At 45.7% G+C, this 71,212-nt stretch overlaps 4 protein-coding genes and 1 pseudogene across 5 annotated transcripts; 2 read left to right on the top strand and 3 right to left on the bottom strand.

The window, feature by feature from the left end:
• Positions 1-13,095: 13,095 nt before the first annotated feature.
• On the bottom strand, positions 13,096-23,812 carry LOC125530330 (neuroblastoma-amplified sequence protein). Its single transcript, XM_048694730.2, has 12 exons — positions 23,441-23,812; positions 23,154-23,353; positions 22,987-23,065; positions 22,694-22,879; positions 21,691-21,886; positions 21,361-21,584; positions 20,138-21,053; positions 18,374-19,580; positions 17,757-18,116; positions 16,433-17,663; positions 15,996-16,261; positions 13,096-15,886 (listed from the first exon to the last, which is right to left on the bottom strand). The coding sequence occupies exons 2-12, from the start codon at positions 23,220-23,222 to the stop codon at positions 13,286-13,288; spliced, it is 7,335 nt and encodes a 2,444-aa protein (XP_048550687.2). The 5' UTR covers positions 23,223-23,353; positions 23,441-23,812; the 3' UTR covers positions 13,096-13,285.
• Positions 23,813-31,075: 7,263 nt separating this feature from the next.
• LOC125530329 (uncharacterized) lies at positions 31,076-32,161 on the top strand. Its single transcript, XM_087527141.1, has 6 exons — positions 31,076-31,118; positions 31,224-31,336; positions 31,450-31,560; positions 31,672-31,805; positions 31,954-32,005; positions 32,105-32,161. The coding sequence occupies exons 1-6, from the start codon at positions 31,076-31,078 to the stop codon at positions 32,159-32,161; spliced, it is 510 nt and encodes a 169-aa protein (XP_087383267.1).
• Positions 32,162-32,761: 600 nt separating this feature from the next.
• LOC147966192 (putative ripening-related protein 5 pseudogene) lies at positions 32,762-33,265 on the bottom strand (annotated as a pseudogene).
• A 1,993-nt stretch (positions 33,266-35,258) lies between these two features.
• THO5 (THO complex, subunit 5) lies at positions 35,259-40,287 on the top strand. 2 transcript variants are annotated; one of them, XM_048694726.2, is made up of 8 exons: positions 35,259-35,566; positions 35,666-35,956; positions 36,629-36,965; positions 37,534-37,868; positions 38,094-38,341; positions 38,661-39,246; positions 39,331-39,444; positions 39,523-40,287. In XM_048694726.2, the coding sequence occupies exons 1-8, from the start codon at positions 35,336-35,338 to the stop codon at positions 39,772-39,774; spliced, it is 2,394 nt and encodes a 797-aa protein (XP_048550683.1). In that variant the 5' UTR covers positions 35,259-35,335; the 3' UTR covers positions 39,775-40,287. The 2 variants fall into 2 exon arrangements, with proteins under 2 accessions (XP_048550683.1, XP_048550684.1); XM_048694727.2 differs by having other exon boundaries at positions 35,260-35,566; positions 37,537-37,868.
• A 3,669-nt stretch (positions 40,288-43,956) lies between these two features.
• LOC147966191 (pathogenesis-related protein PR-4-like) lies at positions 43,957-44,508 on the bottom strand. The gene is made up of 2 exons (XM_087527140.1): positions 44,209-44,508; positions 43,957-44,127 (listed from the first exon to the last, which is right to left on the bottom strand). Exons 1-2 carry the CDS (start codon positions 44,506-44,508, stop codon positions 43,957-43,959), a joined length of 471 nt encoding a protein of 156 aa, XP_087383266.1.
• Between the last annotated feature and the right edge of the window lie 26,704 nt (positions 44,509-71,212).

Raw genomic sequence — 71,212 nt, 5'->3', positions numbered from 1 at the left:
CTTACTTCTTTCGAGAGAAACTCTTTCTCTAGAAAGGATCCATTCTTAGCAACAAAGATCTTGCCTTCGGATCTGAGGTAGAAGGTATACCCAATAGTTTCTTTAGGGTATCCTATGAAGACGCATTTTTCCGATTTGGGTTCGAGCTTTTCAGGTTGAAGTTTCTTGACATAAGCATCGCATCCCCAAACTTTTAGAAACGACAGCTTAGGTTTCTTCCCAAACCATAATTCATACGGTGTCGTCTTAATGGATTTCGACAGAGCCCTATTTAAAGTGAATGCGGCAGTCTCTAAAGCATAGCCCCAAAATGACAGCGGTAAATCGGTAAGAGACATCATAGATCGCACCATATCCAATAGAGTGCGATTACGACATTCGGACACACCATTACGCTGAGGTGTTCCAGGCGGCGTTAGTTGTGAAACTATTCCACATTTCCTTAAGTGCGTGCCAAATTCGTGACTCAAGTATTCTCCCCCATGATCTGATCGCAAGAACTTGATTTTTCTGTCACGTTGATTCTCAACCTCACTCTGAAATTCCTTGAACTTTTCAAAGGTCTCGGACTTGTGTTTCATTAAGTAGACATACCCATATCTACTCAAGTCATCAGTGAGGGTGAGAACATAACGATAGCCACTGCGAGCCTCAACACTCATTGGACCGCACACATCAGTATGTATGATTTCCAATAAGTTGGTTGCTCGCTCCAGTGTTCCTGAGAATGGAGTCTTGGTCATTTTACCCATGAGGCATGGTTCGCACGTGTCAAATGATTCGTAATCAAGAGACTCCAAAAGTCCATCTGCATGGAGCTTCTTCATGCGTTTGACACCTATGTGACCAAGGCGGCAGTGCCACAAGTATGTGGGACTATCATTATCAACCTTACATCTTTTGGTATTCATACTATGAATATGTGTAACATTACGCTCGAGATTCATTAAGAATAAACCACTCACCAGCGGAGCATGACCATAAAACATATCTCTCATATAAATAGAACAACCATTATTCTCGGATTTAAATGAGTAGCCATCTCGAATTAAACGAGATCCTGATACAATGTTCATGCTCAAAGCTGGCACTAAATAAAAATTATTGAGGTTTAAAACTAATCCCGTAGGTAAATGTAGAGGCAGCGTGCCGACGGCGATCACATCGACCTTGGAACCATTCCCGACGCGCATCGTCACCTCGTCCTTCGCCAGTCTCCGCTTATTCCGCAGCTCCTGCTTTGAGTTACAAATGTGAGCAACCGCACCGGTATCAAATACCCAGGAGCTACTACGAGTACTGGTAAGGTACACATCAATTACATGTATATCACATATACCTTTAGTGTTGCCGGCCTTCTTGTCCGCTTAGTATTTGGGGCAGTTCCGCTTCCAGTGACCACTTCCCTTGCAATAAAAACACCCAGTCTCGGGCTTGGGTCCATTCTTTGACTTCTTCCCGGCAGCTTGCTTACCGGGCGCGGCAATCCCCTTGCCGTCCTTCTTGAAGTTCTTCTTACCCTTGCCTTTCTTAAACTTAGTGGTTTTATTAACCATCAACACTTGATGTTCCTTTTTGATCTCCACCTCCGCTGATTTCAGCATTGAATATACCTCAGGAATGGTCTTTTCCATCCCCTGCATATTGAAGTTCATCACAAAGCTCTTGTAGCTCGGTGGAAGCGACTGAAGGATTCTGTCAATGACCGCATCATCTAGGAGATTAACTCCCAGCTGAGTCAAGCGGTTATGCAACCCAGACATTTTGAGTATGTGCTCACTGACAGAACTATTTTCCTCCATCTTACAACTGAAGAACTTGTCAGAGACTTCATATCTCTCGACCCGGGCATGAGCTTGGAAAACCATTTTCAGCTCTTCGAACATCTAATATGCTCCGTGTCGCTTAAAACGCTTTTGGAGCCCCGGTTCTAAGCTGTAAAGCATGCCGCACTGAACGAGGGAGTAATCATCAGCACGTGACTGCCAAGCGTTCATAACGTCTTGGTTCTCTGGGATGGGTGCGTCACCTAGCAGTGCTTCTAGGACATAATCTTTCTTGGCATCTATGAGGATGATCCTCAGGTTCCAGACCCAGTCCGTATAGTTGCTGCCATCATCTTTCATCTTGCTTTTCTCTAGGAACGTGTTGAAGTTGAGGACAACGTGGGCCATTTTATCTACAAGACATAGTGTAAAGATTTTAGACTAAGTTCATGATAATTAAGTTCATCTAATCAAATTATTCAATGAACTCCCACTCAGATAGACATCCCTCTAGTCATCTAAGTGAAACATGATCCGAGTCAACTAGGCCGTGTCCGATCATCACGTGAGACGGACTAGTCAACATCGGTGAACATCTTCATGTTGATCATATCTTCTATACGACTCATGCTCGACCTTTCGATCTTCCGTGTTCCGAGGCCATGTCTGTACATGCTAGGCTCGTCAAGTCAACCTAAGTGTATTACGTGTTTAAATCTGGCTTACACCCGTTGTATTCGAACGTTAGAATCTATCACACCCGATCATCACGTGGTGCTTCGAAACAACGAACCTTCGCAACGGTGCACAGTTAGGGGGAACACTTTCTTGAAATTATTACGGGGGATCATCTTATTTAAGCTACCGTCGTTCTAAGCAAATAAGATGTAAAACATGATAAACACCACATGCAATCAAATAGTGACATGATATGGCCAATATCATTTGCTCCTTTTGATCTCCATCTTCGGGGCTCCATGATCATCGTTGTCACCGGCATGACACCATGATCTCCATCATCATGATCTCCATCATCGTGTCTTCTTCAAGTTGTCTCGTCATCTATTACTTCTACTACTATGGCTAATGCTTTAGCAATAAAGTAAAGTAATTACATGACGTTTATGTTGACACGCAGGTCATAAATAAATTAAGACAACTCCTATGGCTCCTGCCGATTGTCATACTCATCGACATGCAAGTCGTGATTCCTATTACAAGAACATGATCAATCTCATACATCACATATATCATTCATCACATCCTTTTGGCCATATCACATCACACGGCACATGCTGCAAAAACAAGTTAGACGTCCTCTAATTGTTGTTGCAAGTTTTTACGTGGCTGCTATAGGTTTCTAGCAAGAACGTTTCTTACCTACGCCAAAACCACAACGTGATATGCCAATTTCTATTTACCCTTAATAAGGACCCTTTTCATCGAATCCGATCCGACTAAAGTGGGAGAGACAGACACCCGCTAGCCACCTTATGCAACTAGTGCATGTCAGTCGGTGGAACCAGTCTCACGTAAGCGTACGTGTAAGGTCGGTCTGGGCCGCTTCATCCCACGATGCCGCCGAGTCAAGATAAGACTAGTAACGGCAAGTAAATTGACAATATCGACGCCCACAACTGCTTTGTGTTCTACTCGTGCATAGAAACTACGCATAGACCTAGCTCATGATGCCACTGTTGGGGAACGTAGCAGAATTTTAAAACTTTCTACGCATCACCAAGATCAATCTATGGAGTCATCTAGCAATGAGGGAGAGGGGAGTGCATCTACATACCCTTGTAGATCGTGAGCGGAAGCGTTCAAGAGAACGGGGTTGATGGAGTCGTACTCGTCGTGATCCAAATCACCGATGACCTAGCGCCGAATGGACGACACCTCCGCGTTCAACACACGTACGGTTGGGAAGACGTCTCCTCCAACTTGATCCAGCAAGGGGGAAGGAGAGGTTTATGGAGATCCAGCAGCACAATGGCGTGGTGGTGGAAGCAACGGTGATCTCGGCAGGGCTTCGCCAAGCTTAGGGAGAGGGAGAAGTGTCATGGGAGGGAGAGGGAGCCACCAGGGGCTAGGGTGCGGCTGCCCTCCCTCCCCCCCACTATATATAGGACCCCTAGGGGGGCGCCGGCCCTAGGAGATGCAATCTCCAAGGGGGGCGGCGGCCAAGGGGGGTGGAGTGCCCCCCAAGCCAAGTGGGGCGCCCCCACCCCTAGGGTTTCCAACCCTAGGCGCAGGGGAGGCCCATGGGGGGTGCACCAGCCCACTAGGGGCTGGTTCCCCTCCCACTTCAGCCCATGGGGCCCTTAGGGATAGGTGGCCCCACCCGGTGGACCCCCGGGACCCTTCCGGTGGTCCCGGTACAATACCGATTACCCCCGAAACTTTCCCGATGGCCGAAACTTGACTTCCTATATATAAATCTTCACCTCCGGACCATTCCGGAACTCCTCGTGATGTCCGGGATCTCATCCGGGACTCCGAACAACTTTCGGGTTACCGTATACTAATATCTCAACAACCCTAGCGTCACCAAACCTTAAGTGTGTAGACCCTACGGGTTCGGGATACACGCAGACATGACCGAGATGACTCTCCGGTCAATAACCAACAGCGGGATCTGGATACCCATGTTGGCTCCCACATGCTCCTCGATGATCTCATTGGATGAACCACGATGTCGAGGATTCAATCAATCCCGTATACAATTCCCTTTGTCAGTCGACTTGCCCGAGACTCGATCGTCGGTATCCCAATACCTCGTTCAATCTCGTTACCGGCAAGTCACTTTACTCGTACCATAATGCATGATCCCGTGATCAACCACTTGGTCACATTGAGCTCATTATGATGATGCATTACCGAGTGGGCCCAGAGATACCTCTCCATCATACGGAGTGACAAATCCCAGTCTTGATTCGTGCCAACCCAACAGACACTTTCGGAGATACCCGTAGTGTACCTTTATAGTCACCCAGTTACGTTGTGACGTTTGACACACTCAAAGCACTCCTACGGTATCCGGGAGTTGCACAATCTCATGGTCTACGGAAATGATACTTGACATTCGGAAAAGCTCTAGCAAATGAACTACACGATCTTTAAGCTATGCTTAGGATTGGGTCTTGTCCATCACATCATTGGATCCCGTTATCAATGACATCCAGTGTCCATAGTCAGGAAACCATGACTATCTTTTGATCAACGAGCTAGTCAACTAGAGGCTCACTATGGACGTGTTGTGGTCTATGTATTCACACATGTATTACAATTTCCGGATAACACAATTATAGCATGAACAATAGAAAGTTATCATGAACAAAGAAATATAATAATAACCATTTTATTATTGCCTCTAGGGCATATTTCCAACACTTACTTTGGTTGATCTACAAGGTTCGGTAGTAACTTGATCTGAAGTTTCATGATCATTATCATTAGCTTCCTCACTAATTGGTATAGGTGTCACAGAAACCGGTTTCTGTGATGTACTACTTTCCAATAAGGGAGCGGGTACAGTTACCTCATCAAGTTCTACTTTCCTCCGACTCACTTCTTTCGAGAGAAACTCCTTCTCTAGAAAGGATCCATTCTTAGCAACGAATGTCTTGCCTTCGGATCTGTGATAGAAGGTGTACCCAACAGTCTCCTTTGGGTATCCTATGAAGACACATTTCTCCGATTTGGGTTCGAGCTTATCAGGTTGAAGCTTTTTCACATAAGCATCGCAGCCCCAAACTTTTAGAAACGACAGCTTTGGTTTCTTGCCAAACCACAGTTTATAAGGCGCCGTTTCAATGGATTTCGATGGTGCCCTATTTAACGTGAATGCAGCCGTCTCTAAAGCATAACCCCAAAACGATAGCGGTAAATCAGTAAGATACATCATAGATCACACCATATCTAATAAAGTACGATTACGACGTTCTGACACACCATTATGTTGTGGTGTTCCACGTGGCGTGAGTTGCGAAACTATTCCACATTGTTTCAAATGTAGACCAAACTCGTAACTCAAATATTCTCCTCCACGATCAGATCGTAGAAACTTTATTTTTTTGTTACGATGATTTTCAACTTCACTCTGAAATTCTTTGAACTTTTCAAATGTTTCAGACTTATGCTTCATTAAGTAGATATACCCATATCTGCTTAAATCATCTGTGAAGGTGAGAAAATAACGATATCCGCCACGAGCCTCAACATTCATCGGACCACATACATCTGTATGTATGATTTCCAACAAATCTGTTGCTCTCTCCATAGTACCGGAGAACGGCGTTTTAGTCATCTGCCCATGAGGCACGGTTCGCAAGTACCAAGTGATTCATAATCAAGTGATTCCAAAAGTCCATCAGTATGGAGTTTCTTCATGCGCTTTACACCGATATGACCTAAACGGCAGTGCCACAAATAAGTTGCACTATCATTATCAACTCTGCATCTTTTGGCTTCAACATTATGAATATGTGTATCACTACTATCGAGATTCATCAAAAATAGACCACTCTTCAAGGGTGCATGACCATAAAAGATATTACTCATATAAATAGAACAACCATTATTCTCTGATTTAAATGAATAACCGTCTCGCATCAAACAAGATCTAGATATAATGTTCATGCTCAACGCTGGCACCAAATAACAATTATTTAGGTATAATACTAATTCCGAAGGTAGATGTAGAGGTAGCGTGCCGACTGTGATCACATCGACTTTGGAACCATTTCCCACACGCATCGTCACCTTGTCCTTCGCCAGTGTTCGCTTAATCCGTAGTCCCTGTTTTGAGTTGCAAATATTAGCAACAGAACCAGTATCAAATACCTAGGTGCTACTGCGAGCTCTAGTAAGGTACACATCAATAACATGTATATCACATATACCTTTGTTCACCTTGCCATCCTTCTTATCCGCCAAATACTTGGGGCAGTTCCGCTTCCAGTGTCCAGTCTGCTTGCAATAGAAGCACTCAGTTTCAGGTTTAGGTCCAGATTTGGGTTTCTTCTCCTGAGCAGCAACTTGCTTGCTGTTCTTCTTGAAGTTCCCCTTCTTCTTCCCTTTGCCCTTTTTCTTGAAACTGGCGGTCTTGTTGACCATCAACACTTGATGCTCCTTCTTGATTTCTACCTCCGCAATCTTTAGCATTGCGAAGAGCTCGGGAATCGTCTTATCCATCCCTTGCATGTTATAGTTCATCACGAATCTCTTGTAGCTTGGTGGCAGTGATTGAAGAACTCTGTCAATGACACTATCAACAGGAAGATTAACTCCCAGTTGAGTCAAGTGATTATGATACCCAGACATTTTGAGTATATGTTCACTGACAGAACTATTCTCCTCCATCTTGCAGCTATAGAACTTATTGGAGACTTCATATCTCTCAATCCGGGCATTTGCTTGAAATATTAACTTCAACTCCTGGAACATCTCATATGCTCCATGACATTCAAAATGTCGTTGAAGTCCCGATTCTAAGCCGTAAAGCATGGCACACTGAACTATCGAGTAGTCATCAGCTTTGCTCTGTCAGACGTTCATAACATCTGGTGTTGCTCCAGCAGCAGGCCTGGCACCCAGCGGTGCTTCCAGGACGTAATTCTTCTGTGCAGCAATGAGGATAATCCTCAAGTTACGGAACCAGTCCGTGGAATTGCTACCATCATCTTTCAACTTTGCTTTCTCCAGGAACGCATTAAAATTCAACGGAACAACAACACGGGCCATCTATCTACAATCAAATATAGACAAGCAAGATACTATCAGGTACTAAGTTCATGATAAATTTAAGTTCAATTAATCATATTACTTAAGAACTCCCACTTAGAAAGACATCCCTCTAATCTTCTAAGTGATCACGTGATCCAAATCAACTAAACCATAACCGATCATCACGTGAAATGGAGTAGCTTTCAATGGTGAACATCAATATGTTGATCATATCTACTATATGATTCACGCTCGACCTTTCGGTCTCAGTGTTCCGAGGACATATCTGCATATGCTAGGCTCGTCAAGTTTAACCTGAGTATTCTGCGTGTGCAAAACTGGCTTGCACCCGTTGTAGATGGACGTAGAGCTTATCACACCCGATCATCACGTGGTGTCTGGGCACAACGAACTTTGGCAACGGTGCATACTCAGGGAGAACACTTTATCTTGAAATTTAGTGAGAGATCATCTTATAATGCTACCGTCAATCAAAGCAAGATAAGATGCATAAAAGATAAACATCACATGCAATCAATATAAGTGATATGATATGGCCATCATCATCTTGTACTTGTGATCTCCATCTCCGAAGTACCGTCATGATCACCTTCATCACCGGCGCGACACCTTGATCTCCATCGTAGCATCGTTGTCGTCTCACCAATCTTATGCTTCAACGATTATCGCTACCGCTTAGTGATAAAGTAAAGCATTACATGGCGATTGCATTGCATACAATAAAGCGACAACCATATGGCTCCTGCCAGTTGCCGATAACTCGGTTACAAAACATGATCATCTCATACAATAAAATATAGCATCATGTCTTGACCATATCACATCACAACATGCCCTGCAAAAACAAGTTAGACGTCCTCTACTTTGTTGTTGCAAGTTTTACGTGGCTGCTACGGGCTTAGCAAGAACCGTTCTTACCTACGCATCAAAACCACAACGATAGTTTGTCAAGTTGGTGCTGTTTTAACCTTCGCAAGGACCAGGCGTAGCCACACTCGGTTCAACTAAATTTGGAGAAACTGACACCCGCCAGCCACCTGTGTGCAAAGCACGGCGGTGAAACCAGTCTCGCGTAAGCGTACGCGTAATGTCGGTCCGGGCCGCTTCATCCAACAATACCGCCGAACCAAAGTATGACATGTTGGTAAGCAGTATGACTTATATCGCCCACAACTCACTTGTGTTCTACTCGTGCATAACATCAACGCATAAAACCTGGCTCGGATGCCACTGTTGGGGAACGTAGTAATTTCAAAAAAATCCTACGCACACGCAAGATCATGGTGATGCATAGCAACGAGAGGGGAGAGTGTTGTCTACGTACCCTCGTAGACCGGCAATGGAAGCGTTGACACAACGTAGAGGAAGTAGTCGTACGTCTTCCTGATCCGACCGATCCAAGTACCAAACATACGGCACCTCCGAGTTCTGCACACGTTCAACTCGATGACGTCCCTCGAGCTCCGATCCAGCCGAATGTTGAGGGAGAGTTTCGTCAGCATGACGGCGTGATGATAGTGATGATGTTCTACCGACGCAGGGCTTCGCCTAAGCACTGCTACGATATGACCGAGGTGGAATATGGTGGAAGGGGGCACCGCACACGGCTAAGGAACGATCACGAAGATCAACTTGTGTGTCATGGGGTGCCCCCTGCCCCCGTATATAAAGGAGGGAGGGGGGAGGTGCGGCCGGCCCCTAGGGGTGCGCCTGGAGGAGTCCTACTTCCACCGGGAGTAGGACTCCCCCCTCTTGCCTTGTTGGAGAAGGAAAAGGGGAAGGGGGAAAGAGGAAAGGGGGGCGCCCCCCCTTCCTTGTCCTATTCGGACTAGGGGGGAGGGGGCGCGTGGCCTGCCCTGGACGGCCCCCCTCTTCTCCCTTAGGGCCCATGTAGGCCCATTAACCCCCGGGGGGGTTCCGGTAACCCCCCGGTACTCCGGTAAAATCCTGATTTCACCCGGAACGATTCCGATATCCAAATATAGGCTTCCAATATATCAATCTTTATGTCTTGACCATAGACTCCTCGTCATGTCCATGATCACATCCGGGACTCCGAACAACCTTCGGTACATCAAAACACAAAAACCCTAATTACGATCGTTAGTGAACTTTAAGCGTGCGGACCCTACGGGTTCGAGAACTATGTAGACATGACCGAGACACGTCTCCGGTCAATAACCAATAGCGGAACCTGGATGCTCATATTGGTTCCTACATATTCTACGAAGATCTTTATCGGTCAAACTGCATAGCAACATACGTTGTTCCCTTTGTCATCGGTATGTTACTTGCCCGACATTCGATCGTCGGTATTCCAATACCTAGTTCAATCTCGTTACCGACAAGTCTCTTTACTCGTTCCGTAATACATCATTTCGCAACTAACTCATTAGTTGCAATGCTTGCAAGACTTAAGTGATGTGCATTACCGAGTGGGCCCAGAGATACCTCTTCGACAATCGGAGTGACAAATCCTAATCTCGAAATACGTCAACCCAACAAGTACCTTCGGAGACACCTGTAGAGCACCTTTATAATCACCCAGTTACGTTGTGACGTTTGGTAGCACACAAAGTGTTCCTCCGGTAAACGGGAGTTGCATAATCTCATAGTCATAGGAACATGTATAAGTTATGAAGAAAGCAATAACAACAAACTAAACGATCAAGTGCTAAGCTAACGGAATGGGTCAAGTCAATCACATCATTCTCCTAATGATGCGATCCCGTTAATCAAATGAAAACTCATGTCTATGGTTAGGAAACATAACCATCTTCGATCAACGAGCTAGTCAAGTAGAGGCATACTAGTGACACTCTGTTTGTCTATGTATTCACGCATGTATTATGTTTCCGATTAATACAATTCTAGCATGAATAATAAACATTTATCATGATATAAGGAAATAAACAATAACTTTATTATTGCCTCTAGGGCATATTTCCTTCATATATGTCCATATACCCTAAAAACATCGAGGAACATAATAGATCGGGAGTTCCGCCGCCAGAAGCCTCCGTAGCCACAGAAAACCAATCTAGACCCGTTCCGGCACCCTGCCGGAGGGGGAAATCCCTCTCCGGTGGCCATATTCATCATCCCGGCGCTCTCCATGACGAGGAGGGAGTAGTTCCCCCTCGGGACTGAGGGTATGTACTAGTAGCTATGTGTTTGATCTCTCTCTCTCATGTTCTTGAGGTGGTACGATCTTGATGTATCGCGAGCTTTGCTATTATAGTTGGATCTTATGATGTTTCTCCCCCTCTACTCTCTTGTGATGAACTGAGTTTTCCCTTTGAAGTTATCTTATTGGATTGAGTCTTTAAGGATTTGAGAACACTTGATGTATGTCTTGCACGTGCTTATCTGTGGTGACAATGGGATATAATGTGATCCACTTGATGTATGTTTTGGTGATCAACTTGCGAGTTCCGTGACCTCGTGAACTTATGCATAGGGGTTGGCACACGTTTTCGTCTTGACTCTCCGATAGAAACTTTGGGGCACTCTTTGAAGTTCTTTGTGTTGGTTGAATAGATGAATCTGAGATTGTGTGCTGCATATCATATAATCATACCCACGGATACTTGAGGTGACATTGGAGTATCTAGGTGACATTAGGGTTTTGGTTGATTTGTATCTTAAGGTGTTATTCTAGTACGAACTCTATGATAGATCGAACGGAAAGAATAGTTTCATGTTATTTTACTATGGACTCTTGAATAGATCGATCAGAAAGGATAACTTTGAGGTGGTTTCGTACCCTAGAATAATTTCTTCATTTGTTCTCCGTTATTAGTGACTTTGGAGTGACTCTTTGTTGCATATTGAGGGATAGTTATATGATCCAATTATGTTATTATTGTTGAGAGATCTTGCACTAGTGAAAGTATGAACCCTAGGCCTTGTTTCCTAGCATTGCAATACCGTTTACGCTCACTTTTATCATTAGTTACCTTGCTGTTTTTATATTTTCAGATTACAAATACTCATATCTACCATCCATATTGCACTTGTATCACCATCTCTTCGCCGAACTAGTGCACCTATACAATTTACCATTGTATTGGGTGTGTTGGGGACACAAGAGACTCTTTGTTATTTGGTTGCAGAGTTGTTTGAGAGAGACCATCTTCATCCTACGCCTCCCACGGATTGATAAATGTTAGGTCATCCACTTGAGGGAAATTTGCTACTGTCCTACAAACTCTGCACTTGGAGGCCCAACAACGTCTACAAGAAGAAGGTTGTGTAGTAGACATCAATGGCCAAGACGACGGTACCGGGGTCGTGGATCTCGATAACCGATCCATCCACGAACTGCACCTTGCCTGAGATTGATCGGTCCAGTTCGACGAATGCATTAGTCGATCCGGTCATGTGGTTCATTGCGCCCGTGTCAAGGAACCAGACCTCGCAACATCTGTCGCCATCATGCGTGGGCGTGATCACCGCCTTATCCTCGTTGAGGAAGATGTGGCCACCCGTGAGGTTCGATGGTCGGACCAAGCTTGGGCCGGGCCGAGCTCGGGCTCATGACCTCTCGAGGTCGCGACCACAGCGACAACACTGGAAGACGCCAAGCCCTCCTGGTAGACTGGACGCAGGCCATCGTCAGGCTGGGTCCCTCATCCTCCTCCACATGGACAAAATTTGTTGCGGCCGCCTCGTTACGCTGCTTTTTGCGGCACTCACGGGCCCGGTGGCCCTTCTTACTGCAATACCAACACCTGTGTTGGTCGCCTTCGTTGCGGGGACCATGTGCTGCCTACCCTACCACTTGGGCTGGCAAAGCTTTCGCCTGCGGTTGTCGCTGGCACCACGACCATGGCTACCAACCGAGGTAGGACAAATTTAGTGTTTTGACCATTTTTGTGAAAGTTGAGTCAGATCTGACCCTGGTTAATTTTTTTTTCAAGATCTGACCTACCGCCAGGGTCGATGGCGGCAGGGTATAACTGCCTACCGTCGAGGCCCTTGGCAGTAAGGTTGCACGCCCTATCATAAAAAAAATCTAAGTATCAAATACAGTGTTTGTACCCACATACCGTCAGGCACCTCGGTGGTAGGGTTGCACAGGCTACCGTCAGGCACCTCAGTGGTAGGGTTGCACTTTGCCGGCATGGATAAATTGCCTACCGCTAGGGGCCTCGGCAGTAGACTGGTATACTCTATCACCATCAACCCCGATGGTAGGAAAAGAGTCGGATCCTCTTTTTTTTTGAATCTGGGTCAGACCTGGCTCAACTTTTGCAAAGGGTCAAAAAAACCAAATTTGCCCAGCGCTTCCCTAGTCACCGTTGCCGCATGGCTGCCTCTTCCTCGGCTCCCACTCCGAGAGGCAGGCGTCCCCCGCTGGTGCTCTCCCGACCGTCGTCCAGGCGGTCCTCGCCCGGAGATATATGGAAAAATGTATGGAATCATCATACACTGCAACTGATATATGTTATAAAAAAGAATGCAAATGATATATGAGCGTGAAAGTGAGAGAAATGCAACTGACATGTACCGTGTTTCAAGATCCAACTAGCAAAGTGTAGTGCGAAAAATGTTGATGCAGTAAAACAAGGCAAACGAAGTATACGCAAGAAATGCACTGTAAATTCCAACCGAGAAACAGAACATTGCAGTATCTCTTACTTCTCTTAAAGCATCATCCTGCCACCGCTAGTTTTTAACATTTGTAATATTCACCATGCTACAGTTTACATCGAGTTACACCGGTCCAGCAGCGTTTAGTTAAACAAATGTACACCAGACAGACTTGATATCTAAGGCTCTTGGCTCGGAAGGGCTACCAACGCCGCTTGCAAAAGAGAAACCAGTTTCAACCTTAGGCTGGACATTGTGCGGCCAATAGACAGCTCGTCTTCAGCAAAAGAAGCGTCGCTCTCTCCCACCTGCTGCTGAGCCTGAGCCTGAGCGACCTGACCTTCCAGGAAGCGCCGCAAACTGGGCTCGACAACATCTATCAGACCAAGGGATGCGGGTGTGTGCATCCATCTCGAGACGATGAACCCAGCCAACAGATACTGCCCTTTGAGCACCAGCTCAGATATGAAGCACGGGAGCAGCACCTTGCCGAATAGCAGAGACTTCTGATCCATCTTAGATTCGGCTTCCCAGTGTGCGCAGAGATCGCCCTGGAACGACCTCGCGAGATGTCCGACGAGGTGGCATGTGTGAGAGAAGAGTTTCGAGTACCCCTCTTCTCCAGCCATCTTCTGCAGGGCTCCGGATGAGAGGACCAACGCCAGCAGCTCGTGGTCGTCGGCATTCGATGAGGTGGACGCAGTTCCTTCCCTGATTTTCGCCTCGACCGTCTGCAGGCACTGCAGCTGTGGAGCTTCGTATGGGAGCAGCAGCATGATTTTCAGAGCCATGAAGCAGTTGGGTGCTGCGGAAAGGAGTTCAAGCAAGCGGTGTGCTTCTTCGTCCTCTAGCAACCTGCTATGCTTTGAGGATGCTCGATCTAGAAGCTCAATGATCTTCTGGAGCTCACCAAGCCCAGCAAGTTTTCTGATGATCTCCATCCAACAACTGTGGAGAGGATGGACAGATAATGACGACACACCATCTTGCTTTTGCGCTGGATTCTCCAACTCTTCTGGTAGGGCCTCCCAGCCATCATCCCATCCATCACTCCAGTCGCTTGCTTCTTTTGGCGAATCCTGAGGCTGAACATATTCTTCTTTTGGTGAAGAGAACAGTTGCTCCCACTCTTCTAGCACTGCTTCCAGAACAGTAACACTCTCAACAGAAGAAGCACGTTCCGACAAATGTAAGAAGCAAGATACTGCAGAGTCAAGACTCGACAAGTTTTCGGGCGTGATACTAGCATCTGGCAGAACTGCAGTGACCATCTGATTAGATCTGAGTGCCACTAGACTCGCTGTGATGCTGCAAGAGGGAGTACTGCCCTCATCGGCTAAGGAATCACTTGTTCCAGGCTCATACCATGATTCCCATGGCTCAACCTGGGAAACAATCTCATTTGGAAGGCTTTTGAGGTTTCTTCCCGTAATACACTGCATCAGCTGCAGGGCATAGACACGTAGTTGGCTGCCTAGCTGCATGTTCTCAGAAAAAGCTATCAACTTTCCCCAGACACCAGATCGGATCATTTCAAGAGAGTCAGCATGCTCCCCTACTGACTGGCTCAATGAAGACAGTAGCTTATGAAGCAATGCCTGAGACTCACAAGAGCCTTCGATCAGATCGGACAAACAGCCATCTGTAGAAGCACCATAGAGCTCTAAGAGATCCAAAGGATTCCTCGAGTCTGCATTTACACTTTCCAAATTTTCCTGTCCTCCATGGTACACTTCAACTACAGTTTTGAAACCACATCCAGAAAGAATCATAGCTCGGCAAAAGTGTGATGTGTCCATTATCATTTCACTGTTAAAGCCAACTTGTACAAACATAGAGATGGCATCCCAACCTTGGTGCACTGTTATCTCATTATTTATTAACAGCTGTCTGAAAGCACTCATGCAGTGAGTTAACTGGTTCGAATCCAAGTAGCCTGTCCTTTCATATGAGCTAGCATCAGTTGGCTGCCTTGGTATGTCGTCAACAAGTTTAATCCAAAGCGTTATCAGCATACAGAGAGGTTCCTTCCATGAAGGTTCCTGTGGCTGGCTTCTTGCTAAGTTGCAAGGGAAACATAGTGTGTAATACCTTCCAATGATGTATGAAATATCTGTGGCAGGAAGAGTTTGGATATACTCCTTGCAACTATCATAGTTCAACTCAATTTCACAAAGAACTGCTAGTAACTTTTCACAATCTGTGCTGTTTGATCGTGCTTCATTGCGGCCTTCTAAAGATGCCAACATGCCAAGAACATAATGCTTGTAAACACCTTGGCGTGATACAAGACCCTTAGCCTGTAAATCAACATACATACTCACAAGAGCTTGGACCATATCAGCTAGAGCACTGACGGTTGAAGCATGGATATTCTTGCATACTTCTTCATTGAAGTGGTCAAAGTTCAGATTATCCAGGCCAGCAATGTTTTTGTAGTTTAAGCCATCAATGAAACAGACTTTCTTGCACTCTTCCTCAAGGACCTTGTAATACTGAAATGGCTCAAGCTTATGTGTATGAACATGTTCTTGGTATGTCAATTCTATCTTACTTGTCCTCTTAAGATACGAATGACATGCTGAAAGGATGCCAAAGATGTAGGAGAGGCGTTGTTTATTATACCCATCGATCTCTGGGTAGACATCTGAATATATCATATCAATCACCCCCTTAGCTGATTTGACAATATCCTCCCGGAATTCAGCAATTTCATTCAGAATATCATCGTTATCCCAATATTCAGAGACAAGAGCACAGCCCAGAAATCGTAAAAGCACCTAAAATTAATCAAGAGATGATATAGATATCAGATATGAGAAGCTTACATCACAAGGAAACTAAAACATAAGATGTTTCTGTATAAATTGCAGCCCTGCAGAGATATACCTCAGTTTGCTGCAAGCCATAGTTCTCAGCTATCTTTACTGCTTCCTTTAGTATATGTTTTCTCTCCAGCTTTACGGAGTCAACAAAGGAGAAAACAACCTTTTTGATATAGTTAGCATCGCCAGATAAGAATCGAGACGTGTCAATATCAGGCAGTACATTTTTCAGCATTCTTGCTTGGTCAGCCATTCGTTTCTCCTCTTCTAATTTTGATTTCCACTCTCCCCAGTAAGTGGCATGTGCCATATCAATCTGGTCTAAATCATCTGATCAAAGTAAAAGTAAAGAAAAGTGAAAATCATATAAATGAATAGCATCTCATGAAAAAAAGAACACAGAATATTGGACTAGATAAGTATTCAGAAAATAAACTGAGGCAGTGATTCAGCTATTCAGAAAATAAATAGAGGAAGAGCTATTGTCTTTAGTGCACCTACCTGAATCTATCGAGGTAAACTTCTCATGGAATTTTTGAAGCAAGAGATTTCTCCTCTGTTCAGGAGTAGAACATTCTTTCTTCAAACTGTTGAGGGAGCTATATGTCATTCCTACATTCATTATGTTACTAATCTCTTGATAACATTCTCGTTTTTTGAGCTCTTCCTCTATTATTTTCACTCCATTGAAAGGGTCCATGAGATTCAGAAGAATTGAACAGGAAAGAACATAATCATCTTCATCAACGGGAGGCTCCATTACAGACTTTGCAAGAAACATGATTAGATCATCACTGGGAGCAAAACTATTTACACCTAGCCAATATATGATGCTATTTATTGCCTCCGTTTTTGTTGAAAATCGATATCTCCTGATGGGATGATTTGTCTCCGAAGAATGTTTGTTACCATCATGCACCTCATCATTAGACAACTTCAAAAGCCATGGCAATTCCAGTGCAGAGAAGGACAATAGTTTCCTATTTTCTGCAAAAGTAGATTCCCGACTATATGGATCATCATTTGTGAAGTCCATGCAAACCTTTGATAGCATTTCTTTAGCAATTGCCACATGATCATGCTCTCTATCATGGCTAACGCCTTCTCTCAGGTCAAGTATGTCTTGCACACTTTGCACAGGAAGAGGTGTATATGTAGAGCCATCAACAAAGAAATTGGGAGGGTTTGTTCCTGTTGATACCATTAATTGTTCAAATTTATCATGGACATCAAGTTCCTTCCAAGCATTCAATAGTTCCCCTACAGATTCTTCATCACAATGGCTGAGGGAGAAGCCCAATAGCTTTTCACGGGTACTTGTATCCAAATTGTCAAGCTGAGGACCTCTTGCAATTGCAGCACATAAATCCCAGACTTCACCATGACTCTTTTTAGTCAAATTTAGACAGAGATCAAAGGCTAGCTGGAGGTCACCATTTACTACTGCTTCTCTAGCAATAGCCTCCTCAACAGCAGCTATTTCTTCTTCACTTCTTAATCCTAGTAGTTTAGCAACATCAATAATCTCTTCAAAATGAAGATATGCCCCTGTTTGACTCGTAATCACCATACGGATGATCTCCATAGGATCCTTTACCTGTCTGAACTGAACAGGGAGGATAGTCACCCCTAGATAAGGAAGTCTGACAGTTAGAGCATCAATTATATCAGTTTCCACTTGAACATTTTTGCTATTTGGTAACAGATTTAGGCATTCCCTAGCCTTCCAAATCTGCAAATGATTGTGCAATCCAAGTTAGTCTTAATCAGTGACGACATACTGGTTTGCATTTGCATGAAATACAATTTGGTGACATGAACTTACTTCGTTGCAGGACAAAGTTGAAGCTGAGAAGAAATACTCCCTTGCAGCTTGGATAACAAGATTTTCAGCTTTTTCTGTGGACAAAGAAACTGCACTAGTACCTCCAAGATAGTTCCTGGCTAGTGAGAATTTACCAGCTTTTAGAAGCCCTCTAATGAATTCAGCAAGCATATATTCTGAATCAAGAAAAGGAAATGCCTTCTCTTGGAAGAGCTTCAAATCACGCCACATGTTAGCCCACTCATTGTCCGAACGAACAGGTTGACGTCTACCAAATTTTGACAGGATCAGCCGTATAAGTTGTTTTACATTCTTCTCGTCTAAGTGTGCAGCAAGGAAGAAATGTGTTGGCTTTGGTACCTGCCAAAGTAGGACATGTTTTAAAACAAATAATGATGTAGCCAGTTAATCACATTCAGGCATCCTACCACTCAAAACTATTAATAACAAGTAAACCCCAATATAAAAAGGAATATACTGCTACTTAAGCTTCGTAGTTTACTGAGAGGTCAAAGCGCATGCCTATGTGAAAATAAATATATGAAGGAACCCAAGGAGATTTAGTGCAATGTCATAGTTGATTTAACCAGCAAACTTTCTTTGAAGAGATACAGTACCTGGTAATAAGCAAAGAGCCTCCCTACTTCTACGTGACCTTCAGCAACTTTTAGCATCTTCTCTCGCATATCAAGGGATTTTATGTTATCAAATTGGTAGGCCGTTGAATCATTGCAATAAGAATCCCCTGAATTATCACTCAGACGAGACAAGATATCAGCACACACATGCTGCATATCATCACAGGAAACCACACAAGTGCCAAGAGCTTGCTTAGCATCTTTCAAACTGAAATCTTCTTCACTAGCCAATAAAGATTTCTCTCTCTTTGTCTTATGGAGTAACTTCGACAAAATTGATGACATGGTATTCCACTGGTTAGTTGCAGAGCATACATAAATGCAGCAAATAGCAGTCTCTACCATCTCATTAAGATCCTTGAAGAGCCCACAAATTGGTGACTCCCCACAGCCGTTTTCAATAACAGACAAGCAAATGGACAGCTCATTTGCAGTAGCAACCTCTTTCATCCATCTAGTCAGGTAGGATTCTTCTTGTTTGTCAGCATTACTTGACGAGATCAAGTGCAATCTCTTATTCATAAAAGGGATAGCCATATCGTCTAGTCGCTGAAGAACAGTATCATCTTTGGCTCCTTCTAGAATGATTTTAAACTTTTGATAGTCAGGTAAATCTTCCCAGGTTGCAAGGTTCATTATGAACTCATTCGACTCATCAGAATATACAACTTGGTAGAGGTATTTCATATCATCAAAGAATGGCTGCAGCTCCACTATCCCCTTTTGACATGCAAGCTCTATCATGGCAAGACAATTTTCCAGCTGTCCACTTAGGCAGTCAATGTCCCTAGCTCTGCTCCTGTACCACTCCGAAAGTTCAGCGGCAGATGGCCATAAGAAACCAGTTGAGTGCTTCAAAAGTATTTCTGTTTTGACCACTCCCCTCTTGTCCAATTGACCAGGAGAAGTGTTTATATATGCTGCCATTTGTTTGCATTCAACCCAATCACCATCTCTTAATATTACAACACTAGGAGGATATTTCCCAGGAAGCAACTGACTATAAGTCTGTACAGCAATAGTTTCTGGAATTGCAGACAGAACACGTAAAATGTCAGAAGAGATAGTATACGGATGGCGCTTCATGAGAAGATTAAGAGCTCCGATTTTGCCACTTTCAGCTAGAGCAATAGCAGTATCAACAAGGGGCGTCAAACGGAACTTGCTATATTCGCCAGCTGAGAACCTAAAAATAGAAAGAACAACACATTTAGCTACAAGAAGTCCGTAACTCCCCTGTGCAATCAACTTGTGAAGTGTCTTTCCATGAGAGCTAACGCTAATGTGCATTGAAGTTGGAATTGACATTCTGAAGTGGAAAAAAATCATCAACCTGTAAGAGTACATATGTTCGAGTCACCAGCTAGACTGGAAAATTCACAAAGCATTCACTTGAAGTGTTAACTACCCCTTATTTTCTCTTTTACTTCCTTGTTAAACAAACCAAGATCCAGCTTGGCATTACTTTGTGCTCATTTGGGAATTGCAAAAGGTGGCAGGCGTAATTGATTTGCTTGAGGAATAAAGCAGTATTCAAAAGTATCTATAGTCCGTTTTAAAATATTGCATTGAGACTCAAAACGGCCAATGCATGTATGATGGAAAAAGTTAAATCGATTATATTTGTAAACTTTTGCAGGATCAATATGGCTCAACAGCTGGAGCATAGTTGCAAACACTTCCAATGTGAACTGACTGCATTTATTATGCAAAGAGAAAACAGTAAGAATGGCAACAATATACCTTCCCATATTAATTCCCAAGAATGTCTCCAGCAAGTCGTTGTACCACAATAAACGAAGCCTGATGATACGACTGTCCCATGCTGAGCCATCACCGCTATTATCCGGCTCCGAAAACTTGTAACGGTCTGTCATGCGAAAGCCAAAAGAAAATAGGGCTTTCAAAGCTGCTTCTGTAGGTCCAACTTTATTCACACATTCTGACAATACAAATGCTTGGTCTTTGATTTTCACCAAGTATGACTGTATATCATGAATATCTCCAGCAGAGTGCAACCAGCATGCTTTAAGCACATCATCCTTATCTAGATTATACTGGGAGGCAAAATCCAAAGCCTCCTTTTGTTGATTCTTCCTGATGAGAACGGAGTACATCTCCAGTACTGTAACTTTGGAGAATGATACTAGACTCCAAAATATTTTATCCATCTCAGTGTGTTGATGATCCCCAGGAACATTATCCATTTGTCTGCTAGATTGCAAAACAAATGCATATCCTTCGATAGCCTTTGCCTTTTCCAACAGTGGTGTAGATAAAACAAGGTCACCTTTTGAAACTACCATATCCTCAGCAATGCTGTACATGCTAATCCTACCATCTTCCTTTACAATCATGAGAATATTATCTGTCCACCAACTGATGTCCTTCACACCAATCAAGTGTGTTCCAGCGCCACTCCCGTGAGGATGAAGCGAAACAGAGCGCATATTACCATTGAGCACAAAGATGACGACAGAACCATTCAAATCCAATGTAGCAATACGCTTGCCCTGAGGTGAGATTCTGACTTTTGGAAGTGGGACCAAAGTTTTTCTATCCGTAGGAGGTGAAAACACTCCTTCCAACGGCGCACTTTGGAATGAAAGACTAAGTTCCAGATATTCATCGAAGTGCAATACATATAGAAAATATGCTCCTAAAACACAACAGAGAAAAAAGTTAGAAACAAGGGTTCCCTTCCCTAAAAACAACTGCAACAGTAGCGGAGGGGGGGGGGGGGGGATGAATCTATTTGGTGTTCAAAATCCACTAAAAAAATTCTTGTAGGTTACCCAAAAAAACACGACGTGTTCTTCCAGGATGAAAATGTTATCCAGAGAGAAAATAAATATTAAATATACAATGGCTATCTAATGCAGAAGTTCCCTACATATGCTATATAGTGCAAAACAGATATCTAGTGATGGATGTAGCAGCAGAAAACAGATAACGCAAAGGTGTACCGGAACAGCCATTGGAGCTTGACGAGTGAGTGGAATCTCCAACTAGGACCACCAATGAATGATCTTGATGATAATCAACACACGACAAACTCTGAGGTAACTGAGGAGATCTAGTTGATGGCACATCTTTAGTCACTATAGAAACTTGGTATAAAGTTGCCTCTGGTTCTCGAGTGTAATCAAATTTATGGACCTTGCAATCAGTAGTAAAAATGTAGAAACCCCTATAAAATTTACAAAGATCATATTAGCTATTGCCAAAATATTAGCAACAATGATGATTAACATCTTTAAAGGAAAGGCTCTTAACAGCAAATAACAGAGAATCACCTTTGTGAACTTGAAGCATCCTGCACAAGCAAATCAATGATAGGAGAAGATAGCTTCAACTGATTGCTTGTTCTCCTAGTTAATACATCTCCATTTTGTTTTATGAGACACAGTGAGTTTGAATCATCAACCACACCAAAAATGCCTTGGTCCTCCAGCCAGGCCCCGTTTGTAAAAAAGGCCATTCTATTATTATCTGACCAGAAAGAATTGGACATAGTTGTTAAACTATCATATCACAACAATTTTAATAACTCCCATGCACCATAATCATGTGAAACCAATGCAGCACAATGCACATGAAACAGTACTGCAAGATGCACTGCCATTTTTATGAAACAAAATTGCAAATCAAAGAAAGCAGATCAGGCTGTCTGGGCGTGTGGCAGATTTTTTTGGCATCAATGGTAATGATAGGAAAATAAAATCTACTGCTACGGCTCCTAAGCTCTATGAAGTCTGAATTTGCACTGCATTATTTTAGGAGATTCAAAAGTAATAACTTCTGCCAAACATGTGATTATGAATAAATAATAGCAAGATGTTCAGGGACAAAACAAACTTACAATAGGAGTTCAACTTTTCTTCCTGGATACTTAGTGTGAAAATAATAATTTTCCACCCAGATTCTTTAAAGCTCATCACCAATCGTGAATAGAATAGCACTCTTATTCAAAACTACAAGCATGAAACGATATTGCCATGACAAAAGAAAGACAGCTTAAACAATTCCCAGTGTAAGCTAATGTTTAAGAATGCAATGTATGAGCATCACAGATTCACAGGTACTCCCTCCGTTCCGAATTACTTGTCACAGGTATGAATGTATCTAGATGTATTTTAGTTTTAGATACATCCATTTCTGCGACGAGTAATTTGGAACGGAGGGAGTATAACATTTCACAAAAGGACTTGTACCAGTAAGAGCTTGTGCAATTTTTCCCAATGAATTATACTAGACAATACACGATGCAATGTGGGAACAGGTAGAAAGTTCACTGACTTGTATAAATGCCGCAGGGTGATTCATAGCCATCGCTCTTTCTCAAGATATAAATGCGGTTCCCAACAGCTACAGCAACATACTCCGCACTCCGCGAGACGAACAAGGATGCTGCATTTTCCCTCTTCCTCCGCTTACTCCCAAGAGTGTTGTACCTACTCCACCTCTCCCTGAGCTTACTTACGCCTTCCAAGGCGGTAGCAGCATGTAGAAGCTAGTTGTTAGGAGCCTTTCCTGGATGGATATTTGGAGGACTTGAAACTGATTCGAGCGTAGGGGGTAAAAAATCCAACCTTGGAAGGAGAGATACGAGAGGACGCCTCCTCCTTCACCTGAACTGCCACCGCTCGCTCGAGCGGTTTCATCTCTTTCCTGCGGTTGCAAGAATTACATAACAGCGAATGCCGCCGAGGTAAATGCAAAATCTGGATGAACGGACGGGTTCGACTTCCACACTCACACTAGGGATCTCGTGGGATCCTGTCGCGTGGCGGCCGATCTCGTACAGTGCGTCGACTTCCGCCCCCATCTCTCCGGCGCCGCCCGAGATCTCCGAGTTGGAGTTGGAGCACAGGAGCAGGTTTCTTCCTATGGGGATTTGATGGTTTCCCCTAACTTGGTTAGCCTTGGATCTTTTCAATCAAATTTCACCTCACGAACCTAAGTTTTAGACAGGACGATCGTTGGTAAACTGAGATTTCAAGAAGGAATCAGAGAAGGGGGGAAAAAGAAGGAGCGGGGACTTGCCGGTGGCCGCTCGTCGGAGGCCAACGCGGGGCGGCGAGGTCCTCTCCCCGTCGGCCGTCTGGACAGAACGGAGGAGCGAGCCCGCCTCCCTTGTGCGGTTCGGGACAGAGGCGAGAGACACGGCCCGGCTGCACCAGCGAGCAGGCCGGCTTCCGGGGGAGGGGCGCCGGAGACGGAGTTGCCGCCGAGCTCGCGCAGCTGCACCTCCGGGTCGCCTCCAAGCTCGCGCTGCCGCCGCTGCAGTCCACACCGACAAGGAGGAGAGAGGGGGAGCACGCCGCCGCCGTCTCCTCCGGGCCCGTTGCGCCGGGATCGCGAGAGAGGGTCGTGTCGGGGCCGGGTTTTTTTTCCGAGATCGGGTCGGGGCCCGTATAGTCCCTTTACTGTCCCGACCTGGGCTTCCTTTCGGCCCATATAGACTCACAGTCCCGACCGAGGCCCACACTGCTCGTGCTATCTTTTTATCAGTCCCAGTTCACCGCGATTCTCGTTCTAAAAACAAGAAGTTCATCGCGATCTCCGTCCAACTCCTCCCCCAGATCACGCTCGCCGGAGTGCTCCGCCGTGTAATCTAGTCCCCCACCTCCCAAACTCTCGCCTGATTCGAGCGCGCGGACGGGGGGTTGCTTTCGATGCACCGGCGTCGGCGCGAGCGGTCGGGCAGGCGGTGGCCGGAGCATTGCGCCGGCGGCCGCCTGAGATGGGGAGGAAGACGGAGGCCAGGCGTCGGCGTGCGCCCCTTCTTTTCTTCCCGCGCGGTGCACCAGCGATGGCCGGAAGGGGGCGGGTGGAGCGGGAGGACGGCGGCCAGTCGGGTAGGACAGAACTCCGGCCACCTGAGTCTTTTTAGTCCCACATCGCTACTTCACGTTGATTCCCACTGCTTTATTTAGCTCGGCAGCAGCAGAGTCATCGCGAAGTAGCAGTAGAAGGGAAGTAGAGTGCTTAGGACTAGGAGCATAGGTTAGGATGTGCATAGGGTTAGCAGGGCGCAGGTGAGAGGGGCGGGGGGAGAGGAGGCCCGAGCAGGGACGGGGAGAGAGGGGGCGGGGTCCTCTTTTTTTAAAAAAAAAAGCAGAAAATTAGATTTACAAGCAGTAAAAACAGAAAAAAATAAAGTGAAAGAAAGAAAATTAAGAAATTGTTTGTGAAAAGCCAATAACTTCTGGCAGGACGGCGGCCGCGGGCGGAGAGGAGGCGGGGTCCTCTTTTTTTTTAAAAAAGCAGAAAATTAGATTTACAAGCAGTAAAAACAGGAAAAAAAAGTGAAAGAAAGAAAATTAAGAGATTGTTTGTGAAAAGACAATAACTTCTGATGCTTATGTAGATTCTGTGTTACAATAATAACCTTGTACAAAGGGCGCCCATGGCATGATTTTGCCAAACACATGACTAAATCTTTCTGCATGGCTCTGGATTCACGAGTTTCAGGGATCTCTATTGTTGATAGAGGGTTAGCAGGGCGCAGGTGAGAGGGGCGGGGGGGAGAGGAGGCCCAAGCAGGGACGGGGAGAGAGGGGGCGGGGTCCTCTTTTTTTTAAAAAAAAAGCAGAAAATTAGATTTACAAGCAGTAAAAACAGAAAAAAAAAGTGAAAGAAAGAAAATTAAGAGATTGTTTGTGAAAAGCCAATAACTTCTGGCAGGACGGCGGCCGCGGGCGGAGAGGAGGCGGGGTCCTCTTTTTTTTTAAAAAAAAGCAGAAAATTAGATTTACAAGCAGTAAAAACAGGAAAAAAAAGTGAAAGAAAGAAAATTAAGAGATTGTTTGTGAAAAGACAATAACTTCTGATGCTTATGTAGATTCTGTGTTACAATAATAACCTTGTACAAAGGGCGCCCATGGCATGATTTTGCCAAACACATGACTAAATCTTTCTGCATGGCTCTGGATTCACGAGTTTCAGGGATCTCTATTGTTGATAGAGGGTTAGCAGGGCGCAGGTGAGAGGGGCGGGGGGGAGAGGAGGCCCAAGCAGGGACGGGGAGAGAGGGGGCGGGGTCCTCTTTTTTTTAAAAAAAAGCAGAAAATTAGATTTACAAGCAGTAAAAACAGGAAAAAAAAGTGAAAGAAAGAAAATTAAGAGATTGTTTGTGAAAAGACAATAACTTCTGATGCTTATGTAGATTCTGTGTTACAATAATAACCTTGTACAAAGGGCGCCCATGGCATGATTTTGCCAAACACATGACTAAATCTTTCTGCATGGCTCTGGATTCACGAGTTTCAGGGATCTCTATTGTTGATAGAGGGTTAGCAGGGCGCAGGTGAGAGGGGCGGGGGGGAGAGGAGGCCCAAGCAGGGACGGGGAGAGAGGGGGCGGGGTCCTCTTTTTTTTAAAAAAAAAGCAGAAAATTAGATTTACAAGCAGTAAAAACAGAAAAAAAAAGTGAAAGAAAGAAAATTAAGAGATTGTTTGTGAAAAGCCAATAACTTCTGGCAGGACGGCGGCCGCGGGCGGAGAGGAGGCGGGGTCCTCTTTTTTTTAAAAAAAAAGCAGAAAATTAGATTTACAAGCAGTAAAAACAGGAAAAAAAAGTGAAAGAAAGAAAATTAAGAGATTGTTTGTGAAAAGACAATAACTTCTGATGCTTATGTAGATTCTGTGTTACAATAATAACCTTGTACAAAGGGCGCCCATGGCATGATTTTGCCAAACACATGACTAAATCTTTCTGCATGGCTCTGGATTCACGAGTTTCAGGGATCTCTATTGTTGATAGAGGGTTAGCAGGGCGCAGGTGAGAGGGGCGGGGGGGAGAGGAGGCCCAAGCAGGGACGGGGAGAGAGGGGGCGGGGTCCTCTTTTTTTAAAAAAAAGCAGAAAATTAGATTTACAAGCAGTAAAAACAGAAAAAAAAAGTGAAAGAAAGAAAATTAAGAGATTGTTTGTGAAAAGCCAATAACTTCTGGCAGGACGGCGGCCGCGGGCGGAGAGGAGGCGGGGTCCTCTTTTTTTTTAAAAAAAAGCAGAAAATTAGATTTACAAGCAGTAAAAACAGGAAAAAAAAGTGAAAGAAAGAAAATTAAGAGATTGTTTGTGAAAAGACAATAACTTCTGATGCTTATGTAGATTCTGTGTTACAATAATAACCTTGTACAAAGGGCGCCCATGGCATGATTTTGCCAAACACATGACTAAATCTTTCTGCATGGCTCTGGATTCACGAGTTTCAGGGATCTCTATTGTTGATAGAGGGTTAGCAGGGCGCAGGTGAGAGGGGCGGGGGGAGAGGAGGCCCAAGCAGGGACGGGGAGAGAGGGGGCGGGGTCCTCTTTTTTTTTAAAAAAAGCAGAAAATTAGATTTACAAGCAGTAAAAACAGGAAAAAAAGTGAAAGAAAGAAAATTAAGAGATTGTTTGTGAAAAGCCAATAACTTCTGGCAGGAGGGCGGCGGCGGGCGGAGAGGAGGCGGGGTCCTCTTTTTTTAAAAAAAAAGTAGAAAATTAGATTTACAAGCAGTAAAAACAGGAAAAAAAAGTGAAAGAAAGAAAATTAAGAGATTGTTTGTGAAAAGACAATAACTTCTGATGCTCATGTAGATTCTGTGTTACAATAATAACCTTGTACAAAGGGCGCCCATGGCATGATTTTGCCAAACACATGACTAAATCTTTCTGCATGGCTCTGGATTCACGAGTTTCAGGGATCTCTATTGTTGATAGAGGGTTAGCAGGGCGCAGGTGAGAGGGGCGGGGGGAGAGGAGGCCCGAGCAGGGACGGGGAGAGAGGGGCGAGAGAGGAGGCAGGCCCGGGCAGGGGAGGCGGCGGCCCGGGCCTTGGCAGGGAGGGGGAGAGGAGGCGGGCCCGGGCAGGAGGGCGGCGGCGGGCGGAGAGGAGGCGGGGTCCTCTTTTTTTTTAAAAAAAAGCAGAAAATTAGATTTACAAGCAGTAAAAACAGGAAAAAAAAGTGAAAGAAAGAAAATTAAGAGATTGTTTGTGAAAAGACAATAACTTCTGATGCTCATGTAGATTCTGTGTTACAATAATAACCTTGTACAAAGGGCGCCCATGGCATGATTTTGCCAAACACATGACTAAATCTTTCTGCATGGCTTTGGATTCACGAGTTTCAGGGATCTCTATTGTTGATAGAGGGGGCCTGGAAACATAGGAAAAACTTCATAGTTACTTGGAACCAAAATCCTAAATTAAGAAATGTACTTTGCCAATCTGCTTGGAACCTTGGATGCTGTTCGGAAAGGAGAGATGGGACAGTTTTGATGTTTCACTTAAAAGCAGTATACTTAATATGCCATATCTTAGTCATGGTAATGCTGTCATAATAAGTGAACTCAATGTTGTTTGCTTCTTGTAGACCATCATGAGCATGATCACACCCATGACCCTGGTGTTTCCTCTGTAAGCATTTGTTTGCGAAGGGGAGATGGATCTCTAAAAGTAAAAGGTCAGACTTAAAATTGTCTAGCATGCATTTATATATTTTCTCAAGATAGCTGAGATGAATTTCTAGGTATTTATTTATGGCCCTGCACACGATGGGGTTGTGTATATCGGAACAAACATCTCACAATTGATTCTCCTGATGAACACAGTGCTGACGTATGCCGGACGAAGGGACTACTCTCTATCAGTGGAATGCCTCAACGCTTTGCTTTTCAGGTTTGTGCTACTCTAACCTATAATTTATACTGGTGAAAACAATGTCGTAATTTCTTTTAGTGACATGTTAAAAGGGATACAGTGTGTCCAAACAGTAATATAAATTTATTTGTTGGTAGGAAAGACATCTCTCGTCTATAAAGAAAGCAGCCTATATTTCCTTTCATGTTATTATTCGCCATTTCAATCTTGGGTCTCCATGCCCAAGCACAATCTGTTACCTTGATATAATCAATTTATGTTTACTCCTAATCTAGATCAAGGATTATGCGCTTGATGCTGGAGTGTCACTGGACAATTGCTTGGCCTGTTCGAAGATTCGTTGTACGTACAAGCTTATGCAAGTTTTCCTTTCAGATTTGCACAAATGGGGGAACAAATTGCTACGTGTTCTGCTGCCCTCTCGTTATGGACCACTTCCATGTTATCCATCTGCAAGGAGAGAGGGGGCGGGGTCCTCTTTTTTTTAAAAAAAAGCAGAAAATTAGATTTACAAGCAGTAAAAACAGGAAAAAAAAGTGAAAGAAAGAAAATTAAGAGATTGTTTGTGAAAAGCCAATAACTTCTGGCAGGAGGGCGGCGGCGGGCGGAGAGGAGGCGGGGTCCTCTTTTTTTTTTAAAAAAAAGCAGAAAATTAGATTTACAAGCAGTAAAAACAGGAAAAAAAAAGTGAAAGAAAGAAAATTAAGAGATTGTTTGTGAAAAGACAATAACTTCTGATGCTCATGTAGATTCTGTGTTACAATAATAACCTTGTACAAAGGGCGCCCATGGCATGATTTTGCCAAACACATGACTAAATCTTTCTGCATGGCTCTGGATTCACGAGTTTCAGGGATCTCTATTGTTGATAGAGGGTTAGCAGGGCGCAGGTGAGAGGGGCGGGGGGAGAGGAGGCCCGAGCAGGGACGGGGAGAGAGGGGCGAGAGAGGAGGCAGGCCCGGGCAGGGGAGGCGGCGGCCCGGGCCTTGGCAGGGAGGGGGAGAGGAGGCGGGCCCGGGCAGGAGGGCGGCGGCGGGCGGAGAGGAGGCGGGGTCCTCTTTTTTTTTTAAAAAAAAGCAGAAAATTAGATTTACAAGCAGTAAAAACAGGAAAAAAAAGTGAAAGAAAGAAAATTAAGAGATTGTTTGTGAAAAGACAATAACTTCTGATGCTCATGTAGATTCTGTGTTACAATAATAACCTTGTACAAAGGGCGCCCATGGCATGATTTTGCCAAACACGTGACTAAATCTTTCTGCATGGCTCTGGATTCACGAGTTTCAGGGATCTCTATTGTTGATAGAGGGGGCCTGGAAACATAGGAAAAACTTCATAGTTACTTGGAACCAAAATCCTAAATTAAGAAATGTACTTTGCCATTCTGCTTGGAACCTTGGATGTTGTTCGGAAAGGAGAGATGGGATAGTTTTGATGTTTCACTTAAAAGCAGTATACTTAATATGCCATATCTTAGTCATGGTAATGCTGTCATAATAAGTGAACTCAATGTTGTTTGCTTCTTGTAGACCATCATGAGCATGATCACACCCATGACCCTGGTGTTTCCTCTGTAAGCATTTGTTTGCGAAGGGGAGATGGATCTCTAAAAGTAAAAGGTCAGACTTAAAATTGTCTAGCATGCATTTATATATTTTCTCAAGATAGCTGAGATGAATTTCTAGGTATTTATTTATGGCCCTGCACATGATGGGGTTGTGTATATCGGAACAAACATCTCACAATTGATTCTCCTGATGAACACAGTGCTGACGTATGCCGGACGAAGGGACTACTCTCTATCAGTGAAATGCCTCAACGCTTTGCTTTTCAGGTTTGTGCTACTCTAACCTATAATTTATACTGGTGAAAACAATGTCGTAATTTCTTTTAGTGACATGTTAAAAGGGATACAGTGTGTCCAAATAGTAATATAAATTTATTTGTTGGTAGGAAAGACATCTCTCGTCTATAAAGAAAGCAGCCTATATTTCCTTTCATGTTATTATTCGCCATTTCAATCTTGGGTCTCCATGCCCAAGCACAATCTGTTACCTTGATATAATCAATTTATGTTTACTCCTAATCTAGATCAAGGATTATGCGCTTGATGCTGGAGTGTCACTGGACAATTGCTTGGCCTGTTCGAAGATTCGTTGTACGTACAAGCTTATGCAAGTTTTCCTTTCAGATTTGCATAAATGGGGGAACAAATTGCTACGTGTTCTGCTGCCCTCTCGTTATGGACCACTTCCATGTTATCCATCTGCAAAGAGTGTGTATGACACTTTACATGGATCTCCCAACAGATTGAATGTGCCGCGCGCGCATGAACGAGATCATGCCAGTCGGCAGGAACCTCGACCGGAAAGAGGAAAGAGCGGGAGCCGGGCTTCCAGGATTGCCTACTGAAGGAATAGGCCAGAGACACCAAGTTTCTCCGTTTCTCCTTTTTCGCGGCCGGAGTGGATCTCCAGCTCCATGATTTCGAGCTTTGCGGCTGCGTCCAGAACTTGTTCTTCAAATGTTGAGGCTGAACTATAATTGAACTGACATGAAACATGAAACGCGAGACGTATGTATATCGACCTGGCCGTATCATCGTTGGAACCTGGCCGTTCGGGGTCCTCACAGCTATTCGCCAGGCACCTAAATACGTAATGCTGGTGGCGGGCTCTAAGAATACCGTAGCTGGGTGTAATTACCACACGCACGTTAATTAATTGATAAACCGAAGAGATAAATCAGTTGCAAACCGCACGTGCGTACGCTACGGACACGGTATGTGATTCCACTGCATGGCCGGAGTCGGACACGGAAACCGAATCCCGCACGTGTGGTGATCGATGGTGTCCGTCACGGATTCCTATCGAGTGAGTGCTCGTCGAGTACTCCGCAGCTTTGCCTATATATTCATAGCCTAGCTACCTACCTAGCTGCAAAGCAAGAGCAGACGTTCGTTGGAAACATATTAGAATCGATCATCAGAAAGCTAGTTTGTGTTTTCACCATCGTCCAGCCGAGAGAAGAGGCTATGAAGATCCGGCATGTGCTCACGCAATCCATCACCTTCCTCGGTAAGTACATATATAGGCCTCTTTCTTCGGTGTTCTTCAGCGTTCATAATGCTTCTATAAGTTCTCTTTTCTTCCCGGGAATTTTTACTTAAATTCGGAATGCAGTTATGGTCCTTGCGTTGTTGGTGCTGGTGCCCGAGGGAATGATGCTCGTGACGGGTGTCAAGTCACCGGCGATGGCGGTTTTGTCCGAAAGTATGGAGCCTGCAATTAAAAAGGTATGTGATATAATTTATTTTAGAAAAAAAATGTGCGCTTCCGTTTGTCGCCCCCTTTAATTTCGACCAACATATTGATAGATGCATGAATGGAATATGTGCTTGTTTCGCAGGGTGATATGGTGTTTGTGCACAACATGAGCAATGAACCTTTCCGCGAAGGAGAGGTCGTTCTTTTCAAAGTTGATGGCTTTGAACATCCAATTGTCCATCGTGTGATCAAGGTAACAGCAAGCCCGGCCTCTAGTATCTCTTGCTACACACCAATCAAATCATTAAAAGTCTATATGTTATACTTTGTTTGCCTTGAAAATAATCTTCTCAAATTATTCTAGGTTTACGAGCATCCAGATACTGGAGAAATCCGAATACTCACCAAAGGAGACAACAATTCAGTGGATGATCGATTTCTCTATGCGAGCGGGCAGCTTTGGCTTCAACCGCATGACATTATTGGACGGGTTGCATGGTACGTGGCGGGTTGTTGTCTCTTATCATACGTCTACTATCGAATTTGGACGTGTATTAATATGGCTTTATATATACCTTGCTCTACCGTTTCAATTGATTAATGTTTTTTGCGTTGTTAATTTTTGTGTTTTGTCCAATGCTAACAGCTATCTGCCATATGCTGGATGGCCTAGTGTCTTCATCAGTGAAGCTTATAAGGTATGCAAGCATGCATTATATTCTGGTTAATTTCTGTATATACCATTGTTTATTTAATTAAATACTCACACAAGGTCTCTCTTTTTCCTCTTATGAAAGATGTTGCTGAATGGTGGAAGCACTACAACTCCAGAAGTACTATGGGTAACAATGTAACCGCGGCAGATTTATGTGGGTTGCCTCCATAGTGTCTTGTTCGTGGTTAAAGTAGGCATCAAGCGAACGAAGATTATGTAAAAGACACATCATTATCACAGTCTCCGCAATAGAGTTAATCGAGCTCCATCCGTCTTGTTGAAGTCATTTCTATAGCACGGCCGACGAGATTCCTTTTTCGAGAACACGCAAAAAGTCTTACATTTATTTGCACGGTCGACATGACTCTTAACACCTTCTTCGAAAGGTAGATTTTGGTGAAACATGTATTTAGATGTATTCTTCTTCTTCTTCTTTGATAAAGAATGATTTTTATTGACTAAAAATGAAGTATTGAGTGGATACAAACACAATGAACACGCATTCGGCCTTTGCATTGGCAACGACGAGTTTGAGTAGCCATCGAAGGGTCAACACTCATTCAGTCTTGTGTATCTTTTTGTGTATCCCAAGGTGATTTTAATGAAATACGAGAATCTCACCATCGATAGAAATAAATACATTCGGATCAAAATAGAGCTACAGATATAATGATAAACTTTAGAAGAAACAAAAGAATCTAAAAGTAAATACTTAGTGGGAACACGAATATTCATATGGTCAAACTAACTGATTACTCGTCGGACCAGGTAACATCCTGTCGCAACCGTGGACGGAGTCGCACTCGTCCACCACCTTGGCGTACACGGATGAGCTGCCACCCTTCGTAGCAGTTATCTTGATGCTGCGGCTGCAGCGGGACATGCCGCTGAACCAGCCGGTGGAGAGCGCGATGACCATCTCCGAGTCGTGGTACGCGCTGTCGCACTCGGACGGGAGGCCGCCGTCCTTGCCCTTGCCGAAGCCGTTGACCGTGAGGACGGCCCATGTGGTCGCGGAGACCGGCGGCGAGCAGAGGAACTGCAGGTACTGCTTGCCATCGACGCAGCAGTCCGGGCTGTTGCTCGTCTCGCAGTCCCCGGACCTGCCCGGGAGGTAGCCGCTGGGCTGGCAGCCGACGACGTCGTGCGGCCGGACCAGGCATGACGCGGTGTGGGAGGCCGAGAGCGTGGCGAGGAGGACGATGGCCATGGCCACGGTGGGTCGAGCTCTCGCAGTCGCCATCTTGTTGGCACCTAAAAGAACGCTAGCTTGAGCGGAGCATATATGAGGACCGGAAAGCCAGTAAGCCACCACGCCGGAAGAGAGCCTGGAGACCTCCGCGCGCATAAGCAGCAACTCGATGACAACGGAGGCAGAAATCGATACGCCGGAGGAAGAAGAAGACCATGGGGAGCTTAGGAACTTCCGCTGACCGTCGACCCCAATCCCGCCAGCCAGGAGAACGCACTCGTTGTCAACCAAGATGGTTCAAAACAGGTAATGAGGGAGGCTGCTAAGATCCTCCGCAATCAGCAACCAAACTGACATAAGCCGAAGACAAGTATAACCGGGCTTGAAGATCATCAAACAAACAAATTAAAACCTCCGGCTTCCAATTTCGTTGAGCCTGCTGCCCTCCAAGCAAGCGTCCAGGAAAAAACTGGTTAAGCCAGTTAGGCACGAGCAGGCAGCCACGTACAATCATACATCGACGACTTTCAGGTTCTGATCAAACCTGTGGCGGCGGCGAGCAATACAGGAGCACCGAGGCCTATCCATTGACTTAGCCGACCAGCTAACATGGCAAGGTTGAATGTGGGACGCTGCTGTTGCAGGGAGATTGTGAGTCGGAGCTATAGCAGCCGTAGCCAGAGACACATCAGGAGCATTAATTCCTAGGTGCATCTGCCATCGGCTTCAGGTCTATCACGAACCCCGCCACTTTGGAAGCACCGGCGATCAGAGAATCCATGGCATTGGCGGAGGATCTATAGCTACACTCCATCCAGGTGGCCTCGGACGGTAAGGTAGTGATCGAAGACACCAAGAAGAAGAGTGGGGCAGTCTATGGTGCCATTGTCCATGAAATCATAGAGTATTCTAGTAGTTTTACTTGTAATTTAGTTAGTGAATTTAGGACCTCGAATTTTGAAGCTCACAATTTTTGCGAAGCATGCTTTACAGCTAGGGGCTGGCCGTTGTGTCTGGTTAGGCCATCCCGGAAACCTTTCTTTCATCCCGAGCTACTCCCTTTTTCACATTTTAATTAATTAGCGCTTATTAAAATTTATGAACATTTAAAAGCATAAACATTTTCTAAAATTCATATTTTTCAGATTCATTAATAATTTATTAAACTTATGAATATTTTTAAAGTTCATGATCATTTAAATTTAAGAACATTTGTTAACTCGAAGACTTATTTAATTTGTGATTTTTAAAAAAATCCATGAATATATTTTAAATTTGTGAAAGTTTTTAAAATTCATGATTTTTTGAGTTGTTATTATTTTTCAAATTCCTTAAACATCTTTTATTAATCAACTTTTCAAGTAAAAAATGATAGCCATTTTTTCCTGAGCTAGTAGTGGGGTGAGCGGAAAAATAGCTAAATGAGCGAGAGGAGCAAGAAGCCGAGCTGAGCGAGCGGGAGCTTTGTGGGCTGGCTCATATGAGCATTATAGAAGCAATTCCACAGTTTTAGCATGGAATATGAGCTCCAAAGAGGCTGAAACAACTATCACCGGCCGACACTGAGGCCAAAACGATGTACTAGATGTATGAACGAAAAAAATATCTGCATGACATATTACATCAATTTCAATAATAAGTATTTCCGGACGGAGGAAGTAATATAAAAGCAAAACAAGTGATCACAATAATATACTACTTCCTTCGTTCGGAATTATTTGTTATAAAAATGAATGTATCTAGACGTAACGGAGGGAGTAGATGTATAGAGTTAATCTCAGGAGTGATGTAGCGTGTGTTAGCCTCTAACTGGTCCTACTACAACCCATTCCACACTCTCTCTCCCCTTTCTTGTAATTTTTTTTTCCTTTTGAGAATTCTCATGTTTTTTTAGGCAATGAGAAGTCTCATCTTTTTCTTTATTAGAAGCTTTGTCGGCCGGTCCGTCTCCTGATTTGGGCCGGATACCTCCGCAAAATTGGGCTGGTCTCGATTTCCCAAGAAACGAACGGCCCGAGCATCTTACCTGAACGAACTAGGTCAGCCAGAACCCGACCCATTTACCACTTCCGCTCCCACATCCGGCGCTTGGCATCGTCTCTCTCGTCTCCGGCCGCATCGATGGCAAAGGCGCCGGCGGCGGAAGCCATGGACGTCGAGGCGCCTGCTCGTCCGCCCAGCGCCACAACCGCAGCAAAGCCACGCTCCCCCCACGACCTCCTCGCCGAGACCCGCGCCTCCGTCGAGGAGGTCGCCGCCCGCATACTCGCCATCAAGAAGGACGGCGCCCCCAAGTCCGAGCTCCGCGAGCTCGTCGCGCAGATGTCCCTCCTCCTCATCACGCTCCGCCAGGTGCGTCTCGCGCCCCAAAACCCCGGCCCACCTTGCAGCAGAAACCCTAGCTCTAGATCCGCCGCTCCAACTCGACCTGGATTTTTTTTTTGCGCGCAGGTGAACAGGGAGATACTGATGGAGGAGGATAAGGTGAAGGGGGAGACGGAGGCGGCGAAGGCGCCCGTGGACTCCACGACGCTGAGGCTGCACAACCTGCTGTACGAGAAGAACCACTACGTGAAGGCCATCAGGTCGTGCCTCGACTTCCAGACGAAGCACCCGGGGATAGAGCTCGTGCCTGAGGAGGAGTTCCACCGTGCCGCGCCGGCTGACATCCGCGACAAGACGCTCGCGGCTGACACCGCCCACGACCTCATGCTCAAGCGCCTCAACTTCGAGCTCGTCCAGGTTGTGTACTGTTATCAGCTGCCACTTGCATAGGAGCTCTAACTATCATCAAATGAATTTGATGTGGTTTGTTCAATTGCCGGTCTAATGTAGTTGGGCCTTAATGGAGAGGGTGTCCATGGTTTCGTACACGCATGAAAAACCTAAATTCAGCTTGACAGAGAGCACACAAATGGTTTCATAGTGTGTTTAGGTTGTGGAACTTAATTGTAAGGATTAGAAAATGTAGCCGAGCTAACTGTTCACAATCTGAAGTAACTTTGACTTGGTACAAGATTGGTCTGATGTTAGTTTGATATCACAAAAGTAGGGAGGTTCCTGCTGCTTATTAGAATCACCTTTGGATTATTACTGTGTTCGGTTCACCACTCTACTGGCGAACATTTGTTTAATAACTAGAATACAATGTCTGCTGGGAACTCTATTTAACCTACCTTACATATACAATGCACCAGGTCAGTTTGCGTACTATTACAAATGTGTGTGAGGGTCCTTTGTGCTACTACTCTAATTTCATTCATGAATTCTGCAGATAGATTTTTCATTCTGCTATAAAATTGCTTGTCTCATGTGTTCTGAATCTGTGTGCCCTTGCTAGTCAGAAATCGATCATCGCTGGTTTGTTCAGGATTCGATTTCTGTCATCTAAAATATGTGTTAATTCTGATACAGCGTAAAGAGCTATGTGAGCGACATGAGAAATTGGAACAACAGAAGAACAGTTTGCTGGGGACAATTGCAAATCAGAAGAAGTTCCTTTCAAGCCTCCCATCGCATTTGAAATCACTGAAGAAAGCATCATTGCCAGTGCAGCAGCAGCTTGGGATGCTGCATACCAAGAAATTAAAGCAGCACCATGCAGCTGAGTTGCTCCCATCTCCTCTTTATATAACCTACACCCAGTTGTTAGGACAGAAAGAAGCATTTGGCGAGAATGTTGAAGTGGAGGTAAATGGAAGCACAAAGGACGCTCAAACTTTTGCTCAACAGCAAGCCAAGCAGGAAATGGGTATGTTATATCTGTTTGGAATGTAGCACATCTGATTAATGTGTAAATCTAGCATGCTATGTCTCCCTACACTTGTTCCTTTATTGCATTTCTCAACATTGCTGTTTCTTAATAGCCGAGTGGTCGTGTCCTTGCAAGAACAAGGACTTGTGGTCTTTTTCTAAAAACTTTTTTTGCCACCTTGGATGTATCCTATATAGTCTGTGCAAAATTCTTTTAGGCTTACTATTTTCACAACAGAGCAAAAGGAACGTGCTGGTCATGTGAGGCACTTAATAACCAAACATAATGTTTTCCTAGTGAATGTATTAGAACAGTTTGTGCTCTGTATTGCAGCATAGGCACATTTATCAAAGCCTTTTTAGAAGCTGTGTGATCTATAATAAATTTCCACTGGAAATGGAATAACATGCCAACAGTACACAGTTGCTGCTTTGTTCATCTTTACACTTGAGTTTCTGAGCAGATGAACACAGTCAGAATGAAATTGACTATGTGACAGTTTGTAAGTTATAACTTTGAGGATATTAATATTATGGATGAATTGTTTCTTATGTATCTGCAATAGCAGGCACTTTGGCAAATGATGATAATAATAGGATGGATGACGATGCAATTGATGAGGAAGAAGATGCTCAGAGAAGAAGATCAAGGTCTAGGAAGAGTTCAAAGGAAGCTAGTAATCCTGCATTAGCATATCAACTTCATCCACTCAAAGTTGTTCTCCATGTATATGATACTGAAGATTCTGGAACCAAGCGTCGTAAGCTCATCACTTTGAGATTTGAATACTTGGCAAAGTTGAATGTTGTCTGTGTTGGATCTGAAGATTCAGATGGGATGGACAGCAATATCCTGTGCAACCTATTTCCAGATGACACTGGCTTAGAGCTGCCTCATCAGGTGTGTTTTCTAGAGCAGCTTCTTTTCACATGTATACCTGTTGTTATTGAAGCTTCTGGTCAGCAGTTACATGCTTTTGTTCTTTTATGTCTTCATAGGTAGCATTTAGTTACATGTTTTTTGTTTATTTTCTGGCAGAAAAAAAGCTGTTGTGCATTATGATTCCAGATTATCCGTAGCTTTTCTCCATACAATCTAAAAAGGTGACCTGTAAATTTTATGCAGATGGCTAAGCTTTATGCTGGGGAGACTCCAAATTTTAGTGAAAAGGATTCACGTCCATACAAGTGGGCACAACATCTAGCTGGTATAGATTTCCTGCCGGAGGTTCCTCAATCTGTTGGGGATAGTTCTAACAGAGCATCGAGAAATGCTGATTTGTCATCTGGGCTTGCACTATACCGTCAGCAGAATCGTGCACAGACTATTTTGCAGAGAATCCGCTCTCGGAAAATTGCACAAATGGCTCTCACGTGAGTCACCTGCTCTACCATGTTTGCCGTTTGGGATGTCAATAGCCAAATCCGGATGATAGATCTTTACAGATGTCTGCATTGTACTTTGGCTGGATGATGCTTTTGCTTCATTGTACATGTCATTCTGAGACTTGCTGCATGAGTTAATGAAACATTTCCTGGGAAAAAATTGTGAACACCTTTTTACAGCTTCATGTCTTCTCTTTGATCTAAGCTGGTTCTTGTCAACCATCTTTCTCTTGCTACTTATGACTCCTATGCATATCTTGCTTGATTGAGTGCATCCCTTTGAAGTTTTTGGGTCTGTCATTTACAGGTGGCAACTTAATTACTTAACTAAGCTGAGGTGGCCTCAAATAGAACACGAGAATACACCATGGGCATCACGCACCCCATCGTGTAGTATGCATAGTTGGTCATTGACAGGCGTTTTTCCTGAGCCTTCGGCTCGTTCTGCTTTAGTGGTGAGTGGGCCTGCAGGAAGTGTTGACAGTGATTTGGAGAGAAGATCTGTGACAAATGGGCAAGAAACCGAGGGTAACAGAGAGGATGGTGAGCTTCCAATTGTGGTTCACGCTGAAGATATGCCAGATGGTTCTAAAGTATCACAGGCGGAGATCTCACCTGAAGTTCTAAACCATTCTAGAGGCTTATCTCTTATATCAAAGGGCTCTGCACCATCTAAGTTAAGCATCTCACACAGTTTTGGTAGAAATGAGGATGATCTTGATTTCTTAATGGACAGTGACAGTGAGTTGGAGGAGCTGGCATGTGCTGACCAAGAAACTGAGCAAGGTAACCTCACTATAGATAAATCCTGGGAGGATTATGCTTCCAGAGAGTTCACCATGGTCTTGAGTAAAACTTTGAAGAATGGTTCAAAAGTCATGCTGGAAGCCAAGGTAATTTTCCATCCACTCTTCCTATAGGCCTTGTTGCAAGAATCTCCATGTGCTTGCTTTCTCACTGCCGGTTCGCAATTGCAGATTAAGATTAGCATGGAGTATCCTCTTAGGCCACCGCTTTTCAGATTACAGATGGTTTCTGAAAAGACCGAAGATTTGAAATGGCACAATGATCTTCGTGCAATGGAAGCTGAGGTTTGTATTATGAGCTTCTTTCTCAAATTTTCATTCGTCGCACGTCTCTCATGGTTTCACTGCTCTTATGACTTGCAGGTGAATCTTCACATCCTCCGAATTCTGCCTCGGTCGTACGAGGACTATATATTAACCCACCAAGTTTTGTGCCTGGCTATGTTGTTTGATATGCATTTGGACGAGGATCACGAGAAAAGGAAAGTTACTTCAGTGATTGATGTCGGGCTTTGCAAGCCAGTCAGTGGAACCATGCTCACTAGATCGGTCAGGGGGAGAGACCGCAGGCAGACCATCTATTGGCGAGGTGACGTTTGCTCGAGTTATTTGTGATCTTGGTTGATTGCGAGTTGAGTTGGCGTGCATATCGTTTGTCATTCGGAGGAAAACGGAGATGCTAAAACTGCCTTTTTGCCTATGGCACAGAGAAACCTTCTTTCGGTACTGGAATTAACATGGTCTGACAGCAGTAGAAGCTGCCAAGCTTGCCCATGCTGGCTGGAGAGAGATGCTTCCCTGTTGCTCGACGATAGTTTTCTAACCATTATGGCATTATGATGTTTGATATGCAATCACAAGAATACCGAAACTCTTGGTGCACTTTATCTTGCTTGATGTTACATGGAACTTTGCAACTCCAGCAGACTTGGTCCGTGCAGCATCAAGCAACAGACAGATTGCATGCCCCTTGATGCTGCTGGTGGTGCTGCTGGTCAGACTTGCTTGTTCATGCTGAAATCTTCCAAGCCAGACAGACAGACGGGTTTCGTTCTTGCGATTGTGTAAATTATAAGTTCCCAAACTGTATGTTCAATCTGAACTACCAAATTGATGCATTTTTCTGTCTTTTTTCGTGTCTTCTAACCTATACTAGCTTTTCCCTGCGCGGCGGCACGCCGCGCCCATCCATACGGCACAGATACAGTTTTTTTTTATGTACTAAAATAACTGGTTCCTACACTACTTCAAGATAATACTTTGCAAAATATCATAGTTACAGAACAGCTAAAACAAACGGGCAAGCTCCTTGTCAAAAAAAAAAAAAAACGGGCAAGCTCCTTGTAAAAATAAAAACGGGCAAGCTAATCATCATCATGCGTGCGGCATGATATTAAACAAGGAAAATATGCTGGTACAGCTCGGAGAGACCATTTATTATTCTAGATCATCCGAGACCATTTATTATTCTAGATCATCCTTGTGTTGCCTTGTGCTGGATTAGTATTGGCGATATAAAGTGATAAAGAGCCTTCGTGAATTGTTGTACCCGTCCTACAGGAGGTTTTGTGTCTATGTATGTAATTATGAGATCCTCGGTATCCGAACATTGAGGATACATACGGAGCCGTACAGCATCACAAAAATCACCACAATTTTTTGCAACAATCTTCGTTTGTCTGTCAAGTTCGTCATTGCTGAGTAGCCACTTGTTGACGCGTCATGTTAAATTGCCATTGCTTTGTTCGCATTGGATTTTTACTCTGCACATTGGATTTGCCGAAAGTCAAACTTTGCTAAGTTTGACCAAATTTATATTAAAAATTATTAGCATCTATAATATCTAATAAATATAATATGAAAATATATTCCAAGATGAATCTAATGATATTGGTGTTGTTATGTGAATGTCTATAATTTTTTATATAATAAACTTGATCAAAGTTGGATGAGATTGACTTTGGACAAACCTAATATGCAAAGTAAAAAGGACCGGAGGGAGTACTGTAAAGAGTTTCACCCTAGTGACCTGAAGTGCATAGTAGTTATAGTCATTTATTATGGTATTATAATTGAGCATAATTATCACAGATGTAATCTAGAGCCACTTGTGCCGGGGATCCCTTGTGCTGCTTTTTCTTCGGCTTCATCTTGTGTGTCAGCTAGTTCTCCTTTGAAGGTTGATAACCTCGTAAATCATCTGCAGTACAATAAAAAATAAAATTGTGGATTAGAGGTAAATGCATTATTTTCTATTTTTTTGGTACTTCGGGAAGAATAAATAGTATAATGTGGTCAACTTCCTTGAATCTACGGTGCTTATATCATTTCATAATATGAGCTTGCACACAAGACTCGAATGGGAGTTTTGTAGGCCATTTCTTCTAGCTAGTTGTAATATTGACGTGGTGTATCGAAAAAATGCAATGGAAAATATCATCATGGTCTATACCCTGTGCAACAGTGCAAGGTACATGTACAGAAAAAATTATAGAAGAGGAGATCACAATACAGTAGAGAAAATCAGTCCTGCACCCTCACCAAAGTCTCTTGATCATGTAGATGATCTCTCTTTTTACTTCCCTCACCTGGAGACAAAGCCATGTTCAGTAATAACTTTTCTACAGTATTTCACTTGCTACGGTCTGTACTGTAGTGCTTGCTACTGCTTGTTCTGCAGTTTTTTCTTAGGTTGCTACAACCTATTCAGCAGTAGTTTTTAGCTTGCTACTGCCTATTCTTCTATTATTTGTTCGCTTGCTACTACATGTTCTGCACAATTTTTCTAGCAGTAAAGGCAGAGAGCAACGTATGCATCCTTGTCCCAGATCAATCTTCTTGTCCTATTTCGCGCCTCCAGCTGTAGGGTAAGGTTGAGCGTTGCTACTTACAACTCAGAATCCTTCTCCTCACTGGTCCTCCTCAAACCTCATGAATCTCAAACAGCCACAACATTGCAGCTCTGTTGGCGTGGCTTTGTTTTCATCAGATTCAGTAAGCTGCAGTTCAGGTTCAGCTTCAGGAAGCAGCAGAAATCATTAACTTGGATTTGGTTTCACATGAATAAGAAGCATTAGTGCATTACAGAAAGGGTATATGTTTGATCAGATTAAAAAAAATGTATATGTAAATCAATGCACACAGGTTGGTGTTTACAAAGTGAAGTCACTTTGGGCGAAAGAAGTGTAAACTACTAAACTCTAAACAGGCATCAGTACATATTTCCATTCTTATTTGTATGAAAGAAAATTCCACTCTGATTTCTTTGGGAACTCCTGAATACATATGTTGCTACATATAGGAGTGTTTCCTTCTATTTGTTTTCACATCAAAATCACCTTCTTGCTCGTCGTCGCTAATTTAAAAATGGAAAAATCAACCAAGATATAAGAGCAGCTACAGTAATCCACCTGATCTTGTCCACGGGATCAATTCTTGGGAAATGCAGATGCATCTCACGCCCAGAGATGAAGGTTCTCCTGACATTGCCATGATAGTACATGTCCCAGGCTCCCAGCAGCGGTATCCTATGATCTGTCCTCGTCAATGGTAATATGGCCGTTGTGAATTCGGCCGCCGCCACGCCATATGGGCTCGATCCGGCCTTCGCGCCATGATTGGAGCGCCTGGATGGGAGGAGGTGGGCGCAACAGTGGAAGAGGGAGCTACGCCGGCCAGCCAGGAAGGGGATGCGTCCCAGCGTTGAGAGCTCCGGCGATGCATCTGCCATCAATGAACTCAGGAACGATGGGTTTTACGTCGCCGATAATTTGGGAGACGTGCGCAGTGAGCTCAAGGGGAGGGGGACAAGAGCTTTTATAAGCGACTACGGCGGTGGAGCGGCGGCATGCTGTTGAGCGGTGAGCGGTGGATGTGGAGCAACCACAGGATGCCTGGCGAGCCTTTGACAGAGAGAGGGACACGCGGAGAAAATTGAGAGGGAGAAACGGGAGCCTATCACAAACTGGTGCATGCACACACAAAAAAAAATGCTAAACCAACCAACACAACTTGCACACACGTTCAAAAAAATTTGAAATCAAAACCTGAGCACACCATGCATTCCTACACAGCCATTTACCAAAATAATAGCACATGTCATGTACACAATTCACCATGGGTCACTTTCACACAAGTGGTTTATAGCACCTGGGTATTTTGCTACTATAACGGGAAAAAACAACACTCATACTAGAAGCTGATTTATAGCACCTGGGTGCTCCACACCCCTATACGAACATTAAATTCAAAAAAATACCGAGAAATTTGAAAAAAATCTGAGATTTTTGGATATCAAACCTGGGGTCCCGATCTACTGTGCGAAATTTCGTGAGAAAATACCAGGAAACGTATCTATGGCAAGAAAAAAAACTCTATGTATAGAAAAAACTGTTTGGATGGATTTTTGTTCGGACAGTATTTCCTTCGTCACGAATACGTTTTCTAGTATTTTTTCATGAAGTTTCTCAGATTTTTTTGAAATTTTTTAGTATTTTTTATAATTAATATTCATATAGGGGTGTGTAGCACCAGAGGAGCTCATGTGTATTTTCCCACTCATACTACAATATTGAACGCGATGGTACGCGCCTGAAGATGTTTGTATGAACTAAATTTATTATTCAGTAGCCAGATTACGTGCCTTTGACGAGACATAAAATCTGTCATTTCGACTATCGATTATGAGTTACATGATGACGAAATATTCAGACTCGGAAAACAACACGTGCTGTAGGCCTCGAGTAGTATTGATTTTGATTGCGTTCCATTCTTGCTGGGGCTGATTTCCCATGCACTTTAGTCTTGGCAGCCGACGAACTCATAGTCGACGACGAGGTGGCCGTTGGCGGCGCCGCCTCCGTCGGTGTCGATCTGCTGGAACACGGCGGCGTCAAGGTCGAGCCCGCCGTTGCCGCACTGGTCCACCACCCTGGCCACCGTCCGCGCCCCCGTCGCCCCGTTCGTCACCTGGCGACAAATGTCCCACCGATCAAACAAGGTACGCACGATCCATTGACGGAGACACGAGGGAAGCGTATGAGTACGTACCTGGAGGCAGCGGCCGCAGGACGGCTGGCCGTGCGCGCCGGCGGGGCCGCAGAACGCCGTCCAGCCGTACCTCTGCCGCCACGCCAGCGGCATGTCGGCGTCCCACGTCGCGCAGAAGACGCTGGCGGCGCGCAGGTCCCAGTTGATCTTCTCTGGGCTGTACAGGTTGTATGTCGCCGCCACGCCGCTCGCCTGCTGCGCCGCCGCGCCGTTTGCGGACAGGCAGACCGCGGCCAGTGCCACGAGAACCAGCAGTGAGACCGGCGTCCTCGTGCAAGCGACGTCGTCCTCCGTCGCCATGGCCATACCTCTTTGTACCTAGTTAGTGCCTAATTGGCCAATCAGCTACTGCTAATATGGTACTTGAGTATTGCTGAGGTTGTGACTGGCCGTATTTATAGATTCTGAATTCTACAAGCTGGGGATTGTAATCATCGCCTTCACTTGATCATAATTTTCAATCTCAATAAGCATCTGTTTTTAGTCGGATTAGTTACTTTTGGCTTTGTGCATCCTAACTACTCCCTCCATTCCTAAATACAAGTCTTTTTAGATATTTCAAATGAATTACATATAGACATATTTTAGTGTAGATTCACTTATTTTGCTTCGTATATAGTCCCTCGTTGAAATCTTTAAAAAAACTTACATGTGGGAATAGAGAGAGTATATGCACATAGGCTAGTTGTCAGCTCTTAATGCTTTGCAACCGCTTGAGTCTACATTTTAAGTTAATAAAGACGCAATTTATCGGAAAACACAAACTACCCTTTTGTTCACTTAAACTCATGATGTAAGCTTGTTGTTTAGCTTTCCATGGTATTTAGAAATGTAGCTATTTCTCCTTATGTTGCTTCGGTGATGTGAGTGTGCCAAATCTTTGCCGTGGTTGTTTGTCAGAGCTTTGTCAATTCAAAGTTAAGTTGCTCATTGGACAATTGTGCTTCAAAGAATTTTATGCCGATACTCTGTACTCAGTTTTTTTTATACTTTTTTTAGGTGAATTTGTACTCAGTGTTTACATCAGCCTCTTTGTTGTTTCTTTTGTTTCCAACTGGTTCATCTTATGTTCTTGTAAATATCGTTTCAGACTGTCGAACGTCTTTCACCACAGCCAAGAGTAAGACTTGAGCTGCCAGATGTCATCAGCTTGTTAACACACGCTGGCCGTTTGGATCATATATCAACCGCATATGGAAGTAAATATGACACAGTAATCTTAATGTAAATGTTGACAGTTAACGGCCGGCGTCTAATCAGCGGAGGACATAAGGTAAGCCACCAAGTAGATGAGACGAAATAGGGTCATTGTAGGTGGTTTTACCTCCATTAGCCCGTCCACAAATGGCATAATAGTATTGTAAGAGCACCTAGTACAACAACACATAGCTAATTTAAGCTGCTAAACTTTTGCGGATATGTCTGGACGCATCCGCGGACGGTGACCGATCATATCCCATATTTCACCTACAACAACCATAATAGCTATTTCACGATTATCATTTTCACACAAAAGCATGTAACAACATGATCTATGTACAAACTACACTACTATCAAACTACACCACTCGTCCTTCTCGTCGGAGATGTTGATGAAGTTTGTGCTAGAGCCGTCGGCCTTGTGATCATTGGCGTTCGGGCGCACCTCCGGCTCCGCCTCCTCTTGCTTCTCGTTGGCAATATCTCCGCGTCCGCCTGATAGAGTGTTGGAAATATGCCCTAGAGGCAATAATAAAAGCATTATTATTATATTTCCTTGTTCATGATAATTGTCCTTTATTCATGCTATAATTGTGTTATCCGGAAATCGTAATACATGTGTGAATAATAGACACCAACATGTCCCTAGTAAACCTCTAGTTGACTAGCTCGTTGATCAACAGATAGTCATGGTTTCCTGACTATGGACATTGGATGTCATTGATAACGGGATCACATCATTAGGAGAATGATGTGATGGACAAGACCCAATCCTAAACATAGCATAAGATCGTATAGTTCGTTTGCTAGAGTTTTCCAATGTCAAGTATCTTTTCCTTAGACCATGAGATCGTGTAACTCCCGGATACCGTAGAAGTGCTTTGGGTGTACCAAACGTCACAACGTAACTGGGTGACTATAAAGGTATACTACGGGTATCTTCGAAAGTATCTGTTGGGTTGACACGGATCAAGACTGGGATTTGTCACTCCGTATGACGGAGAGGTATCACTGGGCCCACTCGGTAATGCATCATCATAATGAGCTCAAAGTGACCAAGTGTCTGGTCACGGGATCATGCATTACGGTACGAGTAAAGTGACTTGCCGGTAACGAGATTGAACGAGGTATTGGGATACCGACGATCGGATCTCGGGCAAGTAGCATACCGATTGACAAAGGGAATTGTATATGGGGTTACGTGAATCCTCGACATCGTGGTTCATCCGATGAGATCATCGAGGAGCATGTGGGAGCCAACATGGGTATCCAGATCCCGCTGTTGGTTATTGACCGGAGAGCGATCTCGGTCATGTCTACATGTCTCCCGAACCCGTAGGGTCTACACACTTAAGGTTCGGTGACGCTAGGGTTGTAGGGATATGTATATGCAGTAACCCGAATGTTGTTCGGAGTCCCGGATGAGATCCCGTACGTCACGAGGAGTTCCGGAATGGTCCGGAGGTAAAGAATTATATATAGGAAGTGCTATTTCGGGCATCGAGACAAGTTTCGGGGTCACCGGTATTGTACCGGGACCACCGGAAGGGTCCCGGGGGTCCACCGGGTGGGGCCACCTATCCCGGGGGGCCACATGGGCTGTAGGGGTGTGCGCCTTGGCCTGCATGGGCCAAGGGCACCAGCCCCAAGAGGTCCATGCGCCTAGGGATAAGGAAGGTAAGAGTCCCAAAGGGGGAAGGCACCTCCGAGGTGCCTTGGGGAGGAGGGATCCCTCCCTTGGCCGCCGCCCCCTAGGAGATTGGATCTCCTAGGGCCGGCGCCCCCCTAGGCTCCCTATATATAGTGGGGGAAGGAGGGCCTCTCAATCCGCGCCTTTGGTGCCTCCCTCTCCCTCTCCAACACATCCTCCTCCTCCATAGTGCTTGGCGAAGCCCTGCCGGAGTACTGCAGCTCCACCACCACCACGCCGTCGTGCTGCTGTTGGAGCCATCTTCCTCAACCTCTCCTTTCCCCTTGCTGGATCAAGAAGAAGGAGACGTTACGCTGACCGTACGTGTGTTGAACACGGAGGTGCCATCCGTTCGGCGCTAGGATCTCCGGTGATTTGGATCACGTCGAGTATGCCTTCCTCATCCCCGTTCTTTGAACGCTTCCGCGCGTGATCTATAAAGGTATGTAGATGCAATCCGATCACTTGTTGCTAGATGAACTCCTAGATGGATCTTGGTGAAACCGTAGGAAATTTTTTGTTTTCTGCAACGTTCCCCAACAGTGGCATCATGAGCTAGGTCTATGCGTAGTTCTCTTGCACGAGTAGAACACAATTTGTTGTGGGCGTAGATGTTGTCAACTTTCTTGCCGCTACTAGTCTTATCTTGCTTCAACGGTATTGTGGGATGAAGCGGCCCGGACCAACCTTACACGTACGCTTACGTGAGACCGGTTCCACCGACTAACATGCACAAGTTGCATAAGGTGGCTGGCGGGTGTCTGTCTCTCCCACTTTAGTTGGAGCGAATTCGATGAAAAGGGTCCTTATGAAGGGTAAATAGAAGTTGACAAATCACGTTGTGGCTTTCACGTAGGTAAGAAAACGTTCTTGCTAGATCCCTATTTCATCCACGTAAAACTTGCAACAACAATTAGAGGACGTCTAACTTGTTTTTGCAGCAAGTGCTTTGTGATATGATATGGCCAAAGTTGTGATGAATGATGAATGATATATGTGTGATGTATGAGATGTTCATGCTATTGTTGAAGGAAATATGCCCTAGAGGCAATAATAAAGTTATTGTTTATTTCCTTATTTCATGATAAATGTTTATTATTCATGCTAGAATTGTATTAACCGGAAACATAATACATGTGTGAATACATAGACAAACAGAGTGTCACTAGTATGCCTCTACTTGACTAGCTCGTTAATCAAAGATGGTTATGTTTCCTAACCATGGACAAAGAGTTGTTATTTGATTAACGGGATCACATCATTAGATGAATGATCTGATTGACATGACCCATTCCATTAGCTTAGCACCCGATCGTTTAGTATGTTGCTATTGCTTTCTTCATGACTTATACATGTTCCTATGACTATGAGATTATGCAACTCCCGTTTGCCAGAGGAACACTTTGTGTGCTACCAAACGTCACAACATAACTGGGTGATTATAAAGGAGCTCTACAGGTGTCTCCAAAGGTACATGTTGGGTTGGCGTATTTCGAGATTAGGATTTGTCACTCCGAATGTCGGAGAGGTATCTCTGGGCCCTCTCGGTAATGCACATCACTTAAGCCTTGCAAGCATTGCAACTAATGAGTTAGTTGCGGGATGATGTATTACGGAACGAGTAAAGAGACTTGCCGGTAACGAGATTGAACTAGGTATTGGATACCGACGATCGAATCTCGGGCAAGTAACATACCGATGACTAAGGGAACAACGTATGTCGTTATGCGGTCTGACCGATAAAGATCTTCGTAGAATATGTAGGAGCCAATATGGGCATCCAGGTCCCGCTATTGGTTATTGACTGGAGACGTGTCTCGGTCATGTCTACATTGTTCTCGAACCCGTAGGGTCCGCACGCTTAAGGTTTCGATGACAGTTATATTATGAGTTTATGAGTTTTGATGTACCGAAGGAGTTCGGAGTCCCGGATGAGATCGGGGACATGACGAGGAGTCTCGAAATGGTCGAGACGTAAAGATTGATATATTGGACGACTATATTCGGACATCGGAAAGGTTCCGAGTGATTTGGGTATTTTTCGGAGTACCGGGTAGTTACGGGAGAAGCAATGGGCCTTGATGGGCTTTAGTGGGAAGAGGAGAAATGGCCAAGGGGCTGCTGCGCCCCCTCCCCTCTAGTCCTAATTGGACTAGGGAAAAGGGGGCCGGCCACCTCTCCTTCTCCTCCACTTCCTTCTCCCTTCCTCCCCTCTTGGTGGACTCCTACTAGGACTTGGAGTCCTAGTAGGACTCCACATCCTGGCCGCACCTAGCCTTGGCCGGCCTCCTCCTCCTCCATCCTTTATATACTGAGGCAAGGGGCACCCCATGAACACAAGTTGATCCACGTGATCATATTCTTAGCCGTGTGCGGCGCCCCCTGCCACCATATTCCACCTCGATCATATTGTAGCGGTGCTTAGGCGAAGCCCTGCGACAGTAGTACATCAAGATCGTCACCACGCCGTCGTGCTGACGGAACTCTTCTCCGACACTTTGCTGGATCGGAGTCCGGGGATCGTCATCGAGCTGAACGTGTGCTAGAACTCGGAGGTGCCGTAGTTTCGGTGCTTGATCGGTCGGGTCGTGGAGATGTACGACTACATCAACCAAGTTAACGCTTCTGTTGTCGATCTACAAGGGTACGTAGATCACACTCTCCCCCTCTCGTTGCTATGCATCACCATGATCTTGCGTGTGCGTAGGAAATTTTTGAAATTACTACGTTCCCCAACAGTGGCATCCGAGCCTAGGTTTTATGTGTTGATGTTATATGCACGAGTAGAACACAAGTGAGTTGTGGGCGATATAAGTCATACTGCTTACCAGCATGTCATACTTTGGTTCGGCGGTATTGTTGGACGAAGCGGCCCGGACCGACATTACGCGTACGCTTACGCGAGACCGGTTCTCCCGACGTGCTTTGCACATAGGTGGCTTGCGGGTGACAGTTTCTCCAACTTTAGTTGAACCAAGTGTGGCTACGCCCGGTCCTTGCGAAGGTTAAAACAACACCAACTTGACAAACTATCGTTGTGGTTTTGATGCGTAGGTAAGATTGGTTCTTGCTTAAGCCCGTAGCAGCCACGTAAAACTTGCAACAACAAAGTAGAGGACGTCTAACTTGTTTTTGCAGGGCATGTTGTGATGTGATATGGTCAAAACGTGATGAGATATAAGTTGTTGTATGAGATGATCATGTTTTGTTAAAGTTATCGGCAACTGGCAAAAGCCTTATGGTTGTCTCTTTATTGCATAAGATGCAAGCGCCCAATAATTGCTTTACTTTATCACTATGCGATAGCAATAGTTGCAAGAGCAATTGTTGGCGAGACGACCACGTGACGACACATTGATATAGATCAAGATGATGGAGATCATGGTGTCATGCCGGTGACGATATAGATCATGACAGTACTTTGGAGATGGAGATCAAAGAAGCAAGATGATGATGGCCATATCATGTCACATATTTTGATGCATATGATGTTTATCTTTTATACATCTTATTTTTGCTTTGATTGACGGTAGCATTATAAGATGATCTCTCACTAATTATCAAGAAGTGTTCTCCCTGAGTATGCACCATTGCCAAAGTTCGTCTTGCCCAGACACCACGTGATGATCGGGTGTGATAAGCTCTACGTCCATCTACAACGGGTGCAAGCCAGTTTTGCACACGCAGAATACTCGGGTTAAACTTGACAAGCCTAGCATATGCAGATATGGCCTCGGAACACGGAGACCGAAAGGTCGAGCGTGAACCATATAGTAGATATGATCAACATAACGATGTTCACCATTGAAAACTACTCCATTTCACGTGATGATCGGTTATGGTTTAGTTGATTTGGATCACGTGATCACTTAGAGGATTAGAGGGATGTCTATCTAAGTGGGAGTTCTTTAAGTAATTTGATTAATTGAACTTAAATTTATCATGAACTTAGTCCTGGTAGTATTTTGCAAATTATGTTGTAGATCAATAGCTCGTGTTGTTGCTTTCATATGTTTATTTTGATATGTTCCTAGAGAAAATTGTGTTGAAAGATGTTAGTAGCAATGATGCGGATTGGATCCGTGATCTGAGGTTTATCCTCATTGCTGCACAGAAGAATTATGTCCTTGATGCACTGCTAGGTGATAGACCTATTGCAGGAGCAGATGCAGACGTTATGAACGTTTGGCTAGCTCAATATGATGACTACTTGATAGTTTAGTGCACCATGCTTAATGGCTTAGAATCGGGACTTCAAAGACGATTTGAACGTCATGGACCATATGAGATGTTCCAGGAGTTGAAGTTAATATTTCAAGCAAATACCCGAGTTGAGAGATATGAAGTCCCCAACAAGTTCTATAGCTAAAAGATGGAGGAGAATCTCTCAACTAGTGAGCATGTGCTCAGATTGTCTGGGTACTACAATCGCTTGAATCAAGTGGGAGTTAATCTTCCAGATAAGATAGTGATTGACAGAATTCTCTAGTCACCATCACCAAGTTAGTAGAACTTCGTGATGAACTATAATATGCAAGGGATAACGGAAACAACTCCCAAGCTCTTCGTGATGCTGAAATCAACGAAGGTAGAAATCAAGAAAAACATCAAGTGTTGATGGTTGACAAGACCACTAGTTTCAAGAAAAGGGCAAAGGGAAGAAGGGGAACTTCAAGAAGAACGGCAAGCAAGTTGCTGCTCAAGTGAAGAAGCCCAAGTCTGATCCTAAGCCTGAGACTAAGTGCTTCTACTGCAAAGGGACTGGTCACTGGAAGCGGAACTACCCCAAGTGATTGGCGGATAAGAAGGATGGCAAAGTGAACATAAGTATATTTGATATACATGTTATTGATGTGTACTTTACTAGTGTTTATAGCAACCCCTCAGTATTTGATATTGGATCAGTTGCTAAGAGTAGTAACTCGAAACGGGAGTTGCAGAATGAACAGAGACTAGTTAAGGGTGAAGTGACGATGTGTGTTGGAAGTGGTTCCAAGATTGATATGATCATCATCGCACGCTCCCTATACTTTCGGGATTAGTGTTGAACCTAAATAAGTGTTATTTGGTGTTTGCGTTGAGCATGAATATGATTTGATCATGTTTATTGTAATACGGTTATTCATTTAAGTAAAAGAATAAATTGTTGTTCTGTTTACATGAATAAAACCTTATATGGTTACACACCCAATGAAAATAGTTCATTGGATCTCGATCTTAATGATACACATATTCATAATTTTGAAACCAAAAGATGCGAAGTTAATAATGATAGTGCAACTTATTTGTGGCACTGCCGTTTAGGTCATATTGGTGTAAAGCGCATGAAGAAACTCCATGCTGATGGGATTTTGGAATCACTTGATTATGAATCACTTGATGCTTGCGAACCATGCCTTATGGGCAATATGACTAAAACGCCGTTCTCCGGAACAATGGAGCGAGCAACAGATTTGTTGGAAATCATACATACTGATGTATGTGGTCCGATGAATATTGAGGCTCGCGATAGGTATCATTATTTTTTGATCTTCACAGATGATTTGAGCAGATATGAGTATATCTACTTGATGAAACAAAGGTCTGAAACATTTGAAAAGTTCAAAGAATTTCAGAGTGAAGTGGAAAATCATCGTAACAAAAATGAAAAATTTCTATGACATGATCGCAGAAGTAAAATATTTGAGTTACGAGTTTGGTCTTCAACTAAAACAATGTGGAATAGTTTCACAAACTCATGCCACCTGGAACACCACAGCATAATGGTGTGTCCGAATATCATAACCGTACTTTATTAGATATGGTGCGATCTATGATGTCTCTTACCGATCTACCACTATCGTTCTGGGGTTATGCATTAGAGACAGCTGCATTCACGTTAAATAGGGCACCATCTAAGTCCGTTGAGATGACACAATCTGAACTGTGGTTTGGCAAGAAACCAAAGTTGTCGTTTCTTAAAGTTTGGGGTTGTGATGCTTATATGAAAAAGTTTCATCCTAATAAGCTCAAACCCAAATCGGAGAAATATGTCCTCATAGGATACCCAAAGGAGACTGTTGGGTACACCTTCTATCACAAATCCGAAGGCAAGACTTTTGTTGCTAAATTCGGAGTTTTTCTAGAGAAGGAGTTTCTCTCGAAAGAAGTGAGTGGGAGGAAAGTAGAACTTGATGAGGTAACTGTACCTGCTCCCTTATTGGAAAGTAGTTCATCACAAAAATCTGTTCCTGTGACTACTACACCAATTAGTGAGGAAGCTAATGATGATGATCATGTAACTTCAGATCAAGTTACTACCAAATCTCGTAGGTAAACCAGAGTAAGATCCGCACCAGAGTGGTACGGTAATCCTGTTCTGGAAGTCATGTTACTAGACCATGACGAACTTGCAAACTATGAGGAAGCGATGATGAGCCCAGATTCCACGAAATGGTTTGAGGCCATGAAATCTGAGATATGATCCATGTATGAGAACAAAGTATGGACTTTGGTTGACTTGCCCACTGATCGGCAAGCAATTGAGAATAAATGGATCTTCAAGAGGAAGACAGACGCTGATAGTAGTGTTACTATCTACAAAGCTAGAATTGTCGCAAAAAGGTTTTCGACAAGTTCAAGGTGTTGACTACGATGAGATTTTCTCACTCGTATCTATGCTTAAGTCTATCCGAATCATGTTAGCAATTGCCGCATTTTATGAAATTTGGCAAATGGATAAACAAAACCGCATTCCTTAATGGATTTACTAAAGAAGAGTTGTATACGATGCAACTAGAAGGTTTTGTCGATCCTAAAGGTGTTAACTAAATATGCAAGCTCCAGCGATCCATCTATGGACTGGTGCAAGAATCTCGGAGTTGGAATATACGCTTTGATAAGTTGATCAAGGCATATAGTTTTATACAGACTTGCGGTGAAGCCTGTATTTACAAGAAAGTGAGTGGGAGCACTACATCATTTCTGATAAGTATATGTGTATGGCATATTGTTGATCGGAAATAATGTAGAATTATTCTGCAAAGCATAAAGGAGTGTTTGAAAGGAGTTTTTCAAAGAAAGACTTCGGTAAAGCTGCTTACATATTGAGCTTCAAAATCTATAGAGATAGATCAAGACGCTTGATAAGTTTTTTCAATGAGTACATACCTTGACAAGATTTTGAAGTAGTTCAAAATGGATCAGTCAAAGAAAGAGTTCTTGCCTGTATTACAAGGTGTGAAGTTGAGTAAGACTCAAAGCCCGACCACGCAGAAGATAGAAAGAGAATGAAAGTCATTCCCTATGCCTTGGCCATAGGTTCTATAAAGTATGTCATGCTGTATACCAGATCTATTGTATACCCTGCACTGATTTGGCAAGGGAGTACAATAGTGATCTAGGAGTAGATCACTGGACAGCGGTCAGAATTATCCTTAGTGAAATAAGGATATGTTTCTCGATTATGGACGTGACAAAAAGGTTCGTCGTAAAGGGTTACGTCGATGCAAGTTTTTTACACTGATCCAGATGATTCTAAATCTCAATCTGGATACATATTGAAAGTGGGAGCAATTAGCTAGAGTAGCTCCGTGCAGAGCATTGTAGACATAGAATTTTGCAAAATACATACGGATCTGAATATGGCAGGCCCGTTGACTAAATTTCTCTCACAAGCAAAACATGATCACTTGTTGGGTGTTAATCACATAGCGATGTAAACTAGATTATTGAATCTAGTAAACCCTTTGGGTGTTAGTCACATGGAGATGTGAACCAATCACATAAAGATGTGAACTATTGGTGTTAATCACATAGCGATGTGAACTAGATTATTGACTCTAGTGCAAGTGGGAGACTGAAGGAAATATGCCCTAGAGGCAATAATAAAGTTATTGTTTATTTCCTTATTTCATGATAAATGTTTATTATTCATGCTAGAATTGTATTAACCGGAAACATAATACATGTGTGAATACATAGACAAACAGAGTGTCACTAGTATGCCTCTACTTGACTAGCTCGTTAATCAAAGATGGTTATGTTTCCTAACCATGGACAAAGAGTTGTTATTTGATTAACAGGATCACATCATTAGATGAATGATCTGATTGACATGACCCATTCCATTAGCTTAGCACCTGATCGTTTAGTATGTTGCTATTGCTTTCTTCATGACTTATACATGTTCCTATGACTATGAGATTATGCAACTCCCGTTTGCCGGAGGAACACTTTGTGTGCTACCAAACGTCACAACGTAACTAGGTGATTATAAAGGAGCTCTATAGGTGTCTCCAAAGGTACATGTTGGGTTGGCATATTTCGAGATTAGGATTTGTCACTCCGAATGTCAGAGAGGTATCTCTGGGCCCTCTCGGTAATGCACATCACTTAAGCCTTGCAAGCATTGCAACTAATGAGTTAGTTGCGGGATGATGTATTACGGAACGAGTAAAGAGACTTGCCGGTAACGAGATTGAACTAGGTATTGGATACCGACGATCGAATCTCGGGCAAGTAACATACCGATGACAAAGGGAACAACGTATGTCCTTATGCGGTCTGACCGATAAAGATCTTCGTAGAATATGTAGGAGCCAATATGGGCATCCAGGTCCCGCTATTGGTTATTGACCGGAGATGTGTCTCGGTCATGTCTACATTGTTCTCGAACCCGTAGGGTCCGCACGCTTAAGGTTTCCATGACAGTTATATTATGAGTTTATGAGTTTTGATGTACCGAAGGAGTTCGGAGTCCCGGATGAGATCGGGGACATGACGAGGAGTCTCGAAATGGTCGAGATGTAAAGATTGATATATTGGATGACTATATTTGGACATCGGAAAGGTTCCGAGTGATTCGGGTATTTTTCGGAGTACCGGGTAGTTACGGGAGAAGCAATGGGCCTTGATGGGCTTTAGTGGGAAGAGGAGAAAGGGCCAAGGGGCTGCTGCGCCCCCCCTCCCCTCTAGTCCGAATTGGACTAGGGAAAAGGGGGCCGGCCACCTCTCCTTCTCCTCCACTTCCTTCTCCCTTCCTCCCCTCTTGGTGGACTCCTACTAGGACTTGGAGTCCTAGTAGGACTCCACATCCTGGCCGCACCTAGCCTTGGCCGGCCTCCTCCTCCTCCATCCTTTATATACTGAGGCAAGGGGCACCCCATGAACACAAGTTGATCCACGTGATCATATTCTTAGCCGTGTGCGGCGCCCCCTGCCACCATATTCCACCTCGATCATATTATAGCGGTGCTTAGGCGAAGCCCTGCGACAGTAGTACATCAAGATCGTCACCACGCCGTCGTGCTGACGGAACTCTTCTCCGACACTTTGCTGGATCGGAGTCCGGGGATCGTCATCGAGCTGAACGTGTGCTAGAACTCAGAGGTGACGTAGTTTCGGTGCTTGACCGGTCGGGTCGTGGAGACGTACGACTACATCAACCAAGTTAACGCTTCCGTTGTCGATCTACAAGGGTACGTAGATCACACTCTCCCCCTCTCGTTGCTATGCATCACCATGATCTTGCGTGTGCATAGGAAATTTTTGAAATTACTACGTTCCCCAACAATTGTAATAGGAATCACGACTTGCATGTCGATGAGTATGACAACCGGCAGGAGCCATAGGAGTTGTCTTTATTTTTTGTATGACCTGCGTGTCATTGAGAAACGCCATGTAAATTACTTTACTTTATTGCTAAACGCGTTAGCCATAGTAGTAGAAGTAATAGTTGGCGAGCAACTTCATGGAGACACGATGATGGAGATCATGGTGTCATGCCGGTGACAAGATGATCATGGAGCCCCAAGATGGAGATCAAAGGAGCTATGTGATATTGGCCATATCATGTCACTATTATTATTTGATTGCATGTGATGTTTATCATGTTTTTGCATCTTGTTTGCTTAGAACGATGGTAGTAAATAAGATGATCCCTCATAATAATTTCAAGAAAGTGTTCCCCCTAACTGTGCACCGTTGTGACAGTTCGTTGTTTCGAAGCACCACGTGATGATCGGGTGTGATAGATTCCAACGTTCACATACAACGGGTGTAAGACAGATTTACACATGCAAACACTTAGGTTGACTTGACGAGCCTAGCATGTACAGACATGGCCTCGGAACACAGAAGACCGAAAGGTCGAGCATGAGTCGTATAGAAGATACGATCAACATGAAGATGTTCACCGATGTTGACTAGTCCGTCTCACGTGATGATCGGACACGGCCTAGTTAACTCGGATCATGTTATACTTAGATTACAGGAGGGATGTCTATCTAAGTGGGAGTTCATTGAATAATTTGATTAGATGAACTTAATTATCATGAACTTAGTCTAAAATTTTACAATATGTCTTGTAGATCAAATGGCCAACGTAGTCCTCAACTTCAACGCGTTCCTAGAGAAAACCAAGCTGAAAGACGATGGCAGCAACTACACGGACTGGGTCCGGAACCTGAGGATCATCCTCATAGCTGCCAAGAAAGATTATGTCCTACAAGCACCGCTGGGTGACGCACCTGTTCTCCTTGCAGAACAAGATGTTATGAACGCTTGGCAGGCACGTACCGATGACTACTCCCTCGTTCAGTGCGGCATGCTTTACAGCTTAGAGCTGGGGCTCCAAAAGCGTTTTGAGAGACACGGAGCATATGAGATGTTCGAAGAGCTGAAAATGGTTTTCCAAGCTCATGCCCAGGTCGAGAGATATCAAGTCTCCGACAAGTTCTTCAGCTGTAAGATGGAGGAAAACAGTTCTGTCAGTGAGCACATACTCACTATGTCTGGGTTGCATAACCGCTTGACTCAGCTGGGAGTTAATCTCCCGGATGACGCGGTCATTGACAGAATCCTTCAGTCGCTTCCACCGAGCTACAAGAGCTTTGTGATGAACTCCAATATGCAGGGGATGGAAAAGACCATTCCTGAGGTATTTGCAATGCTGAAATCAGCAGAGGTAGAAGTCAAAAAGGAACATCAAGTGTTGATGGTGAATAAAACCACTAAGTTCAAGAAAGGCAAGGGTAAGAAAACCTTCAAGAAAGACGGCAAGGGAGTTGCCGTGCCCGGCAAGCAAGCTGCCAGGAAGAAGCCAAAGAATGGACCCAAGCCCGAGACTGAGTGCTTTTATTGCAAGGAAAGTGGTCACTGGAAGCGGAACTGCCCCAAATACTTAGCAGACAAGAAGGCCGGCAAAACAAAAGGTATATGTGATATACATGTAATTGAGGTGTACCTTACCAGTACTCGTAGTAGCTCCTGGGTATTTGATACCGGTGCAGTTGCTCACATTTGTAACTCAAAGCAGGAGCTGCGGAATAAGCGGAGACTGGCGAAGGACGAGGTGACGATGCGCGTCGAGAATGGTTCCAAGGTCGATGTGATCGCTGTCGGCACGCTACCTCTACATTTACCTACGGGATTAATTTTGAACCTCAATAATTGTTATTTAGTGCCAAGTTTGAGCATGAACATTGTATCAGGATCTCGTTTAATTCGAGATGGCTACTCATTTAAATCCGAGAATAATGGTTGTTCTATTTATATGAGAGATATGTTTTATGGTCATGCTCCGATGGTGAATGGTTTATTCTTAATGAATCTCGAACGTAATGCTACACATATTCATAGTGTGAATACCAAAAGATGTAAGATTGATAATGATAGTCCCACATACTTGTGGCACTGCCGCCTTGGTCACATAGGTGTCAAACGCATGAAGAAGCTCCATGCTGATGGACTTTTAGAGTCTCTTGATTATGAATCATTTGACACGTGCGAACCATGCTTCATGGGTAAAATGACCAAGACTCCGTTCTCAGGAACAATGGAGCGAGCAACCAACTTATTGGAAATCATACATACTGATGTGTGCGGTCCAATGAGTGTTGAGGCTCGCGGTGGCTATCGTTATGTTCTCACCCTCACTGATGACTTGAGTAGATATGGGTATGTCTACTTAATGAAACACAAGTCTGAGACCTTTGAAAAGTTCAAGGAATTTCAGAGTGAGGTTGAGAATCAACGTGACAGGAAAATCAAGTTCCTGCGATCAGATCGTGGAGGAGAATACTTGAGTCATGAGTTTGGCACACACTTAAGAAAATGTGGAATAGTTTCACAGCTCACGCCGCCTGGAACACCTCAGCGTAATGGTGTGTCCGAACGTCGTAATCGCACTCTATTAGATATGGTGCGATCTATGATGTCTCTTACCGATTTACCGCTATCTTTTTGGGGGTATGCTTTAGAGACTGCCGCATTCACTTTAAATAGGGCTCCGTCGAAATCCGTTGAGACGACACCGTATGAATTATGGTTTGGGAAGAAACCTAAGCTGTCGTTTATAAAAGTTTGGGGATGCGATGCTTATGTCAAGAAACTTCAACCTGAAAAGCTCGAACCCAAGTCGGAAAAATGCGTCTTCATAGGATACCCTAAAGAAACTATTGGGTATACCTTCTACCTCAGATCCGAAGGCAAGATCTTTGTTGCCAAGAATGGATCCTTTCTAGAGAAGGAGTTTCTCTCGAAAGAAGTAAGTGGGAGGAAAGTAGAACTTGATGAAGTATTGCCTCTTGAACCGGAAAATGGCACAACTCAAGAAAATGTTCCTGAGGTGCCTGCACCGACTAGAGAGGAAGTTAATGATGATGATCAAGATACTTCTGATCAAGCTCCTACTGAAATTCGTAGGTCCATAAGGACACGTTCCGCACCAGAGTGGTACGGCAACCCTGTCTTGGAAATCATGTTGTTAGACAACGGTGAACCTTCGAACTATGAAGAAGCGATGGCGGGCCCGGATTCCGACAAATGGCTGGAAGCCATGAAATCCGAGATAGGATCCATGTATGAAAACAAAGTATGGACTTTGACTGACTTGCCCGTAGAGCGGCGAGCCATAGAAAATAAATGGATCTTTAAGAAGAAGAAAGATGCGGATGGTAATGTGACCATCTATAAAGCTCGGCTTGTCGCTAAGGGTTATCGACAAGTTCAAGGGGTTGACTACGATGAGACTTTCTCACCGGTAGCGAAGCTTAAGTCCGTCTGAATCATGTTAGCAATTGCCGCATTCTATGATTATGAAATATGGCAAATGGACGTCAAAACGGCATTCCTTAATGGTTTCCTTAAGGAAGAATTGTATATGATGCAGCCGGAAGGTTTTGTCGATCCTATGTATGCTGACAAGGTGTGCAAGCTCCAACGCTCGATTTATGGGCTGGTGCAAGCATCTCGGAGTTGGAACATTCACTTTGATGAGATGATCAAAGCGTTTGGGTTTACGCAGACTTATGGAGAAGCCTGTGTTTACAAGAAAGTGAGTGGGAGCTCTGTAGAATTTCTCATATTATATGTAGATGACATACTTTTGATGGGAAATGATATAGAACTCTTGGACAGCATTAAGGCCTACTTGAATAAGAGTTTTTCAATGAAGGACCTTGGAGAAGCTGCTTATATATTAGGCATCAAGATCTATAGAGACAGATCAAGACGCCTCATAGGTCTTTCACAAAGCACATACCTTGATAAGATATTGAAGAAGTTCAATATGGATCAGTCTAAGAAGGGGTTCTTGCCTGTGTTGCAAGGTGTGAAATTGAGCTCAGCTCAATGTCCGACCACGGCAGAAGATATAGAAGAGATGAGTGTCATCCCCTATGCCTCAGCCATAGGTTCTATTATGTATGCCATGCTGTGTACCAGACCTGATGTAAACCTAGCCGTGAGTTTGGTAGGGAGGTACCAAAGTAATCCCGGCAAGGAACACTGGACAGCGGTCAAGAATATCCTGAAGTACCTGAAAAGGACTAAGGAAATGTTTCTCGTCTATGGAGGTGACGAAGAGCTCGTCGTAAAGGGTTACGTCGACGCTAGCTTCGACATAGATCTGGATGACTCAAAGTCACAAACCGGATACGTGTATATTTTGAATGGTGGGGCAGTAAGCTGGTGCAGTTGCAAGCAGAGCGTCGTGGCGGGATCTACATGTGAAGCGGAGTACATGGCAGCCTCGGAGGCAGCGCATGAAGCAATTTGGGTGAAGGAGTTCATCACCGACCTAGGAGTCATACCCAATGCGTCGGGGCCGATCAAACTCTTCTGTGACAACACTGGAGCTATTGCACTTGCCAAGGAGCCCATGTTTCACAAGAAGACAAGGCACATCAAGCGTCGCTTCAACTCCATTCGTGAAAATGTTCAAGATGGAGACATAGATATTTGTAAAGTACATACGGACCTGAATGTAGCAGATCCGTTGACTAAACCTCTCCCTAGAGCAAAACATGATCAACACCAGAATTCCATGGGTGTTCGATTCATCACAATGTAACTAGATTATTGACTCTAGTGAAAGTGGGAGACTGTTGGAAATATGCCCTAGAGGCAATAATAAAAGCATTATTATTATATTTCCTTGTTCATGATAATTGTCCTTTATTCATGCTATAATTGTGTTATCCGGAAATCGTAATACATGTGTGAATAATAGACACCAACATGTCCCTAGTAAGCCTCTAGTTGACTAGCTCGTTGATCAACAGATAGTCATGGTTTCCTGACTATGGACATTGGATGTCATTGATAACGGGATCACATCATTAGGAGAATGATGTGATGGACAAGACCCAATCCTAACATAGCATAAGATCGTATAGTTCGTTTGCTAGAGCTTTCCAATGTCAAGTATCTTTTCCTTAGACCATGAGATCGTGTAACTCCCGGATACCGTAGAAGTGCTTTGGGTGTACCAAACGTCACAACGTAACTGGGTGACTATAAAGGTATACTACGGGTATCTTCGAAAGTATCTGTTGGGTTGACACGGATCAAGACTGGGATTTGTCACTCCGTATGACGGAGAGGTATCACTGGGCCCACTCGGTAATGCATCATCGTAATGAGCTCAAAGTGACCAAGTGTCTGGTCACGGGATCATGCATTACGGTACGAGTAAAGTGACTTGCCGGTAACGATATTGAACGAGGTATTGGGATACCGACGATCGGATCTCGGGCAAGTAGCATACCGATTGACAAAGGGAATTGTATATGGGGTTATGTGAATCCTCGACATCGTGGTTCATCCGATGAGATCATCGAGGAGCATGTGGGAGCCAACATGGGTATCCAGATCCCGCTGTTGGTTATTGACCGGAGAGCGATCTCGGTCATGTCTACATGTCTCCCGAACCCGTAGGGTCTACACACTTAAGGTTCGGTGACACTAGGGCTGTAGGGATATGTATATGCAGTAACCCGAATGTTGTTCGGAGTCCAGGATGAGATCCCGAACATCACGAGGAGTTCCGGAATGGTCCGGAGGTAAAGAATTATATATAGGAAGTGCTATTTCGGGCATCAGGACAAGTTTCGGGGTCACCGGTATTGTACCGGGACCACCGGAAGGGTCCCGGGGGTCCACTGGGTGGGGCCACCTATCTCGGGGGTCCACATGGGCTGTAGGGGTGTGCGCCTTGGCCTGCATGGGCCAAGGGCACCAGCCCCAAGAGGCCCATGCGCCTAGGGATAAGGAAGGTAAGAGTCCCAAAGGGGGAAGGCACCTCCGAGGTGCCTTGGGGAGGAGGGATTCCTCCCTTGGCCGCCGCCCCCTATGAGATTGGATCTCCTAGGGCCGGCGCCCCCTAGGCTCCCTATATATAGTGGGGGAAGGAGGGACTCTCAATCCACGCCTTTGGTGCCTCCCTCTCCCTCTCCAACACATCCTCCTCCTCCATAGTGCTTGGCGAAGCCCTGCCGGAGTACTGCAGCTCCACCACCACGCCGTCGTGCTGCTGTTGGAGCCATCTTCCTCAATCTCTCCTTTCGCCTTGCTGGATCAAGAAGAAGGAGACGTTACGCTGACCGTACGTGTGTTGAACGCGGAGGTGCCGTCCGTTCGGCGCTAGGATCTCCGGTGATTTGGATCACGTCGAGTACGCCTTCCTCATCCCCGTTCTTTGAACGCTTCCACACGTGATCTACAAACGTATGTAGATGCAATCCGATCACTCGTTGCTAGATGAACTCCTAGATGGATCTTGGTGAAACCGTAGGAAATTTTTTGTTTTCTGCAACGTTCCCCAACATAGAGGAACCGGCGGTTGGCCTCCACCTTCGCCTCTGACTGAATGGAATCGAGGATGGCCTGTTGCTCCACTGGCTCCTCCGTTTGGGCCACGTCGAACTCCGCCAACACATTGGCCATGGCGAAGCCTACAATCGGAGCCTCTGGATATGCCTCCCACAGCTCCTCCTCCACGGCTGCGCCGTCCTTCTCCGGCCCTCCTGCTCCCCCTGCTCCGGTTGAGGCAAGCCGACTATGATCCAAGCTTCGTGCCGGCCCGGATCTCCTCCAGTGGTTGCAACCGCCGGTCCGGAGTGAGATGGCGTAGGTGGTGATCCTATGCCGGGCCATGGCTAGCGGCTGACGGTTACTGGATTGAAGGTGGCAGCATGGAGGGGAGGAAGAGGGTAGAAATGTGGACGGGCTAGGGTTGGGTCGCCGTTGTTCGTCTTAAATAGTTGGACTTGGTCCATCGGGCGGCTCACCGGAGCAGCGCCACGCGACGCCATGAATGCATCCTCACTGAAAAAACGAAGGAGACGCCCGCCAGGCCGATGGTTTCTGCATGTGTCCGTATGGACTCTTGCAATCAATCCTACATGGCAGACGCATTCGGATGTCCCCATATCCACCCCAGATTTGAGCCGACCCGGGTATGAGGAGTGCCGGTCAGCCCGGGTGTTAGAATCGGATTTGCCAAGTCCGGTTATGAGCTATTATCTGTCCGGGCAGGCCACTTAGGCGTTTGGGATGAATATGAGCGCTCCGGTTGTAGATGCTCTAAGAGCAACTCTAGCAGACCCCGCATCCCGCCGGCCCGCAAAATGCGTTTGCAGTTCGCGCAAAACCGCTTTTGCAGGTCGGCGCGGGCTGGCACAGATGCAGACCCCGTATAATGGACCCGTAAAAAAGCATATTCACGGAATATGCTTTTTACGGGTCGGCTTCTGCGGGTTCTGATCTGGCGCAGCTCCTCCCGGCCCGCAAAACTTAATCTGCAACTTAAATTGATATAGCATAATGCTTTTCTTTGCTTTTGCAACAACATTAGATACAAAAGATATCACCAAATCTTGGCTAGAATAGCAAAACCAAAGAAAACAAGAACCACAAGTATGCATTCACTAGTAGAAAACAGGGCTTTGGTCCAGGCCGGGTCAGCCCATTAGTCCCGGTTCAGTCCAGAACTGGGACCAATATGGGCATTGGTCCCGGTTCGTGAGCCCAGGGGGCCGGCCAGGCCACGTGGGCCATTGGTCCCGGTTCATATGGACCTTTTGGTCCCGGTTGGTGGGATGAACCGGGACCAATGGGCCTCGCTCCTGGCCCACCACCATTGGTCCCGGTTGGTGGCTTGAACCGGGACCAAAGGCTCCCCTTTAGTCCTGGCTCATGTCACCAACCGGGACCAATGAGGTGCCTATATATACCCCTCGCTCGCGAGCAGAGCACCCCAGTGCTCTGTTTTTCTCTGGCCGAGGGGGAGAGGGCTTGGTGGTGCTCTAGCTCACCTCCTATGCACACAAGGTGTTCGATGGAATGCCCGAGCCACACTACTTAAGCTTTCTCCTCTCCAAGCTCGACCTCCAAGCTCCATTTTCCATAATATTTGTCTAGGTTTAGCGGTCCGTCACGCCCCGTCCCCGTCTTCACCGCCGTCGATCACCCGCGCCGAGCTCATCGCCGGCACCACCGTGGTGAGCCTCTTGTTTTATCTTCTTTCTGAAAGGAAAAATATTCTTACTTGTATGTTTACATAGATACTTGTATTATTTTCTTACTTTTATTATTGCATCTTATATAGTGCGATGGTTTTGGTATCCGCCCCCGTCGGCCCTCGTCATGTCTATGATTCGGATGTGGTATATATATTATCTTTATAACTATTGGTTCATTTATTGTTTATGAAAATTATGCCGACCAACGTGACATAGATTTTACTTATGTAGGATGTATGTGAATCGGAAATGCCAACCGACCCTATTGTCAAGAGGTTAAATTTAGTTGAAGAAGAAAACAATTTGTTGAAGGAAAAAATAAAAAAATTGAGGAGGAGAAGATGATATTGGAGTTGCATGTTGCGGATGTCGTCGATGATCACAAGATCAAGATGGATGCAATGCACTTGAAGATTAGAAAGATTAGAAAATATGCCATTCATAACGAGGCTTGGTATCATTATGTTGTTGGATCAATTGTTACCTTGGTTGCGATTATGATCGCATTTGTTTTCGCATTGAAATGTTTTACATAGTTTCAATGTATGGTTTAATTAATTAGATGCTCTGGAGAGCTATATGTTGTTAGATGAGAACTATGTATGCACTTTGGTTTTAATGTGATGATGAACTTCTATTAATTTGGACACTTAATTATATATAATTGCCGGGGTAGCTGATCCACGGGCACCTATGGGACTGGCGGACCGGGTCCCTTTCGGTTCGGCGGGGGCGGAGGCCGCGCAAAGAGCAGATCAAGGCGGAGCACGCGAGCGATTTACCCAGGTTCGGGCCGCACGGATGCGTAAAACCCTACTCCTGCTTTGTGGTTTGTATTGATTTCTAGCTCGGGAGCGCGGAGTGCTACAGTACACTCCAGCAGCTAGCAAGACCGAGCGTGAGGGTTCGAACTGGCTCCCCCCCTTCCGTTGCACACGGGCCTCCTTTTATATGTTCAAGGGGTTACCGACATAGGGCAACGGTGGTAAAGGGCAAAAATGGAAAGGTGCTGTGGTAGGTACAGCTACCTGCTACAGTGTTATCATACCTACCCCTGGCGGCAGGGGACAAGGGCATTAATTGCCCGTCTGTGTCGCCTAGACAGTACCGAAAGGGACCGCTAGGGACGCCACCGTTTGCCACGATGGTTATCTTTTCAGCGCCTGCTTGCCACCTCGCACCCCTAGCTGCACGGCCTCCTGCCACGTGTGCTTGGGAAGGTCCCAGAGCGACACGTTGGCGGGTGTGCTGGAGCGTGGGCACGAAGTGGGGGTTTCCCTCGGCAAACTCCTTGCCGCGGTCGTCGTCTTGTCGTATTCGGGAGCTTGTCGCTCACCGGGCCTTGCCGGGACGCGTGGTGCGTCGCGGCAAGCTTTCTTGGTATGCCTCGAGTGGCCTTCCCGGCAAGCTCCTCTTGCCGGGGTCTTGTCTTCTTCCCGGCCAGCTTCTCTTGCCAGGGTCTTGTCCTCTTCCCGGCCAGCCTCTTGCCGGGGCCTTGGTTGGCCTTCCCGGCAAGCTCCTCTTGCCGGGGCCTTGGTTTGAGTACTTTGTTCTTGAATGGTCTTCAAAGTAGCCGCGGAGGGTCTTGGCGGTCACTCGGCAAGCCTTGCCGCGGGATGCTGCGACTGCCCGTGCACAAGTTTGGGATACTAGGGTACCCCTACTCTAGTGCACCGACAGGAGCCCCCGGGCCTGGGCCAGACACGGTGCCGAGCGCTGTTGGGCCAGGCCCAAAACAGTGCACGGCCACGCGCGGCCTAGGTCACACCGCATATCTCTCCGCTTCCACCGCGCATGCCCAGAACGGCACGCGTCAAACGCGGCGTCGTGGGTGACGTGGGCGGCGTGCGCGGGGCTAAGCCCCGCGAGCATGCGCCAAGCCATGATGAAGGGAACGGTTCACGCCCTCCTACCTAAACGGAGGTAGGCGTGGGGGCGTGGTGCATTTACTGGACGGGGCCGGTGCACGGTTTTTCGAGGCGTCCACTCCGCGCGATCACGGGGTGGGGCGAGGCCGCCTCATCCGTCGCCTCGGTTCTGCATCCCCGCCACGCGGCTCCCATGCGTTTGGGGTCGCGGATGGTGGAAGTGGGAATCTGGGCCGCCGCGAGCAGAGGCAGCGGGTTGGCCCCGACTCCCTGCTCTTCCCGTGCCTTGATTCGCTGAGCGGGGTAGCCGAGCCCCCACCTCGCTTCTTTATAAAGAGCGGGAGGGGGCACAGAAGCCCGCACTTTCTCATATCCTCCTTTCTTCAGCTTCTGCTCCCCTTTCTCTCATTCTCCATGGAGAAAGGGAACCCTGGCCCTTCATCGGTGGCGGCGAGGGTCGCCGCTAGACAGCGCACCCCTCCCTCTCCTGCGCTCGTGGTGGCAGAGCCAGCCATAAGGGGAAGAGGGAGGGGGCGAGGTCGGGGACGAGGTCGAGGACGAGGTCGAGGCGCTCGGGGAAGAGGCGGACGGGGCGGCGCGCCAGCTTCGCCTCCGCCGGCGGTTCCTCCCCCTACGGCGGTCCATATAGGGGACGACCCTTGCGAGTTCTTCGTCAGGCTGCGCCGGGCGCCTCGTCGTCGCCTCCGGCTTCCAGCTCCATTTGCGAGCGCGATGGAGTTGGACCCGCCCGAGACACTGAGACTGCACATGAGGGGCTGTGGGATTAGCGGCACGCGAGTCCGCGTTGTATTCCCCGCCCCTAATGTGATGTATCTTGACCGAGGGTGGAAGACGTTCGCCCGTATCCACAGCCTGATGGAGGGGTTTACCCTCCATTTTAAGTTGATGGAGGGCGATCTCCTCTCTGTCAAGGTCTTCGGGTGCTTCGGCACTCGGGCGAAGTGCTGCGTGGACAGCTCCTCCGATAGTGAAAGCTCCCCCTCGAGCGAGAGTGCTACGTGGGCGGCGGGATGGCGGGTCCGACTAGGTGTCGGGCGCCGCTTCGTGCGGCACCGGTGACCCCATCATCCGTGTCGCTGGCTCCTTGAACTCCCCGGGGTCGTCTCCTTGGGCAGCTGGCGTAGGGAGGCTGCGGAAGGGGAAGAGGGCTGGCGACAAGGCCGTCAAGCCGGAGAACGAGGGCGTGGTGCCCTCGACAGCATGCTGACGTCCTGCCGCCCCGTCTTAGAGCCCCGCTTCCGGCGCCGCCGTCACCGTCCAGCCTTCGGACGGCCCCCGAGATGTTCTCTTGGTGTCTTCTGGCACCCGTAGCTCGCCTAGGCGCCCCTTTTGCCCTTTTCGTCTCCTTGACCTGCCTCCTGAAGAGAGGGACAGGAAAGGGATTACGGGCATCTTATCTTTTTAATTTGTAAGCCTTCGGGCCTTAGCTGCATCTAAAACTTGTAATCCTCTCTTTCATGTTTTTCATCCTCTATGGACTGTACCTGAGTGGGATGTTTTTTAATGAAAAGGGGATGCTGGCCGGGTTATTTGTCTCGCGGGTTGAACCCACGCCAAGGAGCAAATCCTTGGTATCCCTCGGACAGACATTTCATCTCCCGGCAACAGGCCCTGCCGCCTTCCCACGTCGCTCGACCTTTCTCACGCCTTTGACGGAGGCGGGAACGAGGTGGGTGCGGCCTCCTCGTTTCATCCCTTTGCTGCCGCGACTACGACCAAACTTGGCCCCGGGAACGAGCCCCAGGGCCTAGAGTTGAGGGAGCATGACAGTTTTCGGGAAGAAACGCGGTTTCGTATTCCCCAGTCCATAAGAGGATGCATGATGAGGGACGAATGACTTATCTGATATTGCAGCCCCCGGCAACTCTGGCTTGCCATGGACGAATCTTGGCACTCGCAGCCCCCAGCAATACTGGCTTGCCGGGGCCCAGGTGCCGGCGCGCCCTTCTTCTCCTTTTTGCCCTCAAGCAGTCTGGCCAGGATATGCGAGCCCTGCGAATGAAAGAAAAGCAAAGGGACGGACACTCGACCTCTAAGCTAGGGGTTAGCCGCTGTTAGGCACTATCATCCCTAACCAAGGACGAGACTCGACCTAGCATGCATGCTATAACCCCGGGGTGTCAGTGCTTCATTTACTTGTGCTCAGGGTCTGCGCCTGGCTCTGTACAAAGGATTACATGCAACAGCGGCAAGACTTGTACAGAAGGGTGGTTGCCGGACAGGGTCCAACAACCGCGCCTTACGGGTAAAACTTACGAAGATGCTCGATGTTCCAGGAGTTGCTCACTGGTACGCCATCCTCGGTCTCAAGGCGGACAGCGCCAGGCCTTGTGACTAGCTTCACCCGGTAAGGGCCTTCCCACTTCGGCGTCAACTTGTTGGAATTCTTGGCGGACTGAACGCGCCGAAGAACAAGGTCGTCTTCCTCGAGACTTCTGGCATTGACTCTACGGCTATGGTAGCGGCGCAGAGCTTGCTGGTAGCGAGCAGCTCGCACAGCAGCCTGAAGACGGTCTTCCTCAAGGAGCAGCGCGTCATCTTGCCGCAGCTGCTCTTGCTCGAGCTCATCATAAGCGAGCACTCGAGGTGACCTGTATACGAGTTCCGTGGGGGTAACTGCCTCTGCTCCATAGACTAGAGCGAAAGGTGTCTGTCCAGTGGCTCGATTTGGCGTCGTTCTGATCGACCAAAGAGCCACCGGCAGCTCCTCGATCCAGTTTCTTCCGCACTTGTGCAGCCTGTCGAAAGTTCTGGTCTTGAGCCCGCGCAGCACTTCAGCATTTGCCCTCTCCGCTTGACCGTTGCTTCTCGGGTGAGCAACAGAAGCGAAGCAGATCTTGGCGCCAAGATCTTGGACGTATTGCATGAAGGTGCGGCTTGTGAATTGTGTACCGTTGTCGGTGATTATCCTGTTAGGGATCCCGAAGCGGCAAACAATCGACCTGAAGAACTTGACGGCTGACTGTGCGGTTACCTTCCTCACTGGTTCCACTTTCGGCCACTTTGTGAACTTGTCGATCGCGACGTACAAGTACTCAAAGCCCCCGACAGCTCGGGGAAAGGGGCCGAGGATGTCGAGCCCCCAGACCGAAAATGGCCAGGATAAAGGGATCGTCTGGAGAGCTTGAGCTGGCTGGTGTATCTGCTTGGAATGGAACTGGCACGCTTCACACTTGGTTACTTGTGCAGTTGCATCCTGGAGGGCTGTTGGCCAAAAGAAACCTTGCCGGAACGCTTTGCCGACAAGTGCTCTTGCGCCAATGTGGTGACCACATATGCCTCCGTGTATCTCTGCCAACAGCTTTTGTCCGTCTTCCCGGGGAATACACTTCAATTTCACACCGTTGAGTCTTCTTCTGTACAGTGCCTTGTCGACAAACTGGTACATACTTGACTGCCGGGCTACTCTTTCCGCTTCTTCTTGCTCTTCGGGAAGTTCTCCTGTCTGGAGGAAACGGACAATCTGCTGCGCCCATGTTGGAGCTTGTGGCTCGACAACAAGGACTAAAGGCAAATCTGCCGCTGCGGGAACATCCGCTTCTACGGCAAGAACCTGCGGCTCTGCCGGAGCTTGACGTTACCCGACAAGCTTGCCGGAGCAAAACTCATCGGGAGCTTCTGCTTCAACGGAACAAACCCTAGGGCTTGCCAGAGCATCTTGCTCCTCAGCGTTCTCGGTGTTGTTCTCAGCTGCTGCGGGAACGTCCGCTTCTACGGCGAGGAGCTGCACCTCTGCCGGAGCTTGACGTTCCCCGACAAGCTTGCCGGAGCAAAACTTATCGGGAGCTTCTGCTTCAACGGAACAAACCCTAGGGTTTGCCGGAGCAGACTGCTCCTCAGCGCCTTCTGCGTTGATCCTAGGGACCTTCTTGGCGGCAGCTTCGGGAAGCTCTGCCGGCAGGCAGTCACCAGGAATCAACTTCCTCTTCTTGCTCTGTCCAGTTGATGGTGTTACGGACGGTTGAGTCAGCTTGAGCACAAAGACCCCTGGTTCCACAGGTAGCTTAAGTGCGGCGCACTTTGACAGGCCGTCAGCAATGGCGTTCTGAGCTCTTGGAATGTGCTCCATTTGTAGGCCGTCAAAGCTCTCTTCTAGCTTTCTCACTTCGTCAACGTAAGCTTCCATCAACGGACTCTGATAATTCTTGTTTACTTGACGGACGACAAGCTGTGAGTCACCCCTGACAACGAGCTTCTTGATCCCAAGGTCTGCCGCGATCCTGAGACCGGCAAGCAATCCCTCATACTCTGCAGTATTGTTTGTTGCTTGCTCCTTGGGAAAGTGCATCTGGACTATGTACTTGAGGTTCTCTCCGGTGGGCGCGATAAGCAGCACACCAGCGCCGGCGCCTTGCAGCGAAAAGGCACCGTCAAAGTACATCAGCCACTCTTTGCTTGCTTCCTTGTCGGGGATGCTTGTTTCTGGAATTTCTCCATCTGGT

Source organism: Triticum urartu, chromosome 6A (assembly GCF_056163025.1).
Source record: "Triticum urartu cultivar PI428250 chromosome 6A, HENAU_Tu73, whole genome shotgun sequence".
Taxonomy (NCBI): domain Eukaryota; kingdom Viridiplantae; phylum Streptophyta; class Magnoliopsida; order Poales; family Poaceae; genus Triticum; species Triticum urartu.
The sequence above is the reverse complement of the archived record's forward strand: the minus strand, read 5'-3'. Positions and strand labels throughout refer to the sequence as shown.

Excerpts from the sequence above, each read along its gene's own strand:
- LOC125530330 (XM_048694730.2), bottom strand. The coding sequence starts at position 23,222 with ATGGGGGCGGAAGTCGACGCACTGTACGAGATCGGCCGCCACGCGACA. Across the intron at positions 22,880-22,986 it reads CTCGTATCTCTCCTTCCAAG|GCGTAAGTAAGCTCAGGGAG; the intron begins GTTGGATTTTTT and ends CCGCCTTGGAAG. Across the intron at positions 19,581-20,137 it reads TTGGGAATTAATATGGGAAG|GTTCTCAGCTGGCGAATATA; the intron begins GTATATTGTTGC and ends TTCTATTTTTAG.
- LOC125530329 (XM_087527141.1), top strand. The coding sequence starts at position 31,076 with ATGAAGATCCGGCATGTGCTCACGCAATCCATCACCTTCCTCG. Across the intron at positions 31,119-31,223 it reads GCAATCCATCACCTTCCTCG|TTATGGTCCTTGCGTTGTTG; the intron begins GTAAGTACATAT and ends TTCGGAATGCAG. Across the intron at positions 31,561-31,671 it reads TTGTCCATCGTGTGATCAAG|GTTTACGAGCATCCAGATAC; the intron begins GTAACAGCAAGC and ends AAATTATTCTAG.
- THO5 (XM_048694726.2), top strand. The coding sequence starts at position 35,336 with ATGGCAAAGGCGCCGGCGGCGGAAGCCATGGACGTCGAGGCGCCTGCT. Across the intron at positions 38,342-38,660 it reads ATTGCACAAATGGCTCTCAC|GTGGCAACTTAATTACTTAA; the intron begins GTGAGTCACCTG and ends TGTCATTTACAG. Across the intron at positions 39,445-39,522 it reads TTCGTGCAATGGAAGCTGAG|GTGAATCTTCACATCCTCCG; the intron begins GTTTGTATTATG and ends TATGACTTGCAG.
- LOC147966191 (XM_087527140.1), bottom strand. The coding sequence starts at position 44,508 with ATGGCGACGGAGGACGACGTCGCTTGCACGAGGACGCCGGTCTCACTG. Across the intron at positions 44,128-44,208 it reads CCTGCGGCCGCTGCCTCCAG|GTGACGAACGGGGCGACGGG; the intron begins GTACGTACTCAT and ends ATTTGTCGCCAG.